Below are 72,089 nucleotides of genomic sequence, written 5' to 3'. Positions count from 1 at the left end.
AAGTTATTGTCTCTCGTCATCTTACCTTCTATTCCAGTGATCTAGATAACCAAGGTATTGTCTCTCGTCAACTTACCTTCTGTTGCAGTGATCTAGGTAACCAAGGTATTGTCTCTCATCATCTTACCTTCTATTCCAGTGATCTAGATAACCAAGGTATTGTCTCTCGTCATCTTAACTTCTGTTGCAGTGATCTAGATAACCAAGGTATTGTCTCTCATCTTACCTTCTATTCCAGTGATCTAGGTAACCAAGGTATTGTCTGTCATCTTACTTAATGTTACAGTGATCTAGGTAAGCAAGGTATTGTCTCTTGTCTTACCTTCTGTTCCAGTGATCTAGATAACCAAGGTATTGTCTCTCATCTTACCTTCTATTCCAGTGATCTAGGTAACCAAGGTATTGTCTCTCATCTTACTTTCTGTTACAGTGATCTAGGTAACCAAGGTATTGTCTCTCATCTTACTTAATGTTACAGTGATCTAGGTAACCAAGGTATTGTCTCTCGTCATCTTACCTTCTGTTCGAGTGATCTAGATAACCAAGGAATTGTGTCTCGTCAGCTTACCTTCTATTCCAGTGATCTAGATAACCAAGGTATTGTCTCTCGTCATCTTACCTTCAGTTCCAGTGATCTGGATAACCAAGGTATTGTCTCCTGTCATCTTACCTTCTATTCCAGTGATCTAGGTAACCAAGGTATTGTCTCTCGTCATCTTACCTTCTATTCCAGTAATCTAGATAACCAAGGTATTGTCTCTCGTTATCTTACCTTCTATTCCAGTGATCTAGATAACCAAGGTATTGTCTCTCGTCATCTTACCTTCTATTCCTGTGATCTAGATAACCAAGGTAGTGTCTCTCGTCATCTTACCTTCTGTTCCAGTGATCTGGATAACCAAGGTATTGTCTCTAATCTTACTTTTGGTTACAGTGATCTAGGTAACCAAGGTATTGTCTCTCATCTTACTTTCTGTTACAGTGATCTAGGTAACCATGGTATTGTCTGTCATCTTACCTTCTATTCCAGTGATCTAATTAACCAAGGTATCGTCTCTCGTCTTACCTTCTGTTCAAGTGATATAGGTAACCAAGGTATTGTCTCCAGTCACCTTAACTTCTGTTCCAGAGATGTAGGTAACCAAGGTATTGTCTCTCGTCATCTTAACTTCTGTTCAAGTGATCTAGGTAACCAAGGTATTGTCTCTCATCTTACATTCTGTTCCAGTGATCTAGGTAACAAGGTATTGTCTCCAGTCATCTTACCTTCTGTTCCAGTGATCTAGATAATCAAGGTATTGTCTCTCGTCATCTTACCTTCTGTTCCAGTGATCTGAATAACCAAGGTATTGTCCCCAGTCAATTTAACTTCTGTTCAAGTGATCTAGGTATCAAGGTATTGTCTCTCGTCATCTTACCTTCTATTTCAGTGATCTAGATAACCAAGGTATTGTCTCTCGTCATCTTACCTTCTGTTCCAGTGATCTAGATAACCAAGGTATTGTCTCTCGTCATCTTACCTTCTGTACCTTCTAGGTAACCAAGGTATCGTCTCTCGTCTTACCTTCTGTTCCAGTGATCTAGATAACCAACGTATTGTCACCCATCATCTTACCTTCTATTCCAGTGATCTAGGTAACCAAGGTTTTGTCTCTCGTCTTACCTTCTGTTCCAGTGATCTAGGTAACCAAGGTTTTGTCTCTCGTCTTACCTTCTGTTCCAGTGATCTAGATAACCAAGGTATTGTCTCTCAACTTACCTTCTATTCCAGTGATCTAGGTAACCAAGGTATTGTCTGTCATCTTACTTTCTGTTACAGTGATCTAGGTAACCAAGGTATTGTCTCTCATCTTACTTAATGTTACAGTGATCTAGGTAAGCAAGGTATTGTCTCTCATCTTACCTTCTGTTCCAGTGATCTAGATAACCAAGTTATTGTCTCTCGTCATCTTACCTTCTATTCCAGTGATCTAGATAACCAAGGTATTGTCTCTCGTCAACTTACCTTCTGTTGCAGTGATCCAGGTAACCAAGGTATTGTCTCTCATCATCTTACCTTCTATTCCAGTGATCTAGATAACCAAGGTATTGTCTCTCGTCATCTTAACTTCTGTTGCAGTGATCTAGATAACCAAGGTATTGTCTCTCGCCGTCTTACCTTCTATTCCTGTGATCTAGGTAACCAAGGTATTGTCTCTCATCTTACCTTCTGTTCCAGTGATCTAGATAACCAAGGTATTGTCTCTCGTCATCTTACCTTCTGTTCGAGTGATCTAGATAACCAAGGAATTGTCTCTCGTCAGCTTACCTTCTATTCCAGTGATCTAGATAACCAAGGTATTGTCTCTCGTCATCTTACCTTCTGTTCCAGTGATCTAGATAACCAAGGTATTGTCTCTCGTCATCTTACCTTCTGTACCTTCTAGGTAACCAAGGTATCGTCTCTCGTCTTACCTTCTGTTCCAGTGATCTAGATAACCAACGTATTGTCACCCATCATCTTACCTTCTATTCCAGTGATCTAGGTAACCAAGGTTTTGTCTCTCGTCTTACCTTCTGTTCCAGTGATCTAGGTAACCAAGGTTTTGTCTCTCGTCTTACCTTCTGTTCCAGTGATCTAGATAACCAAGGTATTGTCTCTCATCTTACCTTCTATTCCAGTGATCTAGGTAACCAAGGTATTGTCTGTCATCTTACTTTCTGTTACAGCGATCTAGGTAACCAAGGTATTGTCTCTCATCTTCCTTAATGTTACAGTGATCTAGGTAAGCAAGGTATTGTCTCTCATCTTACCTTCTGTTCCAGTGATCTAGATAACCAAGTTATTGTCTCTCGTCATCTTACCTTCTATTCCAGTGATCTAAATAACCAAGGTATTGTCTCTCGTCAACTTACCTTCTGTTGCAGTGATCCAGGTAACCAAGGTATTGTCTCTCATCATCTTACCTTCTATTCCAGTGATCTAGATAACCAAGGTATTGTCTCTCGTCATCTTAACTTCTGTTGCAGTGATCTAGATAACCAGGGTATTGTCTCTCGCCGTCTTACCTTCTATTCCTGTGATCTAGGTAACCAAGGTATTGTCTCTCATCTTACCTTCTGTTCCAGTGATCTAGATAACCAAGGTATTGTCTCTCGTCATCTTACCTTCTGTTCGAGTGATCTAGATAACCAAGGAATTGTCTCTCGCCAGCTTACCTTCTATTCCAGTGATCTAGATAACCAAGGTATTGTCTCTTGTCATCTTACCTTCGGTTCCAGTGATCTGGATAACCAAGGTATTGTCTCCTGTCATCTTACCTTCTATTCCAGTGATCTAGGTAACCAAGGTATTGTCTCTCGTCATCTTACCTTCTATTCCAGTGATCTAGATAACCAAGGTATTGTCTCTCGTCATCTTACATTCTATTCCTGTGATCTAGGTAACCAAGGTATTGTCTCTCATCTTACTTTCTGTTACAGTGATCTAGGTAACCATGGTATTGTCTCTCATCTTACCTTCTATTCCAGTGATCTAATTAACCAAGGTATCGTCTCTCGTCTTACCTTCTGTTCAAGTGATATAGGTAACCAAGGTATTGTCTCCAGTCACCTTAACTTCTGTTCCAGAGATGTAGGTAACCAAGGTATTGTCTCTCGTCATCTTAACTTCTGTTCAAGTGATCTAGGTAACCAAGGTATTGTCTCTCATCTTACATTCTGTTCCAGTGATCTAGGTAACAAGGTATTGTCTCCAGTCATCTTACCTTCTGTTCCAGTGATCTAGATAATCAAGGTATTGTCTCTCGTCATCTTACCTTCTGTTCCAGTGATCTGAATAACCAAGGTATTGTCCCCAGTCATCTTAACTTCTGTTCAAGTGATCTAGGTATCAAGGTATTGTCTCTCGTCATCTTACCTTATATTTCAGTGATCTAGATAACCAAGGTATTGTCTCTCGTCATCTTACCTTCTGTTCCAGTGATCTAGATAACCAAGGTATTGTCTCTCGTCATCTTACCTTCTGTACCTTCTAGGTAACCAAGGTATCGTCTCTCGTCTTACCTTCTGTTCCAGTGATCTAGATAACCAACGTATTGTCACCCATCATCTTACCTTCTATTCCAGTGATCTAGGTAACCAAGGTTTTGTCTCTCGTCTTACCTTCTGTTCCAGTGATCTAGGTAACCAAGGTTTTGTCTCTCGTCTTACCTTCTGTTCCAGTGATCTAGATAACCAAGGTATTGTCTCTCATCTTACCTTCTATTCCAGTGATCTAGGTAACCAAGGTATTGTCTGTCATCTTACTTTCTGTTACAGTGATCTAGGTAACCAAGGTATTGTCTCTCATCTTACTTAATGTTACAGTGATCTAGGTAAGCAAGGTATTGTCTCTCATCTTACCTTCTGTTCCAGTGATCTAGATAACCAAGTTATTGTCTCTCGTCATCTTACCTTCTATTCCAGTGATCTAGATAACCAAGGTATTGTCTCTCGTCAACTTACCTTCTGTTGCAGTGATCCAGGTAACCAAGGTATTGTCTCTCATCATCTTACCTTCTATTCCAGTGATCTAGATAACCAAGGTATTGTCTCTCGTCATCTTAACTTCTGTTGCAGTGATCTAGATAACCAAGGTATTGTCTCTCGCCGTCTTACCTTCTATTCATGTGATCTAGGTAACCAAGGTATTGTCTCTCATCTTACCTTCTGTTCCAGTGATCTAGATAACCAAGGTATTGTCTCTCGTCATCTTACCTTCTGTTCGAGTGATCTAGATAACCAAGGAATTGTCTCTCGTCAGCTTACCTTCTATTCCAGTGATCTAGATAACCAAGGTATTGTCTCTCGTCATCTTACCTTCTGTTCCAGTGATCTGGATAACCAAGGTATTGTCTCCTGTCATCTTACCTTCTATTCCAATGATCTAGGTAACCAAGGTATTGTCTCTCGTCATCTTACCTTCTATTCCAGTGATCTAGATAACCAAGGTATTGTCTCTCGTCATCTTAACTTCTGTTGCAGTGATCTAGATAACCAAGGTATTGTCTCTCGCCGTGTTACCTTCTATTCCTGTGATCTAGGTAACCAAGGTATTGTCTCTCATCTTACCTTCTGTTCCAGTGATCTAGATAACCAAGGTATTGTCTCTCGTCATCTTACCTTCTGTTCGAGTGATCTAGATAACCAAGGAATTGTCTCTCGTCAGCTTACCTTCTATTCCAGTGATCTAGGTAGCCAAGGTATTGTCTCTCATCTTACCTTCTATTCCAGTGATCTAGGTAACCAAGGTATTGTCTCTCGTCTTACCTTCTGTTCCAGTGATCTAGATAACCAAGGTATTGTCACCCATCATCTTACCTTCTATTCCAGTGATCTAGGTAACCAAGGTATTGTCTCTCATCTTACATTCTGTTCCAGTGATCTAGGTAACAAGGTATTGTCTCCAGTCATCTTACCTTCTGTTCCAGTGATGTAGATAACAAAGGTATTGTCTCTCGTTATCTTACCTTCTGTTCCAGTGATCTGAATAACCAAGGTATTGTCCCCAGTCATCTTAACTTCTGTTCAAGTGATCTAGGTATCAAGGTATTGTCTCTCGTCATCTTACCTTCTATTCCAGTGATCTAGATAACCAAGGTATTGTCTCTCGTCATCTTACCTTCTGTTCCAGTGATCTAGAAAACCAAGGTATTGTCTCTCGTCATCTTACCTTCTGTTCCAGTGATCTAGATAACTAAGGTATTGTCTCTCGTCATCTTACCTTCTATTCCAGTGATCTAGATAACCAAGGTATTGTCTCTCGTCATCTTACCTTCTGTTCCAGTGATCTAGATAACCAAGGTATCGTCTCCTGTCATCTTACCTTCTATTCCAGTGATCTAGGTAAACAAGGTATTGTCTCCAATCATCTTAACTTCTGTTGCAGTGATCTAGGTAACTAAGGTATTGTCTCTCGTCATCTTACCTTCTATTCCAGTGATCTAGATAACCAAGGTATTGTCTCTCGTCATCTTACCTTCTGTTCCAGTGATCTAGATAACCAAGGTATTGTCTCTCGTCAACTTACCTTCTGTTCCAGTGATCTAGATAACCAAGGTATTGTCTCCTGTCATCTTACCTTCCATTCCAGTGATCTAGGTAACCAAGGTATTGTCTCCAATCATCTTAACTTCTATTCCAGTGATCTAGGTAGCCAAGGTATTGTCTCTCATCTTACCTTCTATTCCAGTGATCTAGGTAACCAAGGTATTGTCTCTCGTCTTACCTTCTGTTCCAGTGATCTAGATAACCAAGGTATTGTCACCCATCATCTTACCTTCTATTCCAGTGATCTAGGTAACCAAGGTATTGTCTCTCATCTTACATTCTGTTCCAGTGATCTTGGTAACAAGGTATTGTCTCCAGTCATCTTACCTTCTGTTCCAGTGATGTAGATAACAAAGGTATTGTCTCTCGTTATCTTACCTTCTGTTCCAGTGATCTGAATAACCAAGGTATTGTCCCCAGTCATCTTAACTTCTGTTCAAGTGATCTAGGTATCAAGGTATTGTCTCTCGTCATCTTACCTTCTATTCCAGTGATCTAGATAACCAAGGTATTGTCTCTCGTCATCTTACCTTCTGTTCCAGTGATCTAGAAAACCAAGGTATTGTCTCTCGTCATCTTACCTTCTGTTCCAGTGATCTAGATAACTAAGGTATTGTCTCTCGTCATCTTACCTTCTATTCCAGTGATCTAGATAACCAAGGTATTGTCTCTCGTCATCTTACCTTCTGTTCCAGTGATCTAGATAACCAAGGTATCGTCTCCTGTCATCTTACCTTCTATTCCAGTGATCTAGGTAAACAAGGTATTGTCTCCAATCATCTTAACTTCTGTTGCAGTGATCTAGGTAACTAAGGTATTGTCTCTCGTCATCTTACCTTCTATTCCAGTGATCTAGATAACCAAGGTATTGTCTCTCGTCATCTTACCTTCTGTTCCAGTGATCTAGATAACCAAGGTATTGTCTCTCGTCAACTTACCTTCTGTTCCAGTGATCTAGATAACCAAGGTATTGTCTCCTGTCATCTTACCTTCCATTCCAGTGATCTAGGTAACCAAGGTATTGTCTCCAATCATCTTAACTTCTGTTGCAGTGATCTAGGTAACCAAGGTATTGTCTCTCATCAACATACCTTCTATTCCAGTGATCTAGATAACCAAGGTATTGTCTCTCGTCATCTTAACTTCTGTTGCAGTGATCTAGATAACCAAGGTATTGTCTCTCGCCATCTTACCTTCTATTCCTGTGATCTAGGTAACCAAGGTATTGTCTCTCGTTTTACCTTCTGTTCCAGTGATCTAGATAACCAAGGTATTGTCTCTCGTCGTCTTACCTTCTGTTCGAGTGATCTAGATAACCAAGGTATTGTCTCTCGTCATCTTACCTTCTATTCCAGTGATCTAGATAACCAAGGTATTGTCTCTCGTCATCTTACATTCTATTCCTGTGATCTAGATAACCAAGGTATTGTCTCTCATCTTACTTTCTGTTACAGTGATCTAGGTAGCCAAGGTATTGTCTCTCATCTTACCTTCTATTCCAGTGATCTAGGTAACCAAGGTATTGTCTCTCGTCTTACCTTCTGTTCCAGTGATCTAGATAATCAAGGTATTGTCACCCATCATCTTACCTTCTATTCCAGTGATCTAGGTAACCAAGGTATTGTCTCTCATCTTACATTCTGTTCCAGTGATCTAGGTAACAAGGTATTGTCTCCAGTCATCTTACCTTCTGTTCCAGTGATGTAGATAACAAAGGTATTGTCTCTCGTCATCTTACCTTCTGTTCCAGTGATCTGAATAACCAAGGTATTGTCCCCAGTTATCTTAACTTCTGTTCAAGTGATCTAGGTATCAAGGTATTGTCTCTCGTCATCTTACCTTCTATTCCAGTGATCTAGATAACCAAGGTATTGTCTCTCGTCATCTTACCTTCTGTTCCAGTGATCTAGAAAACCAAGGTATTGTCTCTCGTCATCTTACCTTCTGTTCCAGTGATCTAGATAACTAAGGTATTGTCTCTCGTCATCTTACCTTTTATTCCAGTGATCTAGATAACCAAGGTATTGTCTCTCGTCATCTTACCTTCTGTTCCAGTGATCTAGATAACCAAGGTATCGTCTCCTGTCATCTTACCTTCTATTCCAGTGATCTAGGTAACCAAGGTATTGTCTCCAATCATCTTACCTTCTGTTGCAGTGATCAAGGTAACTAAGGTATTGTCTCTCGTCATCTTACCTTCTATTCCAGTGATCTAGATAACCAAGGTATTGTCTCTCGTCATCTTACCTTCTGTTCCAGTGATCTAGATAACCAAGGTATCGTCTCCTGTCATCTTACCTTCTATTCCAGTGATCTAGGTAACCAAGGTATTGTCTCCAATCATCTTAACTTCTGTTGCAGTGATCTAGGTAACCAAGGTATTGTCTCTCGTCATCTTACCTTCTATTCCAGTGATCTAGATAACCAAGGTATTGTCTCTCGTCATTTTACCTACTGTTCCAGTGATCTAGGTAACCAAGGTATTGTCTCTCATCTTACCTTCTGTTCCAGTGATCTAGGTAACCAAGATATTGTCTCTAATCTTACTTTCTGTTCCAGTGATCTAGATAACCAAGGTATTGCCTCTCGTCTTACCTTCTGTTCCAGAGATCTAGGTAACCAAGGTATTGTCTCTTGTCACCTTACCTTCTGTTCCAGAGATCTAGGTAACCAAGGTATTGTCTCTCGACATCTTACTTTCTGTTCAAGTGATCTAGGTAACCAAGGTATTGTCTCTTGTCATCTTAACTTCTGTTCCAGTGATCTAGGTAACCAAGGTATTGTCTCTCGTCATCTTACCTTCTATTCCAGTGATCTAGATAACCAAGGTATTGTCTCTCATCTTACCTTCTATTCCAGTGATCTAGGTAACCAAGGTATTGTCTCCTGTCATCTTACCTTCTGTTCCAGTGATCTAGGTAACCAAGGTATTGTCTCCTGTCATCTTACCTTCTATTCCAGTGATCTAGGTAACCAAGTTATTGTCTCTCGTCGTCTTACCTTCTATTCCAGTGATCTAGGTAACCAAGGTATTGACTCCTGTCATCTTACCTTCTGTTCGAGTGATCTAGGTAACCAAGGTATTGTCTCCTGTCATCTTACCTTCTATTCCAGTGATCTAGGTAACCAAGTTATTGTCTCTCGTCGTCTTACCTTCTATTCCAGTGATCTAGATAACCAAGGTATTGTCTCTAATCTTACCTTCTGTTCCAGTGATCTAGATAACCAAGGTATTGCCTCTCGTCTTACCTTCTGTTCCAGAGATCTAGGTAACCAAGGTATTGTCTCTTGTCACCTTACCTTCTGTTCCAGAGATCTAGGTAACCAAGGTATTGTCTCTCGACATCTTACTTTCTGTTCAAGTGATCTAGGTAACCAAGGTATTGTCTCTTGTCATCTTAACTTCTGTTCCAGTGATCTAGGTAACCAAGGTATTGTCTCTCGTCATCTTACCTTCTATTCCAGTGATCTAGATAACCAAGGTATTGTCTCTCGTCATCTTACCTTCTGTTCCAGTGATCTAGATAACCAAGGTATTGTCTCCTGTCATCTTACCTTCTATTCCAGTGATCAAGGTAACCAAGGTATTGTCTCCAATCATCTTAATTTCTGTTGCAGTGATCTAGGTAACCAAGGTATTGTCTCTCGTCATCTTACCTTCTATTCCAGTGATCTAGATAACCAAGGTATTGTCTCTCGTCATCTTACCTTCTGTTCCAGTGATCTAGATAACCAAGGTATCGTCTCCTGTCATCTTACCTTCTATTCCAGTGATCTAGGTAACCAAGGTATTGTCTCCAATCATCTTAACTTATGTTGCAGTGATCTAGATAACTAAGGTATTGTCTCTCGTCATCTTACCTTCTATTCCAGTGATCTAGATAACCAAGGTATTGTCTCTCGTCATCTTACCTTCTGTTCCAGTGATCTAGATAACCAAGGTATTGTCTCCTGTCATCTTACCTTCTATTCCAGTGATGTAGGTAACAAAGGTATTGTCTCCAATCATCTTAACTTCTGTTGCAGTGATCTAGGTAACCAAGGTATTGTCTCTCGTCAGCTTACCTTCTATTCCAGTGATCTAGATAACCAAGGTATTGTCTCTCGTCATTTTACCTACTGTTCCAGTGATCTAGATAACCAAGGTATTGTCTCCTGTCATCTTACCTTCTATTCCAGTGATCTAGGTAACCAAGGTATTGTCTCTCATCTTACCTTCTGTTCCAGTGATCTAGGTAACCAAGATATTGTCTCTAATCTTACCTTCTGTTCCAGTGATCTAGATAACCAAGGTATTGCCTCTCGTCTTACCTTCTGTTCCAGTGATCTGGGTAACCAAGGTATTGTCTCTAATCTTACCTTCTGTTACAGTGATCTAGATAACCAAGGTATTGTCTCTCGTCTTACCTCCTGTTCCAGTGATCTAGGTAACCAAGGTATTGTCTCTAGTCATCCCCTTACCTTCTGTTCCAGAGATCTAGGTAACCAAGGTATTGTCTCCTGTCCTCTTAACTTCTGTTCCAGTGATCAAGGTAACCAAGGTATTGTCTCTTGTCACCTTACCTTCTGTTCCAGAGATCTAGGTAACCAAGGTATTGTCTCTCGACATCTTACTTTCTGTTCAAGTGATCTAGGTAACCAAGGTATTGTCTCTTGTCATCTTAACTTCTGTTCCAGTGATCTAGGTAACCAAGGTATTGTCTCTCGTCATCTTACCTTCTATTCCAGTGATCTAGATAACCAAGGTATTGTCTCTCATCTTACCTTCTATTCCAGTAATCTAGGTAACCAAGGTATTGTCTCCTGTCATCTTACCTTCTGTTCCAGTGATCTAGGTAACTAAGGTATTGTCTCCTGTCATCTTACCTTCTATTCCAGTGATCTAGGTAACCAAGTTATTGTCTCTCGTCGTCTTACCTTCTATTCCAGTGATCTAGGTAACCAGTGCATTGTCTCCTGTCATCTTAACTTCTGTTCCAGTGATCTAGATAACCAAGGTATTGTCTCTCGTCATCTTACCTTCTATTCCAGTGATCTAGATAACCAAGGTATTGTCTCTCATCTTACCTTCTGTTCCAGTGATCTAGATAACCAAGGTATTGTCTCTCGTCATCTTACCTTCTGTTCCAGTGATCTAGATAACCAAGGTATTGTCTCCTGTCATCTTACCTTCTATTCCAGTGATCTAGGTAACCAAGGTATTGTCTCTCATCTTACCTTCTGTTCCAGTGATCTAGGTAACCAAGATATTGTCTCTAATCTTACCTTCTGTTCCAGTGATCTAGATAACCAAGGTATTGCCCATCGTCTTACCTTCTGTTCCAGAGATCTAGGTAACCAAGGTATTGTCTCCAGTCCTCTTAACTTCTGTTCCAGTGATCAAGGTAACCAAGGTATTGTCTCTTGTCACCTTACCTTCTGTTCCAGAGATCTAGGTAACCAACGTATTGTCTCTCGACATCTTACTTTCTGTTCAAGTGATCTAGGTAACCAAGGTATTGTCTCTTGTCATCTTAACTTCTGTTCCAGTGATCTAGGTAACCAAGGTATTGTCTCTCGTCATCTTACCTTCTATTCCAGTGATCTAGATAACCAAGGTATTGTCTCTCATCTTACCTTCTATTCCAGTGATCTAGGTAACCAAGGTATTGTCTCCTGTCATCTTACCTTCTATTCCAGTGATCTAGGTAACCAAGTTATTGTCTCTCGTCGTCTTACCTTCTATTCCAGTGATCTAGGTAACCAGTGTATTGTCTCCTGTCATCTTAACTTCTGTTCCAGTGATCTAGATAACCAAGGTATTGTCTCTCGTCATCTCACCTTCTATTCCAGTGATCTAGATAACCAAGGTATTGTCTCTCATCTTACCTTCTGTTCCAGTGATCTAGGTTACCAAGGTATTGTCTCTCGTCATCTTACCTTCTATTCCAGTGATCTAGATAACCAAGGTATTGTCTCTCGTCATCTTACCTTCTGTTCCAGTGATCTAGATAACCAAGGTATTGTCTCCTGTCATATTACCTTCTATTCCAGTGATCAAGGTAACCAAGGTATTGTCTCCAATCATCTTAACTTCTGTTGCAGTGATCTAGGTAACCAAGGTATTGTCTCTCGTCATCTTACCTTCTATTCCAGTGATCTAGATAACCAAGGTATTGTCTCTCGTCATCTTACCTTCTGTTCCAGTGATCTAGATAACCAAGGTATCGTCTCCTGTCATCTTACCTTCTATTCCAGTGATCTAGGTAACCAAGGTATTGTCTCCAATCATCTTAACTTATGTTGCAGTGATCTAGATAACTAAGGTATTGTCTCTCGTCATCTTACCTTCTATTCCAGTGATCTAGATAACGAAGGTATTGTCTCTCGTCATCTTACCTTCTGTTCCAGTGATCTAGATAACCAAGGTATCGTCTCCTGTCATCTTACCTTCTATTCCAGTGATCTAGGTAACACAGGTATTGTCTCCAATCATCTTAACTTCTGTTGCAGTGATCTAGGTAACCAAGGTATTGTCTCTCGTCATCTTACCTTCTATTCCAGTGATCTAGATAACCAAGGTATTGTCTCTCGTCATTTTACCTACTGTTCCAGTGATCTAGATAACCAAGGTATTGTCTCCTGTCATCTTACCTTCTATTCCAGTGATCTAGGTAACCAAGGTATTGTCTCTCATCTTACCTTCTGTTCCAGTGATCTAGGTAACCAAGATATTGTCTCTAATCTTACCTTCTGTTCCAGTGATCTAGATAACCAAGGTATTGCCTCTCGTCTTACCTTCTGTTCCAGTGATCTAGGTAACCAAGGTATTGTCTCTAATCTTACCTTCTGTTACAGTGATCTAGATAACCAAGGTATTGCCTCTCGTCTTACCTCCTGTTCCAGTGATCTAGGTAACCAAGGTATTGTCTCTAGTCATCCCCTTACCTTCTGTTCCAGAGATCTAGGTAACCAAGGTATTGTCTCCAGTCCTTATAACTTCTGTTCCAGTGATCAAGGTAACCAAGGTATTGTCTCTTGTCACCTTACCTTCTGTTCCAGAGATCTAGGTAACCAATGTATTGTCTCTCGACATCTTACTTTCTGTTCAAGTGATCTAGGTAACCAAGGTATTGTCTCTTGTCATCTTAACTTCTGTTCCAGTGATCTAGGTAACCAAGGTATTGTCTCTCGTCATCTTACCTTCTATTCCAGTGATCTAGGTAACCAAGGTATTGTCTCCTGTCATCTTACCTTCTGTTCCAGTGATCTAGGTAACCAAGTTATTGTCTCTCGTCGTCTTACCTTCTATTCCAGTGATCTAGGTAACCAGTGCATTGTCTCCTGTCATCTTAACTTCTGTTCCAGTGATCTAGATAACCAAGGTATTGTCTCTCGTCATCTTACCTTCTATTCCAGTGATCTAGATAACCAAGGTATTGTCTCTCATCTTACCTTCTGTTCCAGTGATCTAGATAACCAAGGTATTGTCTCTCGTCATCTTACCTTCTGTTCCAGTGATCTAGATAACCAAGGTATTGTCTCCTGTCATCTTACCTTCTATTCCAGTGATCTAGGTAACCAAGGTATTGTCTCCAATCATCTTAACTTCTGTTGCAGTGATCTAGGTAACCAAGGTATTGTCTCTCGTCATTTTACCTTCTGTTCCAGTGATCTAGATAACCAAGTTCTTGTCTCCTGTCATTTTATCTTCTATTCCAGTAATCTAGGTAACCAAGGAATTGTCTCCTGTCATCATACCTTCTATTCCAGTGATTTAGATAACGAAGGTATTGTCTCTCGTCATCTTACCTTCTGTTCCAGTGATCTAGATAACCAAGGTATTGTCTCTCGTCCTCTTACCTTCTGTACCTTCTAGGTAACCAAGGTATCGTCTCTCGTCTTACCTTCTGTTCCAGTGATCTAGATAACCAAGATATTGTCAGCCATCATCTTACCTTCTATTCCAGTGATCTAGGTAACCAAGGTATTGTCTCTCATCTTACTTTCTGTTACAGTGATCTAGGTAACCAAGGTATTGTCTCTCATCTTACTTTCTGTTACAGTGATCTAGGTAACCAAGGTTTTGTCTCTTGTCTTACCTTCTGTTCCAGTGATCTAGATAACCAAGGTATTGTCTCTCATCTTACCTTCTATTCCAGTGATCTAGGTAACCAAGGTATTGTCTCTCATCTTACCTTCTATTCCAGTGATCTAGGTAACCAAGGTATTGTCTCTCATCTTACTTTCTGTTACAGTGATCTAGGTAACCAAGGTATTGTCTCTCATCTTACTTAATGTTACAGTGATCTAGGTAACCAAGGTATTGTCTCTCATCTTACTTCTGTTCCAGTGATCTAGATAACCAAGTTATTGTCTCTCGTCATCTTACCTTCTATTCCAGTTATCTAGATAACCAAGGTATTGTCTCTCGTCATCTTACCTTCTGTTCCAGTGATCTAGGTAACCAAGGTATTGTCTCCAATCATCTTAACTTCTGTTGCAGTGATCTAGGTAACCAAGGTATTGTCTCTCGTCATCTTGCCTTCTATTCCAGTGATCTAGATAACCAAGGTATTGTCTCTCGTCATTTTACCTAGTGTTCCAGTGATCTAGATAACCAAGGTATTGTCTCTCGTCATCTTACCTTCTGTTCCAGTGATCTGAATAACCAAGGTATTGTCCCCAGTCATCTTAACTTCTGTTCAAGTGATCTAGGTATCAAGGTATTGTCTCTCGTCATCTTACCTTCTATTCCAGTGATCTAGATAACCAAGGTATTGTCTCTCGTCATCTTACCTTCTGTTCCAGTGATCTAGATAACCAAGGTATTGTCTCCCGTCATCTTACCTTCTGTTCCAGTGATTTAGGTAACCAAGGTATTGTCACTCGTCGTCTTACCTTCTATTACAGTGATCTAAGTAACCAAGGTATTGTCTCTCATCTTACATTCTGTTACAGTGATCTAGGTAACCAATTAAAAGGTATTGTATCTCATCTTACTTTCAGTTACAGTGATCTAGGTAACCAAGGTATTGTCTCTCATCTTACCTTCTATTCCAGTGATCTAGATAACCAAGGTATTGTCACCCATCATCTTACCTTCTATTCCAGTTATCTGGGTAACCAAGGTATTGTCTCTCATCTTACTTTCTGTTACAGTGATCTAGGTAACCAAGGTATTGTCTGTCATCTTACCTTCTATTCCAGTGATCTAGGTAACCAAGGTATTGTCTCTCGTCTTACCTTCTGTTCCAGTGATCTAGGTAACCAAGTTATCGTCTCTCGTCTTACCTTCTCTTCCAGTGATCTAGATAACCAAGGTATTGTCACCCATCATCTTACCTTCTATTCCAGTGATCTAGGTAACCAAGGTATTGTCTCTCATCTTACCTTCTGTTCCAGTGATCTAGATAACCAAGGTATTGTCTCTCATCTTACCTTCTATTCCAGTGATCTAGGTAACCAAGGTATTGTCTCTCGTCTTACCTTCTATTCCAGTGATCTAGGTAAACAAGGTATTGTCTCTCATCTTACTTTCTGTTACAGTGATCTAGGTAACCAAGGTATTGTCTCTCGTCTTACTTAATGTTACAGTGATCTAGGTAACCAAGGTATTGTCTCTCGTCTTACCTTCTGTTCCAGTGATCTAGATAACCAAGGTATTGTCTCTCATCTTACCTTCTATTCTAGTGATCTAGGTAACCAAGGTATTGTCTCTCATCTTACTTTCTGGTACAGTGATCTAGGTAACCGAGGTATTGTCTCTCATCTTACTTAATGTTACAGTGATCTAGGTAACCAAGGTATTGTCTCTCATCTTACCTTCTGTTCCAGTGATCTAGATAACCAAGTTATTGTCTCTCGTCATCTTACCTTCTGTTCCAGTGATCTAGATAACCAAGGTATTGTCACCTGTCATCTTACCTTCTATTCCAGTGATCTAGGTAACCAAGGTCTTGTCTCCAATCATCTTAACTTCTGTTGCAGTGATCTAGGTAACCAAGGTATTGTCTCTCATCATCTTACCTTCTATTCCAGTGATCTAGATAACCAAGGTATTGTCTCTCGCCATCTTACCTTCTATTCCAGTGATCTAGGTAACCAAGGTATTGTCTCTCGTCTTACCTTCTATTCCAGTGATCTAGATAACCAAGGTATTTTCACCCATCATCTTACCTTCTATTCCAGTGATTTAGGTAACCAGGGTATTGTCTCCTGCCATCTTACCTTCTATTACAGTGATCTAGATAACCAAGGTATTGTCTCTCGTCTTACTTTCTGTTACAGTGAACTAGGTAACCAAGGTATTGTCTCTCATCTTACCTTCTATTCCAGTGATCTAGGTAACCAAGGTATTGTCTCTCATCTTACATTCTGTTCCAGTGATCTAGGTAACAAGGTATTGTCTCCAGTCATCTTACCTTCTGTTCCAGTGATCTAGATAACCAAGGTATTGTCTCTCGTCATCTCACCTTCTGTTCCAGTGATCTGAATAACCAAGGTATTGTCCCCAGTCAGCTTAACTTCTGTTCAAGTGATCTAGGTATCAAGGTATTGTCTCTCGTCATCATACCTTCTATTCCAGTGATTTAGATAACGAAGGTATTGTCTCTCGTCATCTTACCTTCTGTTCCAGTGATCTAGATAACCAAGGTATTGTCTCTCGTCATCTTACCTTCTGTACCTTCTAGGTAACCAAGGTATCGTCTCTCGTCTTACCTTCTGTTCCAGTGATCTAGATAACCAAGATATTGTCAGCCATTATCTTACCTTCTATTCCAGTGATCTAGGTAACCAAGGTATTGTCTTTCATTTTACTTTCTGTTACAGTGATCTAGGTAACCAAGGTATTGTCTCTCATCTTACTTTCTGTTACAGTGATCTAGGTAACCAAGGTTTTGTCTCTCGTCTTACCTTCTGTTCCAGTGATCTAGATAACCAAGGTATTGTCTCTCATCTTACCTTCTATTCCAGTGATCGAGGTAACCAAGGTATTGTCTCTCATCTTACCTTCTATTCCAGTGATCTAAGTAACCAAGGTATTGTCTCTCATCTTACTTTCTGTTACAGTGATCTAGGTAACCAAGGTATTGTCTCTCGTCTTACTTAATGTTACAGTGATCTAGGTAACCAAGGTATTGTCTCTCATCTTACTTCTGTTCCAGTGATCTAGATAACCAAGTTATTGTCTCTCGTCATCTTACCTTCTATTCCAGTGATCTAGATAACCATGGTATTGTCTCTCGTCATCTTACCTTCTGTTCCAGTGATCTAGGTAACCAAGGTATTGTCTCCAATCATCGTATCTTCTGTTGCAGTGATCTAGGTAACCAAGGTATTGTCTCTCGTCATCTTGCCTTCTATTCCAGTGATCTAGATAACCAAGGTATTGTCTCTCGTCATTTTACCTAGTGTTCCAGTGATCTAGATAACCAAGGTATTGTCTCTCATCTTACCTTCTATTCCAGTGATCTAGGTAACCAAGGTATTGTCTCCTGTCATCATACCTTCTGTTCCAGTGATCTAGGTAACCAAGGTATTGTCTCCTGTCATCTTACCTTCTATTCCAGTGATCTAGGTAACCAAGGTATTGTCTCTCGTTATCTTACCTTCTGTTACAGTGATCTAAGTAACCAAGCTATTGTCCCCATTATCTTACCTTCTATTCCAGTGATCTAAGTAACCAAGGTATTGTCTCTCGTCATCTTACTTTCTGTTCAAGTGATCTAGGTAACCAAGGTATTATCTCCTGTCATCTTAACTTCTGTTCCAGAGATCTAGGTAACCAAGGTATTGTCTCCTGTCATTATAACTTCTGTTCCAGTGATCTAGGTAACCAAGGTATTGTCTCTCGACATCTTACTTCCTGTTCAAGTTATCTAGGTAACCAAGGTATTGTCTCTCGTCATCTTACCTTCTATTCCAGTGATCTAGATAACCGAGGTTTTGTCTCTCGTCATCTTACCTTCTATTCCAGTGATCTAGATTACCAAGGTATTGTCTCCTGTCATCTTACCTTCTGTTCCAGTGATCTAGCTAACCAAGGTATTGTCTCTCGACATCTTACTTGCTGTTCAAGTGATCTAGGTAACCAAGGTATTGTCTCTTGACATCTTACTTTCTGTTCAAGTGATCTAGATAACCAAGGTATTGTCTCCTGTCATCTCAACTTCTGTTCCAGTGATCAAGGTAACCAAGGTATTGTCTCTCGTCACCTTACCTTCTGTTCCAGAGATCTAGGTAACCAAGGTATTGTCTCTCGTCATGTTACCTTCTATTCCAGTGATCTAGATAACCAAGGTATTGTCTCTCGTCATCTTACCTTCTATTCCAGAGATCTAGGTAACCAAGGTATTGTCTCTCGTCATCTTACCTTCTATTCCAGTGATCTAGATAACCAAGGTATTGTCTCTCGTTATCTTACCTTCTGTTCCAGTGATCTAGATAACCAAGGTATTGTCTCCTGTCATCTTACCTTCTGTTCCAGTGATCTGGATAACCAAGGTATTGTCTCTCATCTTACCTTCTATTCCAATGATCTAGATAACCAAGGTATTGTCTCATGTCATCTTACCTTCTATTCCAGTGATCTAGGTAACCAAGGTATTGTCTCCAATCATCTTAACTTCTGTTGCAGTGATCTAGGTAACCAAGGTATTGTCTCTCGTCATCTTACCTTCTATTCCAGTGATCTAGATAACCAAGGTATTGTCTCTTGTCACCTTACCTTCTGCTCCAGAGATCTAGGTAACCAAGGTATTGTCTCTCGACATCTTGCTTTCTGTTCAAGTGATCTAGGTAACCAAGGTATTGTCTCTCGTCATCTTACCTTCTATTCCAGTGATCTAGATAACCAAGGTATTGTCTCTCATCTTACCTTCTATTCCAGTGATCTAGGTAACCAAGGTATTGTCTCCTGTCATCTTACCTTCTGTTCCAGTGATCTAGGTAACCAAGGTATTGTCTCCTGTCATCTTACCTTCTATTCCAGTGATCTAGGTAACCAAGTTATTGTCTCTCGCCGTCTTACCTTCTATTCCAGTGATCTAGGTAACCAGTTTATTGTCTCCTGTCATCTTAACTTCTGTTCCAGTGATCTGGATAACCAAGGTATTGTCTCTCGTCATCTTACCTTCTATTCCAGTGATCTAGATAACCAAGGTATTGTCTCTCATCTTACCTTCTGTTCCAGTGATCTAGATAACCAAGGTATTGTCTCCTGTCATCTTACCTTCTATTCCAGTGATCTAGGTAACAAAGGTATTGTCTCCAATCATCTTAACTTCTGTTGCAGTGATCTAGGTAACCAAGGTATTGTCTCTCTTCATCTTACCTTCTATTCCAGTGATCTAGATAACCAAGGTATTGTCTCCTGTCATCTTACCTTCTATTCCAGTGATCTAGGTAACCAAGGAATTGTCTCCTGTCATCTTACCTTCTATTCCAGTGATCTAGATAACCAAGGTATTGTCTCTCATCTTACCTTCTGTTCCAGTGATCTAGATAACCAAGGTATTGTCTCCTGTCATCTTACCTTCTATTCCAGTGATCTAGGTATCCAAGGTATTGTCTCCAATCATCTTAACTTCTGTTGCAGTGATCTAGGTAACCAAGGTATTGTCTCTCGTCATCTTACCTTCTATTCCAGTGATCTAGATAACCAAGGTATTGTCTCCTGTCATCTTACCTTCTATTCCAGTGATCTAGGTAACCAAGGAATTGTCTCCTGTCATCTTACCTTCTATTTCAGTGATCTAGGTAACCAAGGTATTGTCTCTCATCTTACCTTCTGTTCCAGTGATCTAGGTAACCAAGGAATTGTCTCTAATCTTACCTTCTGTTCCAGTGATCTAGATAACCAAGGTATTGCGTCTCGTCTTACCTTCTGTTCCAGTGATCTAGGTAACCAAGGTATTGTCTCTCGACATCTTACTTCCTGTTCAAGTTATCTAGGTAACCAAGGTATTGTCTCTCGTCATCTTACCTTCTATTCCAGTGATCTAGATAACCGAGGTTTTGTCTCTCGTCATCTTACCTTCTATTCCAGTGATCTAGATAACCAAGGTATTGTCTCCTGTCATCTTACATTCTGTTCCAGTGATCTAGCTAACCAAGGTATTGTCTCTCGACATCTTACTTGCTGTTCAAGTGATCTAGGTAACCAAGGTATTGTCTCTTGACATCTTACTTTCTGTTCAAGTGATCTAGATAACCAAGGTATTGTCTCCTGTCATCTCAACTTCTGTTCCAGTGATCTAGCTAACCAAGGTATTGTCTCTCGACATCTTACTTGCTGTTCAAGTGATCTAGGTAACCAAGGTATTGTCTCTTGACATCTTACTTTCTGTTCAAGTGATCTAGATAACCAAGGTATTGTCTCTCGTCATTTTACCTAGTGTTCCAGTGATCTAGATAACCAAGGTATTGTCTCTCATCTTACCTTCTATTCCAGTGATCTAGGTAACCAAGGTATTGTCTCCTGTCATCATACCTTCTGTTCCAGTGATCTAGGTAACCAAGGTATTGTCTCCTGTCATCTTACCTTCTATTCCAGTGATCTAGGTAACCAAGGTATTGTCTCTCGTTATCTTACCTTCTGTTACAGTGATCTAAGTAACCAAGCTATTGTCCCCATTATCTTACCTTCTATTCCAGTGATCTAAGTAACCAAGGTATTGTCTCTCGTCATCTTACTTTCTGTTCAAGTGATCTAGGTAACCAAGGTATTATCTCCTGTCATCTTAACTTCTGTTCCAGAGATCTAGGTAACCAAGGTATTGTCTCCTGTCATTATAACTTCTGTTCCAGTGATCTAGGTAACCAAGGTATTGTCTCTCGACATCTTACTTCCTGTTCAAGTTATCTAGGTAACCAAGGTATTGTCTCTCGTCATCTTACCTTCTATTCCAGTGATCTAGATAACCGAGGTTTTGTCTCTCGTCATCTTACCTTCTATTCCAGTGATCTAGATAACCAAGGTATTGTCTCCTGTCATCTTACCTTCTGTTCCAGTGATCTAGCTAACCAAGGTATTGTCTCTCGACATCTTACTTGCTGTTCAAGTGATCTAGGTAACCAAGGTATTGTCTCTTGACATCTTACTTTCTGTTCAAGTGATCTAGATAACCAAGGTATTGTCTCCTGTCATCTCAACTTCTGTTCCAGTGATCAAGGTAACCAAGGTATTGTCTCTCGTCACCTTACCTTCTGTTCCAGAGATCTAGGTAACCAAGGTATTGTCTCTCGTCATGTTACCTTCTATTCCAGTGATCTAGATAACCAAGGTATTGTCTCTCGTCATCTTACCTTCTATTCCAGAGATCTAGGTAACCAAGGTATTGTCTCTCGTCATCTTACCTTCTATTCCAGTGATCTAGATAACCAAGGTATTGTCTCTCGTTATCTTACCTTCTGTTCCAGTGATCTAGATAACCAAGGTATTGTCTCCTGTCATCTTACCTTCTGTTCCAGTGATCTGGATAACCAAGGTATTGTCTCTCATCTTACCTTCTATTCCAATGATCTAGATAACCAAGGTATTGTCTCATGTCATCTTACCTTCTATTCCAGTGATCTAGGTAACCAAGGTATTGTCTCCAATCATCTTAACTTCTGTTGCAGTGATCTAGGTAACCAAGGTATTGTCTCTCGTCATCTTACCTTCTATTCCAGTGATCTAGATAACCAAGGTATTGTCTCTTGTCACCTTACCTTCTGCTCCAGAGATCTAGGTAACCAAGGTATTGTCTCTCGACATCTTGCTTTCTGTTCAAGTGATCTAGGTAACCAAGGTATTGTCTCTCGTCATCTTACCTTCTATTCCAGTGATCTAGATAACCAAGGTATTGTCTCTCATCTTACCTTCTATTCCAGTGATCTAGGTAACCAAGGTATTGTCTCCTGTCATCTTACCTTCTGTTCCAGTGATCTAGGTAACCAAGGTATTGTCTCCTGTCATCTTACCTTCTATTCCAGTGATCTAGGTAACCAAGTTATTGTCTCTCGCCGTCTTACCTTCTATTCCAGTGATCTAGGTAACCAGTTTATTGTCTCCTGTCATCTTAACTTCTGTTCCAGTGATCTGGATAACCAAGGTATTGTCTCTCGTCATCTTACCTTCTATTCCAGTGATCTAGATAACCAAGGTATTGTCTCTCATCTTACCTTCTGTTCCAGTGATCTAGATAACCAAGGTATTGTCTCCTGTCATCTTACCTTCTATTCCAGTGATCTAGGTAACAAAGGTATTGTCTCCAATCATCTTAACTTCTGTTGCAGTGATCTAGGTAACCAAGGTATTGTCTCTCTTCATCTTACCTTCTATTCCAGTGATCTAGATAACCAAGGTATTGTCTCCTGTCATCTTACCTTCTATTCCAGTGATCTAGGTAACCAAGGAATTGTCTCCTGTCATCTTACCTTCTATTCCAGTGATCTAGATAACCAAGGTATTGTCTCTCATCTTACCTTCTGTTCCAGTGATCTAGATAACCAAGGTATTGTCTCCTGTCATCTTACCTTCTATTCCAGTGATCTAGGTATCCAAGGTATTGTCTCCAATCATCTTAACTTCTGTTGCAGTGATCTAGGTAACCAAGGTATTGTCTCTCGTCATCTTACCTTCTATTCCAGTGATCTAGATAACCAAGGTATTGTCTCCTGTCATCTTACCTTCTATTCCAGTGATCTAGGTAACCAAGGAATTGTCTCCTGTCATCTTACCTTCTATTTCAGTGATCTAGGTAACCAAGGTATTGTCTCTCATCTTACCTTCTGTTCCAGTGATCTAGGTAACCAAGGAATTGTCTCTAATCTTACCTTCTGTTCCAGTGATCTAGATAACCAAGGTATTGCGTCTCGTCTTACCTTCTGTTCCAGTGATCTAGGTAACCAAGGTATTGTCTCTCGACATCTTACTTCCTGTTCAAGTTATCTAGGTAACCAAGGTATTGTCTCTCGTCATCTTACCTTCTATTCCAGTGATCTAGATAACCGAGGTTTTGTCTCTCGTCATCTTACCTTCTATTCCAGTGATCTAGATAACCAAGGTATTGTCTCCTGTCATCTTACATTCTGTTCCAGTGATCTAGCTAACCAAGGTATTGTCTCTCGACATCTTACTTGCTGTTCAAGTGATCTAGGTAACCAAGGTATTGTCTCTTGACATCTTACTTTCTGTTCAAGTGATCTAGATAACCAAGGTATTGTCTCCTGTCATCTCAACTTCTGTTCCAGTGATCAAGGTAACCAAGGTATTGTCTCTCGTCACCTTACCTTCTGTTCCAGAGATCTAGGTAACCAAGGTATTGTCTCTCGTCATGTTACCTTCTATTCCAGTGATCTAGATAACCAAGGTATTGTCTCTCGTCATCTTACCTTCTATTCCAGAGATCTAGGTAACCAAGGAATTGTCTCTCGTCATCTTACCTTCTATTCCAGTGATCTAGATAACCAAGGTATTGTCTCTCGTCATCTTACCTTCTGTTCCAGTGATCTAGATAACCAAGGTATTGTCTCCTGTCATCTTACCTTCTGTTCCAGTGATCTGGATAACCAAGGTATTGTCTCTCATCTTACCTTCTATTCCAATGATCTAGATAACCAAGGTATTGTCTCATGTCATCTTACCTTCTATTCCAGTGATCTAGGTAACCAAGGTATTGTCTCCAATCATCTTAACTTCTGTTGCAGTGATCTAGGTAACCAAGGTATTGTCTCTCGTCATCTTACCTTCTATTCCAGTGATCTAGATAACCAAGGTATTGTCTCTTGTCACCTTACCTTCTGCTCCAGAGATCTAGGTAACCAAGGTATTGTCTCTCGGCATCTTGCTTTCTGTTCAAGTGATCTAGGTAACCAAGGTATTGTCTCTCGTCATCTTACCTTCTATTCCAGTGATCTAGATAACCAAGGTATTGTCTCTCATCTTACCTTCTATTCCAGTGATCTAGGTAACCAAGGTATTGTCTCCTGTCATCTTACCTTCTGTTCCAGTGATCTAGGTAACCAAGGTATTGTCTCCTGTCATCTTACCTTCTATTCCAGTGATCTAGGTAACCAAGTTATTGTCTCTCGTCGTCTTACCTTCTATTCCAGTGATCTAGGTAACCAGTGTATTGTCTCCTGTCATCTTAACTTCTGTTCCAGTGATCTGGATAACCAAGGTATTGTCTCTCGTCATCTTACCTTCTATTCCAGTGATCTAGATAACCAAGGTATTGTCTCTCATCTTACCTTCTGTTCCAGTGATCTAGATAACCAAGGTATTGTCTCCTGTCATCTTACCTTCTATTCCAGTGATCTAGGTAACAAAGGTATTGTCTCCAATCATCTTAACTTCTGTTGCAGTGATCTAGGTAACCAAGGTATTGTCTCTCTTCATCTTACCTTCTATTCCAGTGATCTAGATAACCAAGGTATTGTCTCCTGTCATCTTACCTTCTATTCCAGTGATCTAGGTAACCAAGGAATTGTCTCCTGTCATCTTACCTTCTATTCCAGTGATCTAGATAACCAAGGTATTGTCTCTCATCTTACCTTCTGTTCCAGTGATCTAGATAACCAAGGTATTGTCTCCTGTCATCTTACCTTCTATTCCAGTGATCTAGGTAACCAAGGTATTGTCTCCAATCATCTTAACTTCTGTTGCAGTGATCTAGGTAACCAAGGTATTGTCTCTCGTCATCTTACCTTCTATTCCAGTGATCTAGATAACCAAGGTATTGTCTCCTGTCATCTTACCTTCTATTCCAGTGATCTAGGTAACCAAGGAATTGTCTCCTGTCATCTTACCTTCTATTTCAGTGATCTAGGTAACCAAGGTATTGTCTCTCATCTTACCTTCTGTTCCAGTGATCTAGGTAACCAAGGAATTGTCTCTAATCTTACCTTCTGTTCCAGTGATCTAGATAACCAAGGTATTGCGTCTCGTCTTACCTTCTGTTCCAGTGATCTAGGTAACCAAGGTATTGTCTCCAGTCAATCTCTTACCTTCTGTTCCAGAGATCTAGGAAACCAAGGTATTGTCTCCAATCCTCTTAACTTCTGTTGCAGCGATCAAGGTAACCAAGGTATTGTCTCTCGTCACCTTACCTTCTGTTCCAGAGATCTAAGTAACCAAGGTATTGTCTCTTGACATCTTACTTTCTGTTCAAGTGATCTAGGTAACCAAGGTATTGTCTCTTGTCATCCTAACTTCTGTTCCAGTGATCTAGATAACCAAGGTATCGTCTCTCGTCATCTTACCTTCTATTCCAGTGATCTAGATAACCAAGGTATTGTCTCTCGTCATCTTACCTTCTATTCCAGTGATCTAGATAACCAAGGTATTGTCTCTCATCTTACCTTATATTCCAGTGATCTAGGTAACCAAGGTATTGTTTCCTGTCATCTTACCTTCTGTTCCAGTGATCTAGGTAACCAAGGTATTGTCTCTCGACATCTTACTTTCTGTTCAAGTGATCTAGGTAACCAAGGTATTGTCTCTTGTCATTCTAACTTCTGTTCCAGTGATCTAGGTAACCAAGGTATTGTCTCTCGTCATCTTACCTTCTATTCCAGTGATCTAGATAACCAAGGTACTGTCTCTCGTCATCTTACCTTCTATTCCAGTGATCTAGATAACCAAGGCATTGTCTCTCATCTTACCTTCTAATCCAGTGATCTAGGTAACCAAGGTATTGTCTCCTGTCATCTTACCTTCTGTTCCAGTGATCTAGGTAACCAAGGTATTGTCTCCTGTCATCTTACCTTCTATTCCAGTGATCTAGGTAACCAAGTTATTGTCTCTCGTCGTCTTACCTTCTGTTCCAGAGATCAAGGTAACCAAGGTATTGTCTCCTGTCATCTTAACTTCTGTTCCAGTGATCTGGATAACCAAGGTATTGTCTCTCGTCATCTTACCTTCTATTCCAGTGATCTAGGTAACCAAGGTATTGTCTCCTGTCATCTTACCTTCTGTTCCAGTGATCTAGGTAACCATGGTACTGTCTCCTGTCATATTACCTTCCGTTCCAGTGATCTAGGTAACCAAGGTATTGTCTCGTCATCTTACCTTCTATTCCAGTGATCTAGATAACCAAGGTATTGTCTCCTGTCATCTTACCTTCTATTCCAGTGATCTAGGTAACCAAGGTATTGTCTCCAATCATCTTAACTTCTGTTACAGTGATCTAGATAACCAAGGTATTGTCTCTCGTCATTTTACCTACTGTTCCAGTGATCTAGATAACCAAGGTATTGTCTCCTGTCATCTTACTTTCTATTCCAGTGATCTAGGTAACCAAGGTATTGTCTCCTGTCATCTTACTTTCTATTCCAGTGATCTAGGTAACCAAGGAATTGTCTCTCATCTTACCTTCTGTTCCAGTGATCTAGATAACCAAGGTATTGCCTCTCGTCTTACCTTCTGTTCCAGTGATCTAGGTAAGCAAGGTATTGTCTCTCGTACCCTTACCTTCTGTTCCAGAGATCTAAGTAACCAAGGTATTGTCTCTTGACATCTTACTTTCTGTTCAAGTGATCTAGGTAACCAAGGTATTGTCTCTTGTCATCCTAACTTCTGTTCCAGTGATCTAGATAACCAAGGTATTGTCTCTCGTCATCTTACCTTCTATTCCAGTGATCTAGATAACCAAGGTATTGTCTCTCGTCATCTTACCTTCTATTCCAGTGATCTAGATAACCAAGGTATTGTCTCTCATCTTACCTTATATTCCAGTGATCTAGGTAACCAATGTATTGTTTCCTGTCATCTTACCTTCTGTTCCAGTGATCTAGGTAACCAAGGTATTGTCTCTCGACATCTTACTTTCTGTTCAAGTGATCTAGGTAACCAAGGTATTGTCTCTTGTCATTCTAACTTCTGTTCCAGTGATCTAGGTAACCAAGGTATTGTCTCTCGTCATCTTACCTTCTATTCCAGTGATCTAGATAACCAAGGTACTGTCTCTCGTCATCTTACCTTCTATTCCAGTGATCTAGATAACCAAGGCATTGTCTCTCATCTTACCTTCTAATCCAGTGATCTAGGTAACCAAGGTATTGTCTCCTGTCATCTTACCTTCTGTTCCAGTGATCTAGGTAACCAAGGTATTGTCTCCTGTCATCTTACCTTCTATTCCAGTGATCTAGGTAACCAAGTTATTGTCTCTCGTCGTCTTACCTTCTGTTCCAGAGATCAAGGTAACCAAGGTATTGTCTCCTGTCATCTTAACTTCTGTTCCAGTGATCTGGATAACCAAGGTATTGTCTCTCGTCATCTTACCTTCTATTCCAGTGATCTAGGTAACCAAGGTCTTGTCTCCTGTCATCTTACCTTCTGTTCCAGTGATCTAGGTAACCATGGTACTGTCTCCTGTCATATTACCTTCCGTTCCAGTGATCTAGGTAACCAAGGTATTGTCTCGTCATCTTACCTTCTATTCCAGTGATCTAGATAACCAAGGTATTGTCTCCTGTCATCTTACCTTCTATTCCAGTGATCTAGGTAACCAAGGTATTGTCTCCAATCATCTTAACTTCTGTTGCAGTGATCTAGATAACCAAGGTATTGTCTCTCGTCATTTTACCTACTGTTCCAGTGATCTAGATAACCAAGGTATTGTCTCCTGTCATCTTACTTTCTATTCCAGTGATCTAGGTAACCAAGGTATTGTCTCCTGTCATCTTACTTTCTATTCCAGTGATCTAGGTAACCAAGGAATTGTCTCTCATCTTACCTTCTGTTCCAGTGATCTAGATAACCAAGGTATTGCCTCTCGTCTTACCTTCTGTTCCAGTGATCTAGGTAAGCAAGGTATTGTCTCTCGTACCCTTACCTTCTGTTCCAGAGATCTAAGTAACCAAGGTATTGTCTCTTGACATCTTACTTTCTGTTCAAGTGATCTAGGTAACCAAGGTATTGTCTCTTGTCATCCTAACTTCTGTTCCAGTGATCTAGATAACCAAGGTATTGTCTCTCGTCATCTTACCTTCTATTCCAGTGATCTAGATAACCAAGGTATTGTCTCTCATCTTACCTTCTATTCCAGTGATCTAGATAACCAAGGTATTGTCTCTCGTCATCTTACCTTCTATTCCAGTGATCTAGATAACCAAGGTATTGTCTCTCATCTTACCTTATATTCCAGTGATCTAGGTAACCAAGGTATTGTTTCCTGTCATCTTACCTTCTGTTCCAGTGATCTAGGTAACCAAGGTATTGTCTCTCGACATCTTACTTTCTGTTCAAGTGATCTAGGTAACCAAGGTATTGTCTCTTGTCATCCTAACTTCTGTTCCAGTGATCTAGGTAACCAAGGTATTGTCTCTCGTCATCTTAACTTCTATTCCAGTGATCTAGATAACCAAGGTACTGTCTCTCGTCATCTTACCTTCTATTCCAGTGATCTAGATAACCAAGGTATTGTCTCTCATCTTACCTTCTAATCCAGTGATCTAGGTAACCAAGGTATTGTCTCCTGTCATCTTACCTTCTGTTCCAGTGATCTAGGTAACCAAGGTTTTGTTTCCTGTCATCTTACCTTCTGTTCCAGTGATCTAGGTAACCAAGGTATTGTCTCTCGACATCTTACTTTCTGTTCAAGTGATCTAGGTAACCAAGGTATTGTCTCTTGTCATTCTAACTTCTGTTCCAGTGATCTAGGTAACCAAGGTATTGTCTCTCGTCATCTTACCTTCTATTCCAGTGATCTAGATAACCAAGGTACTGTCTCTCGTCATCTTACCTTCTATTCCAGTGATCTAGATAACCAAGGCATTGTCTCTCATCTTACCTTCTAATCCAGTGATCTAGGTAACCAAGGTATTGTCTCCTGTCATCTTACCTTCTATTCCAGTGATCTAGGTAACCAAGGTATTGTCTCCTGTCATCTTAACTTCTGTTCCAGTGATCTGGATAACCAAGGTATTGTCTCTCGTCATCTTACCTTCTATTCCAGTGATCTAGGTAACCAAGGTATTGTCTCCTGTCATCTTACCTTCTGTTCCAGTGATCTAGGTAACCATGGTACTGTCTCCTGTCATATTACCTTCCGTTCCAGTGATCTAGGTAACCAAGGTATTGTCTCGTCATCTTACCTTCTATTCCAGTGATCTAGATAACCAAGGTATTGTCTCCTGTCATCTTACCTTCTATTCCAGTGATCTAGGTAACCAAGGTATTGTCTCCAATCATCTTAACTTCTGTTGCAGTGATCTAGATAACCAAGGTATTGTCTCTCGTCATTTTACCTACTGTTCCAGTGATCTAGATAACCAAGGTATTGTCTCCTGTCATCTTACTTTCTATTCCAGTGATCTAGGTAACCAAGGTATTGTCTCCTGTCATCTTACTTTCTATTCCAGTGATCTAGGTACCCAAGGTATTGTCTCTCATCTTACCTTCTGATCCAGTGATCTAGGTAACCAAGGAATTGTCTCTCATCTTACCTTCTGTTCCAGTGATCTAGATAACCAAGGTATTGCCTCTCGTCTTACCTTCTGTTCCAGTGATCTAGGTAAGCAAGGTATTGTCTCTCGTACCCTTACCTTCTGTTCCAGAGATCTAAGTAACCAAGGTATTGTCTCTTGACATCTTACTTTCTGTTCAAGTGATCTAGGTAACCAAGGTATTGTCTCTTGTCATCCTAACTTCTGTTCCAGTGATCTAGATAACCAAGGTATTGTCTCTCGTCATCTTACCTTCTATTCCAGTGATCTAGATAACCAAGGTATTGTCTCTCGTCATCTTACCTTCTATTCCAGTGATCTAGATAACCAAGGTATTGTCTCTCATCTTACCTTATATTCCAGTGATCTAGGTAACCAAGGTATTGTTTCCTGTCATCTTACCTTCTGTTCCAGTGATCTAGGTAACCAAGGTATTGTCTCTCGACATCTTACTTTCTGTTCAAGTGATCTAGGTAACCAAGGTATTGTCTCTTGTCATCCTAACTTCTGTTCCAGTGATCTAGGTAACCAAGGTATTGTCTCTCGTCATCTTAACTTCTATTCCAGTGATCTAGATAACCAAGGTACTGTCTCTCGTCATCTTACCTTCTATTCCAGTGATCTAGATAACCAAGGTATTGTCTCTCATCTTACCTTCTAATCCAGTGATCTAGGTAACCAAGGTATTGTCTCCTGTCATCTTACCTTCTGTTCCAGTGATCTAGGTAACCAAGGTATTGTCTCCTGTCATCTTACCTTCTATTCCAGTGATCTAGGTAACCAAGTTATTGTCTCTCGTCGTCTTACCTTCTGTTCCAGAGATCAAGGTAACCAAGGTATTGTCTCCTGTCATCTTAACTTCTGTTCCAGTGATCTGGATAACCAAGGTATTGTCTCTCGTCATCTTACCTTCTATTCCAGTGATCTAGGTAACCAAGGTATTGTCTCCTGTCATCTTACCTTCTGTTCCAGTGATCTAGGTAACCATGGTACTGTCTCCTGTCATATTACCTTCCGTTCCAGTGATCTAGGTAACCAAGGTATTGTCTCGTCATCTTACCTTCTATTCCAGTGATCTAGATAACCAAGGTATTGTCTCCTGTCATCTTACCTTCTATTCCAGTGATCTAGGTAACCAAGGTATTGTCTCCAATCATCTTAACTTCTGTTGCATTGATCTAGATAACCAAGGTATTGTCTTTCGTCATTTTACCTACTGTTCCACTGATCTAGATAACCAAGGTATTGTCTCCTGTCATCTTACTTTCTATTCCAGTGATCTAGGTAACCAAGGTATTGTCTCCTGTCATCTTACTTTCTATTCCAGTGATCTAGGTAACCAAGGTATTGTCTCTCATCTTACCTTCTGATCCAGTGATCTAGGTAACCAAGGAATTGTCTCTCATCTTACATTCTGTTCCAGTGATCTAGATAACCAAGGTATTGCCTCTCGTCTTACCTTCTGTTCCAGTGATCTAGGTAAGCAAGGTATTGTCTCTCGTACCCTTACCTTCTGTTCCAGTGATCTAGGTAACCAAGGTATTGCCTCTCGTCTTACCTTCTGTTCCAGTGATCTAGGTAACCAAGGTATTGTCTCTCGTACCCTTACCTTCTGTTCCAGTGATCTAGATAACCAAGGTATTGCCTCTCGTCTTACCTTCTGTTCCAGTGATCTAGGTAAAAAAGGTATTGTCTCTCGTACCCTTACCTTCTGTTCCAGTGATCTAGGTAACCAAGGTACTGTCTCTCGTCCCCTTACCTTCTGTTCCAGAGATATAGGTAAACAAGGTATTGTCTCCAGTCATCTTAACTTCTGTTCCAGTGATCAAGGTAACCAAGGTATTGTCTCTCGTCACCTTACCTTCTGTTCCAGGGATCTAGGTAACCAAGGTATTGTCTCCTGTCATTATAACTTCTGTTCCAGTGATCTAGGTAACCAAGGTATTGTCTCTCGACATCTTACTTTCTGTTCAAGTTATCTAGGTAACCAAGGTTTTGTCTCTCGTCATCTTAACTTCTATTCCAGTGATCTAGATAACCAAGGTATTGTCTCTCATCTTACCTTCTATTCCAGTGATCTAGATAACCAAGGTATTGTCTCCTGTCATCTTACCTTCTATTCCAGTGATCTAGGTAACCAAGGTATTGTTTCCTGTCATCTTACCTTCTGTTCCAGTGATCTAGGTAACCAAGGTATTGTCTCTCGACATCTTACTTGCTGTTCAAGTGATCTAGGTAACCAAGGTATTGTCTCTCGACATCTTACTTTCTGTTCAAGTGATCTAGGTAACCAAGGTATTGTCTCTCGACATCTTACTTTCTGTTGAAGTGATCTAGGTAACCACAGTATTGTCTCCTGTCATCTTAACTTCTGTTTCAGTGATCTAGGTAACCAAGGTATTGTCTCTCGTTATCTTACCTTCTGTTACAGTGATCTAAGTAACCAAGCTATTGTCCCCATTATCTTACCTTCTATTCCAGTGATCTAAGTAACCAAGGTATTGTCTCTCGTCATCTTACTTTCTGTTCAAGTGATCTAGGTAACCAAGGTATTATCTCCTGTTATCTTAACTTCTGTTCCAGAGATCTAGGTAACCAAGGTATTGTCTCCTGTCATTATAACTTCTGTTCCAGTGATCTAAGTAACCAAGGTATTGTCTCTCGACATCTTACCTTCTGTTCCAGTTTTCAAAAAAACCAAGGTATTGTCTCTCGTCATCTTACCTTCTATTCCAGTGATCTAGATAACCAAGGTATTGTCTCTCGTCATCTTACCTTCTGTTCCAGTGATCTAGATAACCAAGGTATTGTCTCCTGTCATCATACCTTCTATTCCGGTGATCTAGGTAACCAAGGTATTGTCTCCAATCATCTTAACTTCTGTTGCAGTGATCTAGGTAACCAAGGTATTGTCTCTCGTCATCTTACCTTCTATTCCAGTGATCTAGATAACCAAGGTATTGTCTCTCGTCATTTTACCTATTGTTCCAGTGATCTAGATAACCAAGGTATTGTCTCTTGTCACCTTACCTTCTGTTCCAGAGATCCAGGTAACCAAGGTATTGTCTCTCGACATCTTACATTCTGTTCAAGTGATCTAGGTAACCAAGGTATTGTCTCTTGTTATCTTAACTTCTGTTCCAGTGATCTAGGTAACCAAGGTATTGTCTCTCGTCATCTTACATTCTATTCCAGTGATCTAGATAACCAAGGTATTGTTACAGTAATCTAGCTAACAATCTTGTGTCTGATCATTAAACAATTACTTGTCATTATTGGGAGATATTGCTCTGGAACAGCAGTAATTAAACCAAAATGGCTACTGATTGGCCATTTTGAATACATTTGTATATCTATGACATGATGTATAATGAATGTATAATGTAAAAAAATTGAGCATAATCAGTCAAAGCATGCGAGAGATATAGCCGTAGAAAAGCATTCATTAAAACAAAATGGCCACAAGTCAGCCATTTTGAATACGATCTGAAAAACAAAATGTTCCAGAATGTTTGATATTAATTATTTTTTAGTATAAAAATAGGCACTTTTTGGCAATTTTGAATCAGATTGTGAAACAAATTGATGCGCACATAATAATAATATGTGTAGTTTGAATTTAATCGGTCCAGATATGTCTAAAATAAAGGTCTGGTCGCATGCATGTACGCATGAATGCATGGAAGGAGGTCAATTATCCAAATGGGAAACAAAAAAATAAAAGATTGAGCTAATTTATATAAACTAGATAAAAGTCATCCTAATGTTGACAGCACAAACACACACCACAAAGTCATCTTAATGTTGACAGCACAAACACACACACACAAAGTCATCCTAATGTTGACAGCACAAACACACACACACACAGTCATCCTAATGTTGACAGCACAAACACACACCACAAAGTCATCTTAATGTTGACAGCACAAACACACACACACAAAGTCATCCTAATGTTGACAGCACAAACACACACACACACACACAAAGTCATCCTAATGTTGACAGCACAAACACACACCACAAAGTCATCCTAATGTTGACAGCACAAACACACACACCACAAAGTCATCTTAATGTTGACAGCACAAACACACACACCACAAAGTTATCCTAATATTGACAGCACAAACAAACACACACACAAAGTCATCCTAATGTTGACAGCACAAACACACACCACAAAGTCATCTTAATGTTGACAGCACAAACACACACACACAAAGTCATCCTAATGTTGACAGCACAAACACACACCACAAAGTCATCTTAATGTTGACAGCACAAACACACACACACACACAAAGTCATCCTAATGTTGACAGCACAAACACACACCACAAAGTCATCTTAATGTTGACAGCACAAACACACACACCACAAAGTCATCCTAATGTTGACAGCACAAACACACACACCACAAAGTCATCTTAATGTTGACAGCACAAACACACACACCACAAAGTCATCTTAATGTTGACAGCACAAACACACACACCACAAAGTCATCTTAATGTTGACAGCACAAACACACACACACCACAAAGTCATCCTAATGTTGACAGCACAAACACACACACACACACACAAAGTCATCTTAATGTTGACAGCACAAACACACACACCACAAAGTCATCTTAATGTTGACAGCACAAACACACACACCACAAAGTCATCTTAATGTTGACAGCACAAACACACACACACAAAATCATCCTAATGTTGACAGCACAAACACACACCACAAAGTCATCTTAATGTTGACAGCACAAACACACACACACACACAAAGTCATCCTAATGTTGACAGCACAAACACACACACACACAAAGTCATCCTAATGTTGACAGCACAAACACACACACCACAAAGTCATCCTAATGTTGACAGCACAAACACACACACCACAAAGTCATCCTAATGTTGACAGCACAAACACACACATACCACAAAGTCATCTTAATGTTGACAGCACAAACACACACACCACAAAGTCATCCTAATGTTGACAGCACAAACACACACACCACAAAGTCATCTTAATGTTGACAGCACAAACACACACACACAAAGTCATCATAATGTTGACAGCACAAACACACACACCACAAAGTCATCTTAATGTTGACAGCACAAACACACACACCACAAAGTCATCTTAATGTTGACAGCACAAACACACACACACAGTCATCCTAATGTTGACAGCACAAACACACACACCACAAAGTCATCTTAATGTTGACAGCACAAACACACACACACCACAAAGTCATCCTAATGTTGACAGCACAATCACACACACACACACACACAAAGTCATCTTAATGTTGACAGCACAAACACACACACCACAAAGTCATCTTAATGTTGACAGCACAAACACACACTCCACAAAGTCATCTTAATGTTGACAGCACAAACACACACACACAGTCATCCTCATGTCAACAGCACAAACACACACACACAAAGTCATCTTAATGTTGACAGCACAAACACACACACAAAGTCATCCTAATGTTGACAGCACAAACACACACACAAAGTCATCTTAATGTTGACAGCACAAACACACACACACAAAGTCATCTTAATGTTGACAGCGCAAACACACACACCACAAAGTCATCTTAATGTTGACAGCACAAACACACACCACAAAGTCATCCTCATGTCGACAGCACAAACACACACACCACAAAGTCATCCTAATGTTGACAGCACACACACACACACACAAAGTCATCCTAATATTGACAGCACAAACACACACCACAAAGTCATCTTAATGTTGACAGCACAAACACACACACCACAAAGTCATCATAATGTTGACAGCACAAACACGCACCACAAAGTCATCCTAATGTCGACAGCACAAACACACACACCACAAAGTCATCCTAATGTCGACAGCACAAACACACACACACAAAGTTATCTTAATGTTGACAGCACAAACACACACCACAAAGTCATCCTAATGTTGACAGCACAAACACACACACCACAAAGTCATCTTAATGTTGACAGCACAAACACACACACCACAAAGTTATCCTAATATTGACAGCACAAACACACACACACACAAAGTCATCCTAATGTTGACAGCACAAACACACACCACAAAGTCATCTTAATGTTGACAGCACAAACACACACACACAAAGTCATCCTAATGTTGACAGCACAAACACACACCACAAAGTCATCTTAATGTTGACAGCACAAACACACACACACACAAAGTCATCCTAATGTTGACAGCACAAACACACACCACAAAGTCATCTTAATGTTGACAGCGCAAACACACACACCACAAAGTCATCTTAATGTTGACAGCACAAACACACACCACAAAGTCATCCTAATGTCGACAGCACAAACACACACACCACAAAGTCATCCTAATGTTGACAGCACACACACACACACAAAGTCATCCTAATATTGACAGCACAAACACACACCACAAATTCATCTTAATGTTGACAGCACAAACACACACACCACAAAGTCATCATAATGTTGACAGCACAAACACGCACCACAAAGTCATCCTAATGTCGACAGCACAAACACACACACCACAAAGTCATCCTAATGTCGACAGCACAAACACACACACACAAAGTTATCTTAATGTTGACAGCACAAACACACACCACAAAGTCATCTTAATGTTGACAGCCCAAACACACACAAAGTCATTCTAATGTTGACAGCACACACACACAAACAAAGTCATCTTAATGTTGACAGCACAAACACACACACAAAGTCATCTTAATGTTGACAGCACAAACACACACACCACAAAGTCATCTTAATGTTGACGGCACACACACCACAAAGTCATCCTAATGTCGACAGCACAAACACACACACCACAAAGTCATCCTAATGTTGACAGCACAAACACACACACACAAATTCATCCTAATGTTGACAGCACAAACACACACCACAAAGTCATCTTAATGTTGACAGCACAAACACACACACCACAAAGTAATCTTAATGTTGACAGCACAAACACACACACCACAAAGTCATCCTAATGTTGACAGCACAAACACACACACACAAAGTCATCTTAATGTTGACAGCACAAACACACACCACAAAGTCATCTTAATGTTGACAGCACAAACACACACCACAAAGTCATCTTAATGTTGACAGCACAAACACACACCACAAAGTCATCCTAATGTTGACAGCACAAACACACACACACAAAGTCATCTTAATGTTGACAGCACAAACACACACACACAAAGTCATCCTAATGTTGACAGCACAAACACACACCACAAAGTCATCTTAATGTTGACAGCACAAACACACACCACAAAGTCATCCTAATGTTGACAGCACAAACACACACCACAAAGTCATCCTAATGTCGACAGCACAAACACACACACACACAAAGTCATCCTAATGTTGACAGCACAAACACACACACAAAGTCATCTTAATGTTGACAGCACAAACACACACACACAAAGTCATCTTAATGTTGACAGCACAAACACACACACACAAAGTCATCCTAATGTTGACAGCACAAACACACACACACACACACACAAAGTCATCTTAATGTTGACAGCACAAACACACACACAGTCATCTTAATGTTGACAGCACAAACACACACACACAAAGTCATCTTAATGTTGACAGCACAAACACACACACACAAAGTCATCCTAATGTTGACAGCACAAACACACACACACACAAAGTCATCTTAATGTTGACAGCACAAACACACACACAAAGTCATCTTAATGTTGACAGCACAAACACACACCACAAAGTCATCCTAATGTTGACAGCACAAACACACACACCACAAAGTCATCATAATGTTGACAGCACAAACACACACACAAAGTCATCTTAATGTTGACAGCACAAACACACACACACAAAGTCATCTTAATGTTGACAGCACAAACACACACACCACAAAGTCATCTTAATGTTGACAGCACAAACACACACACACAAAGTCATCCCAATGTTGACAGCACAAACACACACACACAAAGTCATCCTAATGTTGACAGCACAAACACACACACAAAGTCATCTTAATGTTGACAGCACAAACACACACACCACAAAGTCATCTTAATGTTGACAGCACAAACACACACACACAAAGTCATCCCAATGTTGACAGCACAAACACGCACACCACAAAGTCATCTTAATGTTGACAGCACAAACACACACACCACACAGTCATCTTAATGTTGACAGCACAAACACACACACAGTCATCCTAATGTTGACAGCACAAACACACACACCACAAAGTCATCCTAATGTTGACAGCACAAACACACACCACAAAGTCATCTTAATGTTGACAGCACAAACACACACACACAAAGTCATCCTAATGTTGACAGCACAAACACACACACCACAAAGTCATCCTAATGTTGACGGTACAAACACACACACACAAAGTCATCTTAATGTTGACAGCACAAACACACACACCACAAAGTCATCTTAATGTTGACAGCATAAACACACATACCACAAAGTCATCCTAATGTTGACAGCACACACACACACACAAAGTCATCTTAATGTTGACAGCACAAACACACACCACAAAGTCATCATAATGTCGACAGCACAAACACACACCACAAAGTCATCTTAATGGTGACAGCACAAACACACACACCACAAAGTCATCTTAATGTTGACAGCACAAACACACACACACACACAGTCATCCTAATGTTGACAGCACAAACACACACACCACAAAGTCATCCTAATGTTGACAGCACAAACACACACACCACAAAGTCATCCTAATGTTGACAGCACAAACACACACACACAAAGTCATCTTAATGTTGACAGCACAAACACACACACCACAAAGTCATCTTAATGTTGACAGCACAAACACACACACCACAAAGTCATCTTAATGTTGACAGCACAAACACACACACACACAGTCATCCTCATGTCGACAGCACAAACACACACACACAAAGTCATCTTAATGTTGACAGCACAAACACACACACAAAGTCATCCTAATGTTGACAGCACAAACACACACACAAAGTCATCTTAATGTTGACAGCACAAACACACACACACAAAGTCATCTTAATGTTGACAGCACAAACACACACACCACAAAGTCATCCTAATGTCGACAGCACAAACACACACCACAAAGTCATCTTAATGTTGACAGCACAAACACACACACAAAGTCATCTTAATGTTGACAGCACAAACACACACACCACAAAGTCATCTTAATGTTGACAGCACAAACACACACCACAAAGTCATCCTAATGTCGACAGCACAAACACACACACCACAAAGTCATCCTAATGTTGACAGCACAAACACACACACAAAGTCATCCTAATGTTGACAGCACAAACACACACACACAAAGTCATCTTAATGTTGACAGCACAAACACACACCACAAAGTCATCTTAATGTTGACAGCACAAACACACACCACAAAGTCATCTTAATGTTGACAGCACAAACACACACACACAAAGTCATCCTAATGTTGACAGCACACACACACACACACACACACAAAGTCATCCTAATGTTGACAGCACACACACACAAACACACACACAAAGTCATCCTAATGTTGACAGCACACACACACACACACACACACAAAGTCATCTTAATGTTGACAGCACAAACACACACACCACAAAGTCATCTTAATGTTGACAGCACAAGCACACACACACAGTCATCCTCATGTCGACAGCACAAACACACACACACAAAGTCATCTTAATGTTGACAGCACAAACTCACACACAAAGTCATCCTAATGTTGACAGCACAAACACACACACAAAGTCATCTTAATGTTGACAGCACAAACACATACACACAAAGTCATCTTAATGTTGACAGCACAAACACAGACACCACAAAGTCATCCTAATGTTGACAGCACAAACACACACCACAAAGTCATCCTAATGTCGACAGCACAAACACACACACACACAAAGTCATCCTAATGTTGACAGCACAAACACACACACAAAGTCATCTTAATGTTGACAGCACAAACACACACACACAAAGTCATCTTAATGTTGACAGCACAAACACACACACACAAAGTCATCCTAATGTTGACAGCACAAACACACACACACACACACACACACACAAAGTCATCTTAATGTTGACAGCACAAACACACACACAGTCATCTTAATGTTGACAGCACAAACACACACACACAAAGTCATCTTAATGTTGACAGCACAAACACACACACACAAAGTCATCCTAATGTTGACAGCACAAACACACACACACACAAAGTCATCTTAATGTTGACAGCACAAACACACACACAAAGTCATCTTAATGTTGACAGCACAAACACACACCACAAAGTCATCCTAATGTTGACAGCACAAACACACACACCACAAAGTCATCATAATGTTGACAGCACAAACACACACACAAAGTCATCTTAATGTTGACAGCACAAACACACACACACAAAGTCATCTTAATGTTGACAGCACAAACACACACACCACAAAGTCATCTTAATGTTGACAGCACAAACACACACACACAAAGTCATCCCAATGTTGACAGCACAAACACACACACACAAAGTCATCCTAATGTTGACAGCACAAACACACACACAAAGTCATCTTAATGTTGACAGCACAAACACACACACCACAAAGTCATCTTAATGTTGACAGCACAAACACACACACACAAAGTCATCCCAATGTTGACAGCACAAACACGCACACCACAAAGTCATCTTAATGTTGACAGCACAAACACACACACCACACAGTCATCTTAATGTTGACAGCACAAACACACACACAGTCATCCTAATGTTGACAGCACAAACACACACACCACAAAGTCATCCTAATGTTGACAGCACAAACACACACCACAAAGTCATCTTAATGTTGACAGCACAAACACACACACACAAAGTCATCCTAATGTTGACAGCACAAACACACACACCACAAAGTCATCCTAATGTTGACGGTACAAACACACACACACAAAGTCATCTTAATGTTGACAGCACAAACACACACACCACAAAGTCATCTTAATGTTGACAGCATAAACACACATACCACAAAGTCATCCTAATGTTGACAGCACACACACACACACAAAGTCATCTTAATGTTGACAGCACAAACACACACCACAAAGTCATCATAATGTCGACAGCACAAACACACACCACAAAGTCATCTTAATGGTGACAGCACAAACACACACACCACAAAGTCATCTTAATGTTGACAGCACAAACACACACACACACAGTCATCCTAATGTTGACAGCACAAACACACACACCACAAAGTCATCCTAATGTTGACAGCACAAACACACACACCACAAAGTCATCCTAATGTTGACAGCACAAACACACACACACAAAGTCATCTTAATGTTGACAGCACAAACACACACACCACAAAGTCATCTTAATGTTGACAGCACAAACACACACACCACAAAGTCATCTTAATGTTGACAGCACAAACACACACACACACAGTCATCCTCATGTCGACAGCACAAACACACACACACAAAGTCATCTTAATGTTGACAGCACAAACACACACACAAAGTCATCCTAATGTTGACAGCACAAACACACACACAAAGTCATCTTAATGTTGACAGCACAAACACACACACACAAAGTCATCTTAATGTTGACAGCACAAACACACACACCACAAAGTCATCCTAATGTCGACAGCACAAACACACACCACAAAGTCATCTTAATGTTGACAGCACAAACACACACACAAAGTCATCTTAATGTTGACAGCACAAACACACACACCACAAAGTCATCTTAATGTTGACAGCACAAACACACACCACAAAGTCATCCTAATGTCGACAGCACAAACACACACACCACAAAGTCATCCTAATGTTGACAGCACAAACACACACACAAAGTCATCCTAATGTTGACAGCACAAACACACACACACAAAGTCATCTTAATGTTGACAGCACAAACACACACCACAAAGTCATCTTAATGTTGACAGCACAAACACACACCACAAAGTCATCTTAATGTTGACAGCACAAACACACACACACAAAGTCATCCTAATGTTGACAGCACACACACACACACACACACACACAAAGTCATCCTAATGTTGACAGCACACACACACAAACACACACACAAAGTCATCCTAATGTTGACAGCACACACACACACACACACACACAAAGTCATCTTAATGTTGACAGCACAAACACACACACCACAAAGTCATCTTAATGTTGACAGCACAAACACACACACACAAAGTCATCCTAATGTTGATAGCACAAACACACACACACAAAGTCATCTTAATGTTGACAGCACAAACACACACACTACAAGGTCATCTTAATGTTGACAGCACAAACACACACACACAAAGTCATCTTAATGTTGACAGCACAAACACACACACAAAGTCATCTTAATGTTGACAGCACAAACACGCACACCACAAAGTCATCTTAATGTTGACAGCACAAACAGACACACACAAAGTCATCTAAATGTTGACAGCACAAACACACACACCACAAAGTCATCTTAATGTTGACAGCACAAACACACACACCACACAGTCATCTTAATGTTGACAGCACAAACACACACACAGTCATCCTAATGTTGACAGCACAAACACACACACCACAAAGTCATCCTAATGTTCACAGCACAAACACACACCACAAAATCATCTTAATGTTGACAGCACAAACACACACAAAGTCATTCTAATGTTGACAGCACAAACACACACACCACAAAGTCATCCTAATGTTGACAGCACAAACACACACACACAAAGTCATCTTAATGTTGACAGCACAAACACACACACCACAAAGTCATCTTAATGTTGACAGCACAAACACACACACCACAAAGTCATCTTAATGTTGACAGCACAAACACACACACACACAGTCATCTTAATGTTGACAGCACAAACACACACACACAAAGTCATCTTAATGTTGACAGCACAAACACACACACAAAGTCATTCTAATGTTGACAGCACAAACACACACACAAAGTCATCTTAATGTTGACAGCACAAACACACACACACAAAGTCATCTTAATGTTGACAGCACAAACACACACACCACAAAGTCATCTTAATGTTGACAGCACAAACACACACCACAAAGTCATCCTAATGTCGACAGCACAAACACAAACACCACAAAGTCATCCTAATGTTGACAGCACAAACACACACACACAAAGTCATCCTAATGTTGACAGCACAAACACACACCACAAAGTCATCTTAATGTTGACAGCACAAACACACACACCACAAAGTCATCTTAATGTTGACAGCACAAACACACACACACAGTCATCCTAATGTTGACAGCACAAACACACACACCACAAAGTCATCCTAATGTTGACAGCACAAACACACACACCACAAAGTCATCCTAATGTTGACAGCACAAACACACACACACAAAGTCATCTTAATGTTGACAGCACAAACAAACACACCACAAAGTCATCTTAATGTTGACAGCATAAACACACACACCACAAAGTCATCTTAATGTTGACAGCACAAACACACACACACAGTCATCCTCATGTCGACAGCACAAACACACACACACAAAGTCATCTTAATGTTGACAGCACAAACACACACACAAAGTCATCCTAATGTTGACAGCACAAACACACACACAAAGTCATCTTAAAGTTGACAGCACAAACACACACACACAAAGTCATCTTAATGTTGACAGCACAAACACACACCACAAAGTCATCCTAATGTCGACAGCATAAACACACATACCACAAAGTCATCCTAATGTTGACAGCACACACACACACACACACACACACAAAGTCATCCTAATATTGACAGCACAAACACACACCACAAAGTCATCTTAATGTCGACAGCACAAACACACACCACAAAGTCATCTTAATGTTGACAGCACAACCACACACACCACAAAGTCATCTTAATGTTGACAGCACAAACACACACACATAGTCATCCTAATGTTGACAGCACAAACACACACACCACAAAGTCATCCTAATGTTGACAGCACAAACACACACACCACAACGTCATCCTAATGTTGACAGCACAAACACACACACACAAAGTCATCTTAATGTTGACAGCACAAACACACACACCACAAAGTCATCTTAATGTTGACAGCACAAACACACACACCACAAAGTCATCTTAATGTTGACAGCACAAGCACACACACACAGTCATCCTCATGTCGACAGCACAAACACACACACACAAAGTCATCTTAATGTTGACAGCACAAACTCACACACAAAGTCATCCTAATGTTGACAGCACAAACACACACACAAAGTCATCTTAATGTTGACAGCACAAACACATACACACAAAGTCATCTTAATGTTGACAGCACAAACACAGACACCACAAAGTCATCTTAATGTTGACAGCACAAACACACACCACAAAGTCATCCTAATGTTGACAGCACAAACACACACCACAAAGTCATCATAATGTCGACAGCACAAACACACACCACAAAGTCATCTTAATGGTGACAGCACAAACACACACACCACAAAGTCATCTTAATGTTGACAGCACAAACACACACACACACAGTCATCCTAATGTTGACAGCACAAACACACACACCACAAAGTCATCCTAATGTTGACAGCACAAACACACACACCACAAAGTCATCCTAATGTTGACAGCACAAACACACACACACAAAGTCATCTTAATGTTGACAGCACAAACACACACACCACAAAGTCATCTTAATGTTGACAGCACAAACACACACACCACAAAGTCATCTTAATGTTGACAGCACAAACACACACACACACAGTCATCCTCATGTCGACAGCACAAACACACACACCACAAAGTCATCTTAATGTTGACAGCACAAACACACACACACAAAGTCATCTTAATGTTGACAGCACAAACACACACACAAAGTCATCTTAATGTCGACAGCACAAACACACACACCACAAAGTCATCCTAATGTTGACAGCACAAACACACACACACAAAGCCATCTTAATGTTGACAGCACAAACACACACCACAAAGTCATCTTAATGTTGACAGCACAAACACACACACAAAGTCATCCTAATGTTGACAGCACACACACACACACACACACACACACACAAAGTCATCTTAATGTTGACAGCACAAACACACACACCACAAAGTCATCTTAATGTTGACAGCACAAACACACACCACAAAGTCATCCTAATGTCGACAGCACAAACACACACACCACAAAGTCATCCTAATGTTGACAGCACAAACACACACACACAAAGTCATCCTAATGTTGACAGCACAAACACACACACACAAAGTCATCTTAATGTTGACAGCACAAACACACACACTACAAAGTCATCTTAATGTTGACAGCACAAACACACACACACAAAGTCATCTTAATGTTGACAGCACAAACACACACACAAAGTCATCTTAATGTTGACAGCACAAACACACACACACAGTCATCTTAATGTTGACAGCACAAACACGCACACCACAAAGTCATCTTAATGTTGACAGCACAAACACACACACCACAAAGTCATCTTAATGTTGACAGCACAAACACACACACCACACAGTCATCTTAATGTTGACAGCACAAACACACACACCACACAGTCATCTTAATGTTGACAGCACAAACACACACACAGTCATTCTAATGTTGACAGCACAAACACACACACCACAAAGTCATCCTAATGTTGACAGCACAAACACACACCACAAAATCATCTTAATGTTGACAGCACAAACACACACAAAGTCATTCTAATGTTGACAGCACAAACACACACACCACAAAGTCATCCTAATGTTGACAGCACAAACACACACACACAAAGTCATCTTAATGTTGACAGCACAAACACACACACCACAAAGTCATCTTAATGTTGACAGCACAAACACACACACCACAAATTCATCTTAATGTTGACAGCACAAACACACACACACACAGTCATCTTAATGTTGACAGCACAAACACACACACACAAAGTCATCTTAATGTTGACAGCACAAACACACACACAAAGTCATTCTAATGTTAACAGCACAAACACACACACAAAGTCATCTTAATGTTGACAGCACAAACACACACACACAAAGTCATCTTAATGTTGACAGCACAAACACACACACCACAAAGTCATCTTAATGTTGACAGCACAAACACACACCACAAAGTCATCCTAATGTCGACAGCACAAACACAAACACCACAAAGTCATCCTAATGTTGACAGCACAAACACACACACACAAAGTCATCTTAATGTTGACAGCACAAACACACACACACAGTCATCCTAATGTTGACAGCACAAACACACACACCACAAAGTCATCCTAATGTTGACAGCACAAACACACACACCACAAAGTCATCCTAATGTTGACAGCACAAACACACACACACAAAGTCATCTTAATGTTGACAGCACAAACACACACACCACAAAGTCATCTTAATGTTGACAGCATAAACACACACACCACAAAGTCATCTTAATGTTGACAGCACAAACACACACACACAGTCATCCTCATGTCGACAGCACAAACACACACACACAAAGTCATCTTAATGTTGACAGCACAAACACACACACAAAGTCATCCTAATGTTGACAGCACAAACACACACACAAAGTCATCTTAAAGTTGACAGCACAAACACACACCACAAAGTCATCTTAATGTTGACAGCACAAACACACACACACAAAGTCATCTTAATGTTGACAGCACAAACACACACCACAAAGTCATCCTAATGTCGACAGCATAAACACACATACCACAAAGTCATCCTAATGTTGACAGCACACACACACACACACACACACAAAGTCATCCTAATATTGACAGCACAAACACACACCACAAAGTCATCTTAATGTCGACAGCACAAACACACACCACAAAGTCATCTTAATGTTGACAGCACAAACACACACACCACAAAGTCATCTTAATGTTGACAGCACAAACACACACACACAGTCATCCTAATGTTGACAGCACAAACACACACACCACAAAGTCATCCTAATGTTGACAGCACAAACACACACACCACAAAGTCATCCTAATGTTGACAGCACAAACACACACACACAAAGTCATCTTAATGTTGACAGCACAAACACACACACCACAAAGTCATCTTAATGTTGACAGCACAAACACACACACCACAAAGTCATCTTAATGTTGACAGCACAAGCACACACACACAGTCATCCTCATGTCGACAGCACAAACACACACACACAAAGTCATCTTAATGTTGACAGCACAAACTCACACACAAAGTCATCCTAATGTTGACAGCACAAACACACACACAAAGTCATCTTAATGTTGACAGCACAAACACACACACACAAAGTCATCTTAATGTTGACAGCACAAACACAGACACCACAAAGTCATCTTAATGTTGACAGCACAAACACACACCACAAAGTCATCCTAATGTCGACAGCACAAACACACACACCACAAAGTCATCCTAATGTTGACAGCACACACACACACAAAGTCATCCTAATGTTGACAGCACAAACACACACCACAAAGTCATCTTAATGTTGACAGCACAAACACACACACCACAAAGTCATCATAATGTTGACAGCACAAACACACACCACAAAGTCATCCTAATGTCGACATAACAAACACACACACCACAAAGTCATCCTAATGTCGACAGCACAAACACACACAGACAAAGTCATCTTAATGTTGACAGCACAAACACACACCACAAAGTCATCTTAATGTTGACAGCACAAACACACACACAGTCATCCTAATGTTGACAGCACAAACACACACACCACAAAGTCATCCTAATGTTGACAGCACAAACACACACCACAAAGTCATCTTAATGTTGGCAGCACAAACACACACAAAGTCATCCTAATGTTGACAGCACAAACACACACACCACAAAGTCATCCTAATGTTGACAGCACAAACACACACACATAAAGTCATCTTAATGTTGACAGCACAAACACACACAACACAAAGTCATCTTAATGTTGACAGCACAAACACACACACCACAAAGTCATCTTAATGTTGACAGCACAAACACACACACACAGTCATCTTAATGTTGACAGCACAAACACACACACACAAAGTCATCTTAATGTTGACAGCACAAACACACACACAAAGTCATTCTAATGTTGACAGCACAAACACACACACAAAGTCATCTTAATGTTGACAGCACAAACACACACACACACAAAGTCATCTTAATGTTGACAGCACAAACACACACACAAAGTCATTCTAATGTTGACAGCACAAACACACACACAAAGTCATCTTAATGTTGACAGCACAAACACACACACACAAAGTCATCTTAATGTTGACAGCACAAACACACACACCACAAAGTCATCTTAATGTTGACAGCACAAACACACACCACAAAGTCATCCTAATGTCGACAGCACAAACACAAACACCACAAAGTCATCCTAATGTTGACAGCACAAACACACACACCACAAAGTCATCCTAATGTTGACAGCACAAACACACACACACAAAGTCATCTTAATGTTGACAGCACAAACACACACACACCACAAAGTCATCTTAATGTTGACAGCACAAACACACACACCACAAAGTCATCTTAATGTTGACAGCACAAACACACACACACAGTCATCCTCATGTCGACAGCACAAACACACACACACAAAGTCATCTTAATGTTGACAGCACAAACACACACACAAAGTCATCCTAATGTTGACAGCACAAACACACACACAAAGTCATCTTAATGTTGACAGCACAAACACACACACCACAAAGTCATCTTAATGTTGACAGCACAAACACAGACACCACAAAGTCATCTTAATGTCGACAGCACAAACACACACACCACAAAGTCATCCTAATGTTGACAGCACAAACACACACACACAAAGTCATCTTAATGTTGACAGCACAAACACACACCACAAAGTCATCTTAATGTTGACAGCACAAAGACACATACAAAGTCATCCTAATGTTGACAGCACACACACACACACAAAGTCATCTTAATGTTGACAGCACAAACACACACACCACAAAGTCATCTTAATGTTGACAGCACAAACACACACCACAAAGTCATCCTAATGTCGACAGCACAAACACACACACCACAAAGTCATTCTAATGTTGACAGCACAAACACACACACACAAAGTCATCCTAATGTTGACAGCACAAACACACACACTACAAAGTCATCTTAATGTTGACAGCACAAACACACACACACAAAGTCATCTTAATGTTGACAGCACAAACACACACACAAAGTCATCTTAATGTTGACAGCACAAACACACACACAAAGTCAACTTAATGTTGACAGCACAAACACGAACACCACAAAGTCATCTTAATGTTGACAGCACAAACACACACACCACAAAGTCATCTTAATGTTGACAGCACAAACACACACCACAAAGTCATCCTAATGTCGACAGCACAAACACACACACACAAAGTCATCTTAATGTTGATAGCACAAACACACACACCACAAAGTCATCTTAATGTTGACTGCACAAACACACACACCACAAAGTCATCTTAATGTTGACAGCACAAACACACACACACACAGTCATCCTCATGTCGACAGCACAAACACACACACACAAAGTCATCTTAATGTTGACAGCACAAACACACACACAAAGTCATCCTAATGTTGACAGCACAAACACACACACAAAGTCATCTTAATGTTGACAGCACAAACACACACACACAAAGTCATCTTAATGTTGACAGCACAAACACACACACACAAAGTCGTCTTAATGTTGACAGCACAAACACACACACACCACAAAGTCATCTTAATGTTGACAGCACAAACACACACACAACAAAGTCATCCTAATGTTGACAGCACACACACACACACACACAAAGTCATCTTAATGTTGACAGCACAAACACACACACCACAAAGTCATCCTAATGTTGACAGCACAAACACACACCACAAAGTCATCCTAATGTCGACAGCACAAACACACACACAACAAAGTCATCTTAATGTTGACAGCACAAACACACACACACAAAGTCATCTTAATGTTGACAGCACAAACACACACCACAAAGTCATCTTATTGTTGACAGCACAAACACACACACCACAAAGTCATCCTAATGTTGACAGCACAAACACACACACCACAAAGTCATCCTATGTTGACAGCACAAACACACACACAAAGTCATCCTAATGTTGACAGCACAAACACACACCACAAAGTCATCTTAATGTCGACAGCACAAACACACACCACAAAGTCATCTTAATGTTGACAGCACAAACACACACACACAAAGTCATCTTAATGTTGACAGCACAAACACACACACACAAAGTCATCTTAATGTTGACAGCACAAACACACACACAAAGTCATCCCAATGTTGACAGCACAAACACACACACACACACAAAGTCATCCTAATGTTGACAGCACAAACACACACACACAAAGTCATCCTAATGTTGACAGCACAAACACACACACACAAAGTCATCTTAATGTTGACAGCACAAACACACACACCACAAAGTCATCTTAATGTTGACAGCACAAACACACACACCACACAGTCATCTTAATGTTGACAGCACAAACACACACACACAGTCATCCTAATGTTGACAGCACAAACACACACACCACAAAGTCACCCTAATGTTGACAGCACAAACACACACCACAAAGTCATCTTAATGTTGACAGCACAAACACACACACACAAAGTCATCCTAATGTTGACAGCACAAACACACACACCACAAAGTCATCCTAATGTTGACAGCACAAACACACACACACACAAAGTCATCTTAATGTTGACAGCACAAACACACACACCACACAGTCATCTTAATGTTGACAGCACAAACACACACACAAATTCATCCTAATGTTGACAGCACAAACACACACACCACAAAGTCATCTTAATGTTGACAGCACAAACACACACACACAGTCATCCTAATGTCGACAGCACAAACACACACACACACAAAGTCATCTCAATGTTGACAGCACAAACACACACACAGAGTCATCCTAATGTTGACAGCACAAACATACACACAAAGTCATCTTAATGTTGACAGCACAAACACACACACAGAGTCATCTTAATGTTGACAGCACAAACACACACACCACAAAGTCATCTTAATGTTGACAGCACAAACACACACCACAAAGTCATCCTAATGTCGACAGCACAAACACAAACACCACAAAGTCATCCTAATGTTGACAGCACAAACACACACACACAAAGTCATCCTAATGTTGACAGCACAAACACACACCACAAAGTCATCTTAATGTTGACAGCACAAACACACACACCACAAAGTCATCTTAATGTTGACAGCACAAACACACACCACAAAGTCATCCTAATGTCGACAGCACAAACACAAACACCACAAAGTCATCCTAATGTTGACAGCACAAACACACACACACAAAGTCATCCTAATGTTGACAGCACAAACACACACCACAAAGTCATCTTAATGTTGACAGCACAAACACACACACCACAAAGTCATCTAAATGTTGACAGCACAAACACACACACAAAGTCATCCTAATGTTGACAGCACAAACACACACACAAAGTCATCTTAATGTTGACAGCACAAACACACACACACAAAGTCATCTTAATGTTGACAGCACAAACACACACACACAAAGTCATCTTAATGTTGACAGCACAAACACACACACCACAAAGTCATCTTAATGTTGACAGCACAAACACACACACACCACAAAGTCATCCTAATGTTGACAGCACACACACACACACAAAGTCATCTTAATGTTGACAGCACAAACACACACACCACAAAGTCATCCTAATGTTGACAGCACAAACACACACACACAAAGTCATCCTAATGTTGACAGCACAAACACACACCACAAAGTCATCTTAATGTTGACAGCACAAACACACACACCACAAAGTCATCTTAATGTTGACAGCACAAACACACATCACAAAGTCATCCTAATGTCGACAGCACAAACACACACACCACAAAGTCATCTTAATGTTGACAGCACAAACACACACACACACAAAGTCATCTTAATGTTGACAGCACAAACACACACCACAAAGTCATCTTAATGTTGACAGCACAAACACACACACCACAAAGTCATCCTAATGTTGACAGCACAAACACACACACACAAAGTCATCCTAATGTTGACAGCACAAACACACACACAAAGTCATCCTAATGTTGACAGCACAAACACACACCACAAAGTCATCTTAATGTCGACAGCACAAACACACACCACAAAGTCATCTTAATGTTGACAGCACAAACACACACACACAAAGTCATCTTAATGTTGACAGCACAAACACACACACACAAAGTCATCTTAATGTTGACAGCACAAACACACACACAAAGTCATCCCAATGTTGACAGCACAAACACACACACCACAAGGTCATCTTAATGTTGACAGCACAAACACACACACCACAAAGTCATCCTAATGTTGACAGCACAAACACACACACACAAAGTCATCCTAATGTTGACAGCACAAACACACACACACAAAGTCATCTTAATGTTGACAGCACAAACACACACACCACAAAGTCATCTTAATGTTGACAGCACAAACACACACACCACACAGTCATCTTAATGTTGACAGCACAAACACACACACAGTCATCCTAATGTTGACAGCACAAACACACACACCACAAAGTCATCCTAATGTCGACAGCACAAACACACACCACAAAGTCATCTTAATGTTGACAGCACAAACACACACACACACAAAGTCATCCTAATGTTGACAGCACAAACACACACACCACAAAGTCATCCTAATGTTGACAGCACAAACACACACACACAAAGTCATCTTAATGTTGACAGCACAAACACACACACCACAAAGTCATCTTAATGTTGACAGCACAAACACACACACCACAAAGTCATCTTAATGTTGACAGCACAAACACACACATACAGTCATCCTAATGTCGACAGCACAAACACACACACACACAAAGTCATCTTAATGTTGACAGCACAAACACACACACAGAGTCATCCTAATGTTGACAGCACAAACACACACACAAAGTCATCTTAATGTTGACAGCACAAACACACACACACAGAGTCATCTTAATGTTGACAGCACAAACACACACACCACAAAGTCATCTTAATGTTGACAGCACAAACACACACCGCAAAGTCATCCTAATGTCGACAGCACAAACACAAACACCACAAAGTCATCCTAATGTTGACAGCACAAACACACACACACAAAGTCATCCTAATGTTGACAGCACAAACACACACCACAAAGTCATCTTAATGTTGACAGCACAAACACACACACCACAAAGTCATCTTAATGTTGACAGCACAAACACACACCACAAAGTCATCCTAATGTCGACAGCACAAACACACACACCACAAAGTCATCCTAATGTTGACAGCACACACACACACAAAGTCATCCTAATGTTGACAGCACAAACACACACCACAAAGTCATCTTAATGTTGACAGCACAAACACACACACCACAAAGTCATCCTAATGTTGACAGCACAAACACACACACCACAAAGTAATCTTAATGTTGACAGCACAAACACACACACCACAAAGTCATCTTAATGTTGACAGCACAAACACACACACACAGTCATCCTAATGTCGACAGCACAAACACACACACACACAAAGTCATCTTAATGTTGACAGCACAAACACACACACAGAGTCATCCTAATGTTGACAGCACAAACATACACACAAAGTCATCTTAATGTTGACAGCACAAACACACACACACAGAGTCATCTTAATGTTGACAGCACAAACACACACACCACACAGTCATCTTAATGTTGACAGCACAAACACACACCACAAAGTCATCCTAATGTCGACAGCACAAACACACACACCACAAAGTCATCCGAATGTTGACAGCACAAACACACACACCACAAAGTCATCCTAATGTTGACAGCACAAACACACACACAAAGTCATCCAAATGTTGACAGCACAAACACACACCACAAAGTCATCTTAATGTCGACAGCACAAACACACACCACAAAGTCATCTTAATGTTGACAGCACAAACACACACACACAAAGTCATCTTAATGTTGACAGCACAAACACACACACACAAAGTCATCTTAATGTTGACAGCACAAACACACACACAAAGTCATCCCAATGTTGACAGCACAAACACACACACAAAGTCATCCTAATGTTGACAGCACAAACACACACACACAAAGTCATCCTAATGTTGACAGCACAAACACACACACACAAAGTCATCTTAATGTTGACAGCACAAACACACACCACAAAGTCATCCTAATGTCGACAGCACAAACACACACACCACAAAGTCATCCGAATGTTGACAGCACAAACACACACACCACAAAGTCATCCTAATGTTGACAGCACAAACACACACACAAAGTCATCCAAATGTTGACAGCACAAACACACACCACAAAGTCATCTTAATGTCGACAGCACAAACACACACCACAAAGTCATCTTAATGTTGACAGCACAAACACACACACACAAAGTCATCTTAATGTTGACAGCACAAACACACACACACAAAGTCATCTTAATGTTGACAGCACAAACACACACACAAAGTCATCCCAATGTTGACAGCACAAACACACACACAAAGTCATCCTAATGTTGACAGCACAAACACACACACACAAAGTCATCCTAATGTTGACAGCACAAACACACACACACAAAGTCATCTTAATGTTGACAGCACAAACACACACACCACAAAGTCATCTTAATGTTGACAGCACAAACACACACACCACACAGTCATCTTAATGTTGACAGCACAAACACACACACCACAAAGTCATCCTAATGTTGACAGCACAAACACACACCACAAAGTCATCTTAATGTTGACAGCACAAACACACACACACAAAGTCATCCTAATGTTGACAGCACAAACACACACACCACAAAGTCATCCTAATGTTGACAGCACAAACACACACACACACACAAAGTCATCTTAATGTTGACAGCACAAACACACACACCACAAAGTCATCTTAATGTTGACAGCACAAACACACACACCACAAAGTCATCTTAATGTTGACAGCACAAACACACACACACAGTCATCCTAATGTCGACAGCACAAACACACACACACACACAAAGTCATCTCAATGTTGACAGCACAAACACACACACAGAGTCATCCTAATGTTGACAGCACAAACATACACACAAAGTCATCTTAATGTTGACAGCACAAACACACACACACAGAGTCATCTTAATGTTGACAGCACAAACACACACACCACAAAGTCATCTTAATGTTGACAGCACAAACACACACCACAAAGTCATCTTAATGTCGACAGCACAAACACAAACACCACAAAGTCATCCTAATGTTGACAGCACAAACACACACACACAAAGTCATCCTAATGTTGACAGCACAAACACACACCACAAAGTCATCTTAATGTTGACAGCACAAACACACACACCACAAAGTCATCTTAATGTTGACAGCACAAACACACACCACAAAGTCATCCTAATGTCGACAGCACAAACACAAACACCACAAAGTCATCCTAATGTTGACAGCACAAACACACACACACAAAGTCATCCTAATGTTGACAGCACAAACACACACCACAAAGTCATCTTAATGTTGACAGCACAAACACACACACCACAAAGTCATCTAAATGTTGACAGCACACACACACACACAAAGTCATCCTAATGTTGACAGCACAAACACACACACAAAGTCATCTTAATGTTGACAGCACAAACACACACACACAAAGTCATCTTAATGTTGACAGCACAAACACACACACACAAAGTCATCTTAATGTTGACAGCACAAACACACACACCACAAAGTCATCTTAATGTTGACAGCACAAACACACACACCACAAAGTCATCCTAATGTTGACAGCACACACACACACACAAAGTCATCTTAATGTTGACAGCACAAACACACACACCACAAAGTCATCCTAATGTTGACAGCACAAACACACACACACACACACAAAGTCATCCTAATGTTGACAGCACAAACACACACCACAAAGTCATCTTAATGTTGACAGCACAAACACACACACCACAAAGTCATCTTAATGTTGACAGCACAAACACACATCACAAAGTCATCCTAATGTCGACAGCACAAACACACACACCACAAAGTCATCTTAATGTTGACAGCACAAACACACACACACAAAGTCATCTTAATGTTGACAGCACAAACACACACCACAAAGTCATCTTAATGTTGACAGCACAAACACACACACCACAAAGTCATCCTAATGTTGACAGCACAAACACACACACACAAAGTCATCCTAATGTTGACAGCACAAACACACACACAAAGTCATCCTAATGTTGACAGCACAAACACACACCACAAAGTCATCTTAATGTCGACAGCACAAACACACACACACAAAGTCATCTTAATGTTGACAGCACAAACACACACACACAAAGTCATCTTAATGTTGACAGCACAAACACACACACAAAGTCATCCCAATGTTGACAGCACAAACACACACACACACAAAGTCATCCTAATGTTGACAGCACAAACACACACACACAAAGTCATCCTAATGTTGACAGCACAAACACACACACACAAAGTCATCTTAATGTTGACAGCACAAACACACACACCACAAAGTCATCTTAATGTTGACAGCACAAACACACACACCACACAGTCATCTTAATGTTGACAGCACAAACACACACACAGTCATCCTAATGTGGACAGCACAAACACACACACCACAAAGTCATCCTAATGTCGACAGCACAAACACACACCACAAAGTCATCTTAATGTTGACAGCACAAACACACACACACACAAAGTCATCCTAATGTTGACAGCACAAACACACACACCACAAAGTCATCCTAATGTTGACAGCACAAACACACACACACAAAGTCATCTTAATGTTGACAGCACAAACACACACACCACAAAGTCATCTTAATGTTGACAGCACAAACACACACCACAAAGTCATCTTAATGTTGACAGCACAAACACACACATACAGTCATCCTAATGTCGACAGCACAAACACACACACACACAAAGTCATCTTAATGTTGACAGCACAAACACACACACAGAGTCATCCTAATGTTGACAGCACAAACACACACCACAAAGTCATCCTAATGTCGACAGCACAAACACAAACACCACAAAGTCATCCTAATGTTGACAGCACAAACACACACACACAAAGTCATCTTAATGTTGACAGCACAAACACACACACAAAGTCATCCCAATGTTGACAGCACAAACACACACACACACAAAGTCATCCTAATGTTGACAGCACAAACACACACACACAAAGTCATCCTAATGTTGACAGCACAAACACACACCACAAAGTCATCCTAATGTCGACAGCACAAACACACACACCACAAAGTCATCCTAATGTTGACAGCACAAACACACACACACACAAAGTCATCTTAATGTTGACAGCACAAAAACACACCACAAAGTCATCTTAATGTTGACAGCACAAACACACACACAAAGTCATCCTAATGTTGACAGCACACACACACACACAAAGTCATCTTAATGTTGACAGCACAAACACACACACCACAAAGTCATCTTAATGTAGACAGCACAAACACACACACCACAAAGTCATCTTAATGTTGACAGCACAAACACACACACCACAAAGTCATCTTAATGTTGACAGCACAAACACACACACACAAAGTCATCTTAATGTTGACAGCACAAACACACACACACAAAGTCATCTTAATGTTGACAGCACAAACACACACACACAAAGTCATCTTAATGTTGACAGCACAAACACACACCACAAAGTCATCTTAATGTTGACAGCACAAACACACACACACAAAGTCATCTTAATGTTGACAGCACAAACACACACACCACAAAGTCATCTTAATGTTGACAGCACAAACACACACACCACACAGTCATCCTAATGTTGACAGCACACACACACACACACAAAGTCATCTTAATGTTGACAGCACAAACACACACACAAAGTCATCTTAATGTAGACAGCACAAACACACACCACAAAGTCATCCTAATGTCGACAGCACAAACACACACACAAAGTCATCTTAATGTTGACCGCACACACACACACACACACACAAAGTCATCTTAATGTTGACAGCACAAACACACACACAAAGTCATCTTAATGTAGACAGCACAAACACACACCACAAAGTCATCCTAATGTCGACAGCACAAACACACACACAAAGTCATCCTAATGTTGACAGCACAAACACACACACAAAGTCATCTTAATGTTGACAGCACAAACACACACACACAAAGTCATCTTAATGTTGACAGCACAAACACACACACACAAAGTCATCTTAATGTTGACAGCACAAACACACACACAAAGTCATCTTAATGTTGACAGCACAAACACACACACACACACAGTCATTCTAATGTTGACAGCACAAACACACACACACACAAAGTCATCCTAATGTTGACAGCACAAACACACACACACACAAAGTCATCTTAATGTTGACAGCACAAACACACACCACAAAGTCATCTTAATGTTGACAACACAAACACACACACCACAAAGTCATCTTAATGTTGACAGCACAAACACACACCACAAAGTCATCCTAATGTTGACAGCACACACACACACACACACACACAAAGTCATCTTAATGTTGACAGCACAAACACACACACAAAGTCATCTTAATGTAGACAGCACAAACACACACCACAAAGTCATCCTAATGTCGACAGCACAAACACACACAAAGTCATCCTAATGTTGACAGCACAAACACACACACAAAGTCATCTTAATGTTGACAGCACAAACACACACACACAAAGTCATCTTAATGTTGACAGCACAAACACACACACACAAAGTCATCTTAATGTTGACAGCACAAACACACACACAAAGTCATCTTAATGTTGACAGCACAAACACACACACACACACAAAGTCATTCTAATATTGACAGCACAAACACACACACACAAAGTCATCCTAATGTTGACAGCACAAACACACACACACACACACAAAGTCATCTTAATGTTGACAGCACAAACACACACCACAAAGTCATCTTAATGTTGACAGCACAAACACACACACCACAAAGTCATCTTAATGTTGACAGCACAAACACACACACCACAAAGTCATCCTAATGTTGACAGCACAAACACACACCACAAAGTCATCCTAATGTTGACAGCACAAACACACACCACAAAGTCATCCTAATGTTGACAGCACAAACACACACACCACAAAGTCATCCTAATGTTGACAGCACAAACACACACACCACAAAGTCATCTTAATGTTGACAGCACAAACACACACACACACAAAGTCATCTTAATGTTGACAGCACAAACACACACACAAAGTCATCCTAATGTTGACAGCACACACACACACACAAAGTCATCTTAATGTTGACAGCACAAACACACACCACAAAGTCATCTTAATGTTGACAGCACAAACACACACAAAGTCATCCTAATGTTGACAGCACTCACACACACACAGTCTTCTTAATGTTGACAGCACAAACACACACACAAAGTCATCCTAATGTCGACAGCACAAACACACACACACACAAAGTCATCTTAATGTTGACAGCACAAACACACACACACAAAGTCATCTTAATGTTGACAGCACAAACACACACACACAAAGTCATCTTAATGTTGACAGCACAAACACACACCACAAAGTCATCCTAATGTTGACAGCACAAACATACACACACAAAGTCATCTTAATGTTGACAGCACAAACACACACACCACAAAGTCATCTTAATGTTGACAGCACAAACACACACCACAAAGTCATCCTAATGTTGACAGCACAAACACACACCACAAAGTCATCCTGATGTTGACAGCACAAACACACACACCACAAATTTATCCTAATGTTGACAGCACAAACACACACACACAGTCATCTTAATGTTGACAGCACAAACACACACCACAAAGTCATCCTAATGTTGACAGCACAAACACACACACCACAAAGTCATCCTAAAGTTGACAGCACAAACACACACACCACAAAGTCATCTTAATGTTGACAGCACAAACACACACACACAGTCATCCTAATGTCGACAGCACAAACACACACACCACAAAGTCATCCTAATGTTGACAGCACAAACACACACCACAAAGTCATCTTAATGTTGAAAACACACACACAAAATCATCCTAATGTTGACAGCACAAACACACAAAGTCATCCTAATGTTGACAGCACAAACACACACCACAAATTCATCTTAATGTTGACAGCACAAACACACACACAAAGTCATCTTAATGTTGACAGCACAAACACACACACACCACAAAGTCATCTTAATGTTGACAGCACAAACACACACACACACAAAGTCATCTTAATGTTGACAGCACAAACACACACACAAAGTCATCTTAATGTTGACAGCACAAACACACACACAAAGTCATCTTAATGTTGACAGCACAAACACACACCACAAAGTCATCTTAATGTTGACAGCACAAACACACACCACAAAGTCATCCTAATGTTGACAGCACAAACACACACCACAAAGTCATCCTGATGTTGACAGCACAAACACACACACCACAAATTTATCCTAATGTTGACAGCACAAACACACACACACAGTCATCTTAATGTTGACAGCACAAACACACACCACAAAGTCATCCTAATGTTGACAGCACAAACACACACACCACAAAGTCATCTTAATGTTGACAGCACAAACACACACACACAGTCATCCTAATGTCGACAGCACAAACACACACACCACAAAGTCATCCTAATGTTGACAGCACAAACACACACACCACAAAGTCATCTTAATATTGACAGCACAAACACACACACAAAGTCATCTTAATGTTGACAGCACAAACACACACACACAAAGTCATCTTAATGTTGACAGCACAAACACACACACAAAGTCATCTTAATGTTGACAGCACAAACACACACACACACACACACACAAAGTCATTCTAATGTTGACAGCACAAACACACACACACACAAAGTCATCCTAATGTTGACAGCACAAACACACACACACACAAAGTCATCTTAATGTTGACAGCACAAACACACACCACAAAGTCATCTTAATGTTGACAGCACAAACACACACACCACAAAGTCATCTTAATGTTGACAGCACAAACACACACACCACAAAGTCATCCTAATGTTGACAGCACAAACACACACCACAAAGTCATCCTAATGTTGACAGCACAAACACACACCACAAAGTCATCCTAATGTTGACAGCACAAACACACACACCACAAAGTCATCCTAATGTTGACAGCACAAACACACACACCACAAAGTCATCTTAATGTTGACAGCACAAACACACACACACACAAAGTCATCTTAATGTTGACAGCACAAACACACACACAAAGTCATCCTAATGTTGACAGCACACACACACACACACAAAGTCATCTTAATGTTGACAGCACAAACACACACCACAAAGTCATCTTAATGTTGACAGCACAAACACACACAAAGTCATCCTAATGTTGACAGCACACACACACACACAGTCTTCTTAATGTTGACAGCACAAACACACACACAAAGTCATCCTAATGTCGACAGCACAAACACACACACACACAAAGTCATCTTAATGTTGACAGCACAAACACACACACACAAAGTCATCTTAATGTTGACAGCACAAACACACACACACAAAGTCATCTTAATGTTGACAGCACAAACACACACCACAAAGTCATCCTAATGTTGACAGCACAAACATACACACACAAAGTCATCTTAATGTTGACAGCACAAACACACACACCACAAAGTCATCTTAATGTTGACAGCACAAACACACACCACAAAGTCATCCTAATGTTGACAGCACAAACACACACCACAAAGTCATCCTGATGTTGACAGCACAAACACACACACCACAAATTTATCCTAATGTTGACAGCACAAACACACACACACAGTCATCTTAATGTTGACAGCACAAACACACACCACAAAGTCATCCTAATGTTGACAGCACAAACACACACACCACAAAGTCATCCTAAAGTTGACAGCACAAACACACACACCACAAAGTCATCTTAATGTTGACAGCACAAACACACACACACAGTCATCCTAATGTCGACAGCACAAACACACACACCACAAAGTCATCCTAATGTTGACAGCACAAACACACACCACAAAGTCATCTTAATGTTGAAAACACACACACAAAGTCATCCTAATGTTGACAGCACAAACACACAAAGTCATCCTAATGTTGACAGCACAAACACACACCACAAATTCATCTTAATGTTGACAGCACAAACACACACACAAAGTCATCTTAATGTTGACAGCACAAACACACACACACCACAAAGTCATCTTAATGTTGACAGCACAAACACACACACACAAAGTCATCTTAATGTTGACAGCACAAACACACACACAAAGTCATCTTAATGTTGACAGCACAAACACACACACAAAGTCATCTTAATGTTGACAGCACAAACACACACCACAAAGTCATCTTAATGTTGACAGCACAAACACACACCACAAAGTCATCCTAATGTTGACAGCACAAACACACACCACAAAGTCATCCTGATGTTGACAGCACAAACACACACACCACAAATGTATCCTAATGTTGACAGCACAAACACACACACACAGTCATCTTAATGTTGACAGCACAAACACACACCACAAAGTCATCCTAATGTTGACAGCACAAACACACACACCACAAAGTCATCCTAAAGTTGACAGCACAAACACACACACCACAAAGTCATCTTAATGTTGACAGCACAAACACACACACACAGTCATCCTAATGTCGACAGCACAAACACACACACCACAAAGTCATCCTAATGTTGACAGCACAAACACACACCACAAAGTCATCTTAATGTTGAAAACACACACACAAAGTCATCCTAATGTTGACAGCACAAACACACAAAGTCGTCCTAATGTTGACAGCACAAACACACACCACAAATTCATCTTAATGTTGACAGCACAAACACACACACAAAGTCATCTTAATGTTGACAGCACAAACACACACACCACAAAGTCATCTTAATGTTGACAGCACAAACACACACACACAAAGTCATCTTAATGTTGACAGCACAAACACACACACAAAGTCATCTTAATGTTGACAGCACACACACACAAAGTCATCTTAATGTTGACAGCACAAACACACACACCACAAAGTCATCTTAATGTTGACAGCACAAACACACACCACAAAGTCATCCTAATGTCGACAGCACAAACACACACACCACAAAGTCATCCAAATGTTGACAGCACAAACACACACACACAAAGTCATCTTAATGTTGATAGCACAAACACACACACCACAAAGTCATCTTAATGTTGACAGCACAAACACACACACCACAAAGTCATCTTAATGTTGACAGCACAAACACACACACGCACAGTCATCCTCATGTCGACAGCGCAAACACACACACACAAAGTCATCTTAATGTTGACAGCACAAACACACACACAAAGTCATCCTAATGTTGACAGCACAAACACACACACAAAGTCATCTTAATGTTGACAGCACAAACACACACACACAAAGTCATCTTAATGTTGACAGCACAAACACACACACAAAGTCATCTTAATGTTGACAGCACAAACACACACACCACAAAGTCATCTTAATGTTGACAGCACAAACACACACCACAAAGTCATCCTAATGTCGACAGCACAAACACACCACAAAGTCATCCTAATGTTGACAGCACAAACACACACACACAAAGTCATCCTAATGTTGACAGCACAAACACACACCACAAAGTCATCTTAATGTTGACAGTACAAACACACACACCACAAAGTCATCTTAATGTTGACAGCACAAACACACACCACAAAGTCATCCTAATGTCGACAGCACAAACACACACACCACAAAGTCATCTTAATGTTGACAGCACAAACACACACACACAAAGTCATCTTAATGTTGACAGCACAAACACACACTACAAAGTCATCTTAATGTTGACAGCACAAACACACACACCACAAAGTCATCCTAATGTTGACAGCACAAACACACACACACAAAGTCATCCTAATGTTGACAGCACAAACACACACACAAAGTCATCCTAATGTTGACAGCACAAACACACACCACAAAGTCATCTTAATGTCGACAGCACAAACACACACCACAAAGTCATCTTAATGTTGACAGCACAAACACACACACACAAAGTCATCCTAATGTTGACAGCACAAACACACACCACAAAGTCATCCTAATGTTGACAGCACAAACACACACACCACAAAGTCATCCTAATGTTGACAGCACAAACACACACACCACAAAGTCATCTTAATGTTGACAGCACAAACACACACACACACAAAGTCATCTTAATGTTGACAGCACAAACACACACACAAAGTCATCCTAATGTTGACAGCACACACACACACACAAAGTCATCTTAATGTTGACAGCACAAACACACACCACAAAGTCATCTTAATGTTGACAGCACAAACACACACAAAGTCATCCTAATGTTGACAGCACTCACACACACACAGTCTTCTTAATGTTGACAGCACAAACACACACACAAAGTCATCCTAATGTCGACAGCACAAACACACACACACACAAAGTCATCTTAATGTTGACAGCACAAACACACACACACAAAGTCATCTTAATGTTGACAGCACAAACACACACACACAAAGTCATCTTAATGTTGACAGCACAAACACACACCACAAAGTCATCCTAATGTTGACAGCACAAACATACACACACAAAGTCATCTTAATGTTGACAGCACAAACACACACACCACAAAGTCATCTTAATGTTGACAGCACAAACACACACCACAAAGTCATCCTAATGTTGACAGCACAAACACACACCACAAAGTCATCCTGATGTTGACAGCACAAACACACACACCACAAATTTATCCTAATGTTGACAGCACAAACACACACACACAGTCATCTTAATGTTGACAGCACAAACACACACCACAAAGTCATCCTAATGTTGACAGCACAAACACACACACCACAAAGTCATCCTAAAGTTGACAGCACAAACACACACACCACAAAGTCATCTTAATGTTGACAGCACAAACACACACACACAGTCATCCTAATGTCGACAGCACAAACACACACACCACAAAGTCATCCTAATGTTGACAGCACAAACACACACCACAAAGTCATCTTAATGTTGAAAACACACACACAAAATCATCCTAATGTTGACAGCACAAACACACAAAGTCATCCTAATGTTGACAGCACAAACACACACCACAAATTCATCTTAATGTTGACAGCACAAACACACACACAAAGTCATCTTAATGTTGACAGCACAAACACACACACACCACAAAGTCATCTTAATGTTGACAGCACAAACACACACACACACAAAGTCATCTTAATGTTGACAGCACAAACACACACACAAAGTCATCTTAATGTTGACAGCACAAACACACACACAAAGTCATCTTAATGTTGACAGCACAAACACACACCACAAAGTCATCTTAATGTTGACAGCACAAACACACACCACAAAGTCATCCTAATGTTGACAGCACAAACACACACCACAAAGTCATCCTGATGTTGACAGCACAAACACACACACCACAAATTTATCCTAATGTTGACAGCACAAACACACACACACAGTCATCTTAATGTTGACAGCACAAACACACACCACAAAGTCATCCTAATGTTGACAGCACAAACACACACACCACAAAGTCATCTTAATGTTGACAGCACAAACACACACACACAGTCATCCTAATGTCGACAGCACAAACACACACACCACAAAGTCATCCTAATGTTGACAGCACAAACACACACACCACAAAGTCATCTTAATATTGACAGCACAAACACACACACAAAGTCATCTTAATGTTGACAGCACAAACACACACACACAAAGTCATCTTAATGTTGACAGCACAAACACACACACAAAGTCATCTTAATGTTGACAGCACAAACACACACACACACACACACACAAAGTCATTCTAATGTTGACAGCACAAACACACACACACACAAAGTCATCCTAATGTTGACAGCACAAACACACACACACACACAAAGTCATCTTAATGTTGACAGCACAAACACACACCACAAAGTCATCTTAATGTTGACAGCACAAACACACACACCACAAAGTCATCTTAATGTTGACAGCACAAACACACACACCACAAAGTCATCCTAATGTTGACAGCACAAACACACACCACAAAGTCATCCTAATGTTGACAGCACAAACACACACCACAAAGTCATCCTAATGTTGACAGCACAAACACACACACCACAAAGTCATCCTAATGTTGACAGCACAAACACACACACCACAAAGTCATCTTAATGTTGACAGCACAAACACACACACACACAAAGTCATCTTAATGTTGACAGCACAAACACACACACAAAGTCATCCTAATGTTGACAGCACACACACACACACACAAAGTCATCTTAATGTTGACAGCACAAACACACACCACAAAGTCATCTTAATGTTGACAGCACAAACACACACAAAGTCATCCTAATGTTGACAGCACACACACACACACAGTCTTCTTAATGTTGACAGCACAAACACACACACAAAGTCATCCTAATGTCGACAGCACAAACACACACACACACAAAGTCATCTTAATGTTGACAGCACAAACACACACACACAAAGTCATCTTAATGTTGACAGCACAAACACACACACACAAAGTCATCTTAATGTTGACAGCACAAACACACACCACAAAGTCATCCTAATGTTGACAGCACAAACATACACACACAAAGTCATCTTAATGTTGACAGCACAAACACACACACCACAAAGTCATCTTAATGTTGACAGCACAAACACACACCACAAAGTCATCCTAATGTTGACAGCACAAACACACACCACAAAGTCATCCTGATGTTGACAGCACAAACACACACACCACAAATTTATCCTAATGTTGACAGCACAAACACACACACACAGTCATCTTAATGTTGACAGCACAAACACACACCACAAAGTCATCCTAATGTTGACAGCACAAACACACACACCACAAAGTCATCCTAAAGTTGACAGCACAAACACACACACCACAAAGTCATCTTAATGTTGACAGCACAAACACACACACACAGTCATCCTAATGTCGACAGCACAAACACACACACCACAAAGTCATCCTAATGTTGACAGCACAAACACACACCACAAAGTCATCTTAATGTTGAAAACACACACACAAAGTCATCCTAATGTTGACAGCACAAACACACAAAGTCATCCTAATGTTGACAGCACAAACACACACCACAAATTCATCTTAATGTTGACAGCACAAACACACACACAAAGTCATCTTAATGTTGACAGCACAAACACACACACACCACAAAGTCATCTTAATGTTGACAGCACAAACACACACACACAAAGTCATCTTAATGTTGACAGCACAAACACACACACAAAGTCATCTTAATGTTGACAGCACAAACACACACACAAAGTCATCTTAATGTTGACAGCACAAACACACACCACAAAGTCATCTTAATGTTGACAGCACAAACACACACCACAAAGTCATCCTAATGTTGACAGCACAAACACACACCACAAAGTCATCCTGATGTTGACAGCACAAACACACACACCACAAATGTATCCTAATGTTGACAGCACAAACACACACACACAGTCATCTTAATGTTGACAGCACAAACACACACCACAAAGTCATCCTAATGTTGACAGCACAAACACACACACCACAAAGTCATCCTAAAGTTGACAGCACAAACACACACACCACAAAGTCATCTTAATGTTGACAGCACAAACACACACACACAGTCATCCTAATGTCGACAGCACAAACACACACACCACAAAGTCATCCTAATGTTGACAGCACAAACACACACCACAAAGTCATCTTAATGTTGAAAACACACACACAAAGTCATCCTAATGTTGACAGCACAAACACACAAAGTCGTCCTAATGTTGACAGCACAAACACACACCACAAATTCATCTTAATGTTGACAGCACAAACACACACACAAAGTCATCTTAATGTTGACAGCACAAACACACACACCACAAAGTCATCTTAATGTTGACAGCACAAACACACACACACAAAGTCATCTTAATGTTGACAGCACAAACACACACACAAAGTCATCTTAATGTTGACAGCACACACACACAAAGTCATCTTAATGTTGACAGCACAAACACACACACCACAAAGTCATCTTAATGTTGACAGCACAAACACACACCACAAAGTCATCCTAATGTCGACAGCACAAACACACACACCACAAAGTCATCCAAATGTTGACAGCACAAACACACACACACAAAGTCATCTTAATGTTGATAGCACAAACACACACACCACAAAGTCATCTTAATGTTGACAGCACAAACACACACACCACAAAGTCATCTTAATGTTGACAGCACAAACACACACACGCACAGTCATCCTCATGTCGACAGCGCAAACACACACACACAAAGTCATCTTAATGTTGACAGCACAAACACACACACAAAGTCATCCTAATGTTGACAGCACAAACACACACACAAAGTCATCTTAATGTTGACAGCACAAACACACACACACAAAGTCATCTTAATGTTGACAGCACAAACACACACACAAAGTCATCTTAATGTTGACAGCACAAACACACACACCACAAAGTCATCTTAATGTTGACAGCACAAACACACACCACAAAGTCATCCTAATGTCGACAGCACAAACACACCACAAAGTCATCCTAATGTTGACAGCACAAACACACACACACAAAGTCATCCTAATGTTGACAGCACAAACACACACCACAAAGTCATCTTAATGTTGACAGTACAAACACACACACCACAAAGTCATCTTAATGTTGACAGCACAAACACACACCACAAAGTCATCCTAATGTCGACAGCACAAACACACACACCACAAAGTCATCTTAATGTTGACAGCACAAACACACACACACAAAGTCATCTTAATGTTGACAGCACAAACACACACTACAAAGTCATCTTAATGTTGACAGCACAAACACACACACCACAAAGTCATCCTAATGTTGACAGCACAAACACACACACACAAAGTCATCCTAATGTTGACAGCACAAACACACACACAAAGTCATCCTAATGTTGACAGCACAAACACACACCACAAAGTCATCTTAATGTCGACAGCACAAACACACACCACAAAGTCATCTTAATGTTGACAGCACAAACACACACACACAAAGTCATCTTAATGTTGACAGCACACACACACACAAAGTCATCTTAATGTTGACAGCACAAACACACACACAAAGTCATCTTAATGTTGACAGCACAAACACACACACACACAAAGTCATCCCAATGTTGACAGCACAAACACACACACACACACAAAGTCATCCTAATGTTGACAGCACAAACACACACACACACAAAGTCATCCTAATGTTGACAGCACAAACACACAAAGTCATCTTAATGTTGACAGCACAAACACACACACCACAAAGTCATCTTAATGTTGACAGCACAAACACACACACCACACAGTCATCTTAATGTTGACAGCACAAACACACACACACAGTCATCCTAATGTTGACAGCACAAACACACACACCACAAAGTCATCCTAATGTTGACAGCACAAACACACACCACAAAGTCATCTTAATGTTGACAGCACAAACACACACACACAAAGTCATCCTAATTTTGACAGCACAAACACACACACCACAAAGTCATCCTAATGTTGACAGCACAAACACACACACACAAAGTCATCTTAATGTTGACAGCACAAACACACACACCACAAAGTCATCTTAATGTTGACAGCACAAACACACACACCACAAAGTCATCTTAATGTTGACAGCACAAACACACACACACAGTCATCCTAATGTCGACAGCACAAACACACACAAAGTCATCTTAATGTTGACAGCACAAACACAGAGTCATCCTAATGTTGACAGCACAAACATACACACAAAGTCATCTTAATGTTGACAGCACAAACACACACCACAAAGTCATCCTAATGTCGACAGCACAAACACAAACACCACAAAGTCATCCTAATGTTGACAGCACAAACACACACACACAAAGTCATCCTAATGTTGACAGCACAAACACACACCACAAAGTCATCTTAATGTTGACAGCACAAACACACACACCACAAAGTCATCTTAATGTTGACAGCACAAACACACACCACAAAGTCATCCTAATGTCGACAGCACACACACACCACAAAGTCATCCTAATGTTGACAGCACAAACACACACACACACACAGTCATCTTAATGTTGACAGCGCAAAAACACACCACAAAGTCATCTTAATGTTGACAGCACAAACACACACACCATAAAGTCATCTTAATGTTGACAGCACAAACACACACACCACAAAGTCATCTTAATGTTGACAGCACAAACACACACACACACAGTCATCCTCATGTCGACAGCACAAACACACACACACAAAGTCATCTTAATGTTGACAGCACAAACACACACACAAAGTCATCCTAATGTTGACAGCACAAACACACACACAAAGTCATCTTAATGTTGACAGCACAAACACACACACACAAAGTCATGTTAATGTTGACAGCACAAACACACACACACAAAGTCATCTTAATGTTGACAGCACAAACACACACCACAAAGTCATCCTAATGTCGACAGCACAAACACACACACCACAAAGTCATCCTAATGTTGACAGCACAAACACACACACACACAAAGTCATCCTAATGTTGACAGCACAAACACACACCACAAAGTCATCTTAATGTTGACAGCACAAACACACACACCACAAAGTCATCTTAATGTTGACAGCACAAACACACACCACAAAGTCATCCTAATGTCGACAGCACAAACACACACACCACAAAGTCATCTTAATGTTGACAGCACAAACACACACACACAAAGTCATCTTAATGTTGACAGCACAAACACACACCACAAAGTCATCTTAATGTTCACAGCACAAACACACACACCACAAAGTCATCCTAATGTTGACAGCACAAACACACACACACAAAGTCATCCTAATGTTGACAGCACAAACACACACACAAAGTCATCCTAATGTTGACAGCACAAACACACACCACAAAGTCATCTTAATGTCGACAGCACAAACACACACCACAAAGTCATCTTAATGTTGACAGCACAAACACACACACACAAAGTCATCTTAATGTTGACAGCACAAACACACACACACAGTCATCTTAATGTTGACAGCACATACACACACACAAAGTCATCTTAATGTTGACAGCACAAACACACACACACAAAGTCATCCCAATGTTGACAGCACAAACACACACACACACAAAGTCATCCTAATGTTGACAGCACAAACACACACACACAAAGTCATCCTAATGTTGACAGCACAAACACACACACACCACAAAGTCATCTTAATGTTGACAGCACAAACACACACACCACACAGTCATCTTAATGTTGACAGCACAAACACACACACACACACAAAGTCATCTTAATGTTGACAGCACAAACACACACACAAAGTCATTCTAATGTTGACAGCACAAACACACACACACACAAAGTCATCCTAATGTTGACAGCACAAACACACACAC

The sequence above is a fragment of the Saccoglossus kowalevskii genome, chromosome 15 (genome assembly GCF_978046115.1).
Source record: "Saccoglossus kowalevskii chromosome 15, keSacKowa6.1, whole genome shotgun sequence".
Classification (NCBI taxonomy): Eukaryota; Metazoa; Hemichordata; class Enteropneusta; family Harrimaniidae; genus Saccoglossus; species Saccoglossus kowalevskii.
This window is presented reverse-complemented; position numbering follows the sequence as displayed.